At 35.0% G+C, this 72,089-nt stretch overlaps 4 annotated features.

The window, feature by feature from the left end:
* Positions 34,097-34,597: an enhancer, noted in NCBI's record as "H3K27ac hESC enhancer chr6:120784606-120785106 (GRCh37/hg19 assembly coordinates)". NCBI's record gives its function as "activates a minimal SCP1, AML or CMV promoter by ChIP-STARR-seq in primed H9 embryonic stem cells {active_cell/tissue: H9 hESC(primed)}" and the evidence as "EXISTENCE:reporter gene assay evidence [ECO:0000049][PMID:30033119]".
* Positions 34,598-35,098: an enhancer, noted in NCBI's record as "H3K27ac hESC enhancer chr6:120785107-120785607 (GRCh37/hg19 assembly coordinates)". NCBI's record gives its function as "activates a minimal SCP1, AML or CMV promoter by ChIP-STARR-seq in primed H9 embryonic stem cells {active_cell/tissue: H9 hESC(primed)}" and the evidence as "EXISTENCE:reporter gene assay evidence [ECO:0000049][PMID:30033119]".
* Positions 38,356-38,903: an enhancer, noted in NCBI's record as "OCT4-NANOG-H3K27ac hESC enhancer chr6:120788865-120789412 (GRCh37/hg19 assembly coordinates)". NCBI's record gives its function as "activates a minimal SCP1, AML or CMV promoter by ChIP-STARR-seq in naive H9 embryonic stem cells {active_cell/tissue: H9 hESC(naive)}" and the evidence as "EXISTENCE:reporter gene assay evidence [ECO:0000049][PMID:30033119]".
* Positions 67,508-67,677: an enhancer, noted in NCBI's record as "experimental_88495 CRE fragment used in MPRA reporter constructs". NCBI's record gives its function as "activates a minimal promoter by MPRAs in K562 erythroleukemia cells, with activity observed for the introgressed 6:120818102 variant allele {active_cell/tissue: K562}" and the evidence as "EXISTENCE:reporter gene assay evidence [ECO:0000049][PMID:34662402]".

A 72,089-nucleotide genomic window follows, 5' to 3' on the forward strand; every position in this document is an offset into this window, starting at 1 on the left:
TATCTTTTAATCAGTTAATTTATTTACTTTTGCATTTTACCATAAAAATTATCAACATGAGTTTTCAATATTTTTCAGTGGTTCATTTTCTCTGAATATTTTTTATTCATTTTATGCTGTTTATATGTTATATGAATAGTATCTCCTTGAATTTCTCTGAGTATATTAATTAGAGCTTTTTAAAAATACTTTGTTTCCTTTAATTTCAGCTTTTGGGACTATTTTTCTTTGTCTGCCATTTTGACATCTATTTGACACATGTATGAAAATCTTCATGGACCATTATATCTACTTTATAAAAATTATCACACATCAGCCTCAAGTTGTCTCTACTGACTACCAATCCCTATTTTAGAACCAAAGAATATTCCCCTTTCTTATTTGCATTCATCTGCCCTCTGACATTTTGGCAGATGCTTTATGGTTTGAAGTTGCTAATTCTGTTCAATAGCTCATCCATTGTTTTAGATCTCTAAAATAATTGATACACCTGTGTTTTCCAAATTTTATCTGGCACAAACAAAGGCAACTTTTTATATGAACAATTTATGATCACTCAAGATTTAAGTTGGAGTGTGAGAGTGATTTTAAGTGGAGCACAATGAGTGTTTTTTTCAATAGGGTCTTCACTGAAGTACAACTTCAATGTTTGACCTAAAGTTACCATTTTTTTTTCCGCCTTAGAGATACATCAAAGCCCTCAAAAGGTAACTATTCTAGTTGCTACTGATAAGTCATGTAGTTAGGTCCTTGGACAGGGCTGTTAACCCATAATTCCTTCTTCTATGCCTACAAAGTAAAATTAATACACTTGAAGATTTTATAATATTGATATTTGTAATTTTTAAAAAAGAGTTATATAGTTTTTTTTTGCTTCAATTGCTACACAAGCAAAATAGCATAGTAATATTTTTGGATAACTGCATTGTTAGAAATATGCACTGAAGCCAAGGCACGGAAACAATTATCTAAGTAGCATGCAAATAGCACTAAAGTACTAGCTACTGAGGCATTAACCTATTAATGCATGTATCTAAGCATAAAATGCCAGAAATGTTATTCCATAGTAGACTATTTTAGAAAAAGCAAGCTGTTGACTGAAGAAATATATCTACTTTCTCTAAGTGTAGCAAAATCAACTTTAGTGCACATTAAATGGTTACAGAACAGATTATTAAACTGTTTTTGAATAAATACATGAATGAATACATGTTCCTTTTACAGCAGTTATTTGCTATATAACCACTTCTAGGACAATTTTCGCAATCTGAATATGCATCAGATTAGGAATTGGGCTCTGGAATTCTTGGTAAAGTAAGTAAATGGACACTTTGGGGCTCAATGAAAGAAGGTAGGGGAGGTACAGATAAAGAAAATTTACAGATAATATGTTTGAAGTAGCGAAGATATGTGAAAATTACCACATAGTTTATCACATGATAATGCAGAGTTTTTATTTCAGAAAGAAAACTGAATAATGAGCAATATGGATAATCCCTAAACCAGAGCCATAATGGGGAAGTTTCAAAGAGAAAGAATGTTGTTGGAATTAATATTGCCATATATGATAAAGCTTAATAGGGTGTCTGATATGTAAGAACACTGAAATGATTTTTAAAGCGTTCACATTAACAGTTCTGTTTTCAAATAGTTTTGTGCATGGTCTTAAGAAAAAGCTATTGAAATCCTATTCAGGTTTTCAGTCATGTGGAGTAACATTATGAGTTGAATAAGAAGATGCTGTATAATATTTGACTTTTGACTTACTTGTCTCTTCTAGAAACATATTCCTATAAGTTTATTAGAAATTAATTTTTAAAATATTGGGGCATCTGATTATAGAAAGATCAATTAGATATCTTTTCCCTATTCCTTTAACTAAGTATAACCCCAAATCCTGGATATTATATATAAAAGAGACATAGGAAGAAAGAAAGAAAGGTGGGGAGAAGAAGGAAGATCGGGTAAGGTTCACAACCCAACCCTGGATCCTAAACTTTTTGACACCACTCCTACAGGGAAAGGGTGAGGAATTTTCCTGATTTCTATCAGCTCCAGGTGGAATGTCTGGCTCTCTACTTGCTGTCTTGAACCCAGGGTTGGGTCCTCATTATCGGTGGGGATCAGAGTTTCAGCTCAATTCAAGACTTACACTGATACCCTACCACTTGAGAAAAACAGGAGTGCCTCATTACTGCTCCCCCATGTGACCAGGAAAAGACATGATGAAGTTCCCTGGGTTTCTTTTGCTTCATTTATCCCAGAAGACAGCAACCTAGAAACAATGGACACACACACTTATGCACATTTACACGCACGCACGCATGCATGCATACATTCAACAACAAAAGCCTGCTCTCTCTAATCAAATCAGCGGGAAAGAGGCAGCTTCACAGACCAGAAAACTTTTACACAATGAACACCTTTCTTCAAATAAACAACACAGAGAAAACAGAGGTCCTACACCCACCTACACTAGTGAGCCTAGATGTCCACACTCATCAAGCTGCAACTAAGCACTCCAACCACCTCAACCCCTCAACAACTCTACTGAGGTGCCCATAGCAGAAGTTTTGTGCCCTACATCTGGTCCAGCCGCAACCTTGCATGGAGCTGCCCACCTCACTGCAGCAGCCAGCATGGCTGGTTGTGCGCAGTGCCCGGACCCTGCGCTTGCTCACCAAAACACCTTTCACGTCGCCCTTGGCAGGTGTGGGATCCAGGCTGGAAACTCAAGCTGAGCACAGCCTGCTGGGCCAAGTGGGCGAAATGAGCCCAGCGGGCACATGCAATACTAAGGCAGAAGGCGCCACTGGCCACAGAGGTTTCTGGCTGATGAAGCGACACTCCAAGGATCCCGTGACATTTTCAGTCATCACTAGCCAATGGTTACAAGACTACCCATCACTGACCTCCACCCAATGTGTGGTGGAGGTCAAATGTAGGAGAAGTAATTTGGCACTCCTACTTTTTTCAGTCAGCGAAGTATCAGTGTAAGTTTATAAGGGAGCTGGAACTGATCCCCTCACTTAATAAGGACCCAACCTTGGGTGTCAACAGACTCCAAGCAGAGAACCACGATTTTTACCCTAACCAGACAGAAATAAGGCAGCTTTCCCACTCTTCCTATGCTAAAGTGCTGTCAGGGAAACCCCAAAGTTTAAAAAGACCCAAAGTGTCATGACATAATACAAGTTTTAATAAAAAATTATTCATCTTGGAAGGGGTGGTTCTAAGATGGCCAAATAGGAACAGCTCCAGTCTACAGCTCCCAGCGTGAGCGAGGCAGAAGACAGGTGATTTCTGCGTTTCCAACTGAGGTACTGGTTTCATCTCACTGGAGCTTGTCAGACAGTGGGGACAGGACAGTGTGTGCAGCCCACCGAGCGTGAGCCAAAGCAGGGCAAGGCATCGCCTCACCTGGGAAGTGCAAGGGGTCAGAGAATTCTCCTTCCTAGCCAAGGGAATGGGTGACAGATGGCACCGGGAAAATCAGGTCACTCCCCACCCTAATACTGCGCTTTTCCAATGGTCTTAGCAAACAGCACAACAGGAAATTATATCTCGCACGTGGCTTGGAGGGTCTCATGCCCACAGAGCCTTGCTCATTGCTAGCACAGCAGTCTGAGATGGATCTGCAGGGCGGCAGCGAGGCTCGGGGAGGGGCGCCCACCATTGCTGAAGCTTGAGTAGGTAAACAAAGCCGCCAGGAAGCTCGAACTGGGTGGAGCCCATCGCAACTCAAGGAGGCCTGCCTGCCTCTGTAGACTCCACCTCTGGGGGCAGGGCACAGCTGAAAAAAAGGCAGCAGAAACCTCTGCAGACTTAAATGTCTCTGACAGCTTTGAAGTGAGTAGTGGTTCTCCCAGCATGGAGTTTGAGATCTGAGAATGGACAGACTGCCCCCTCAAGTGGGTCCCTGATCCCCGAGTAGCCTAACTGGGAGGCACCCCCCAGTAGGGGCAGACTGACACCTCACATGGCCAGGTACCCCTCTGAGATGAAGCTTCCAGAAGAACAATCAGGCAGCAACATTTGCTGTTCAGCAATATTTGCTGTTCTGCAGCCTCTGCTGCTCATACCCAGGCAAACAGGGTCTGGAGTGGACCTCTAGCAAACTCCAACAGACCTACAGCTGAGGGTCCTGACTGTTAGAAGGAAAACTAACAAACAGCCACACCAAAACCCCATCCGTATGTCACCATCATCAAAGACCAAACGTAGATAAAACCACAAAGATGGGGAAAAAACAGAGCACAAAAGCTGAAAATTCTAAAAATCAGAGCGCCTCTCGCCCTGCAAAAGAATGCAGCTCCTTGCCAGCAATGGAACAAAGCTGGATGGAGAATGACTTCGACAAGTTGAGAAAAGAAGGCTTCAGATGATCAAACTTCTCCAAGCTAAAGGAGGAAGTTCGAACCCATTGCAAAGAAGCTAAAAACCTTGAAAAAAGATTAGATGAATGGCTAACTAGAACAACCAATGTAGACAAGTCCTTAAATGACCTGATGGAGCTGAAACACATGGCAAAAGAACTACGTGACAAATGCACAAACTTCAGTAGCCAATTTGATCAACTGGAAGAAAGGGAATCAGTGATTGAAGATCAAATGAATGAAATGAAGTGAGAAGAGAAGTTAGAGAAAAAAAGAGCAAAAAGAAACAAACAAAGCCTACGAGAAATATGGGACTATGTGAAAAAACTCAATCTACATCTGATTGGTGTACCTGAAAGTGACGGGGAGAATGGAACCAAGCTGGAAAACACTCTGCAGGATATTATGCAGGAGAACTTCCCCAACCTAGCAAGGCAGGCCAACATTCAAAATCAGGAAATACAGAGAATGCCACAGAGATACTCCTCGAGAAGAGCAACTCCAAGACACATAATTGTCAGATTCACCAAAATTGAAATGAAGGAAAAAATGTTAAGGGCAGCCAGAGAGAAAGGTCAGGTTACCCACAAAGGAAGCCCATCAGACTAACAGCTGATCTCTTGGCAGAAACTCTACAAGCCAGAAGAGAGTGGGGGCAATATTCAACATTCTTAAAGAAAAGAATTTTCAACCCAGAATTTCATATCCAGCCAAACTAGGCTTCATAAGTAAAGGAGAAATAAAATCCTTTACAGACAAGCAAATGCTGAGAGATTTTGTCACCACCAGGCCTGCCCTACAATAGCTCCTGAAGGAAGCACAAATCATGGAAAGGAACAACTGGTACCAGCCACTGCAAAAACATGCCAAATTGTAAAGACCATCAAGGCTAGGAAGAAACTGCATCAACTAACGAGGAAAATAACCAGCTAACATCATAATGACAAGATCAAATTCACACATAACTATATTAACCTTAAATGTAAATGGGCTAAATGCTCCAATTTAAAAGACACAGACTGGCAAATTGGATAAAGAGTCAAGACTCATCAGTGTGCTGTATTCAGGAGACCCATGTCACATGCAGAGACACACATAGGCTCAAAATAAAGGGATGGAGGAAGATCTACCAAGCAAATGGAAAACAAAAAAAGGCAGGGGTTGCAATCCTAGTCTCTGACAAAACAGACTTTAAACCAACAAAGATCAAAAGAGACAAAGAAGGCCATTACATAATGGTAAAGGGATCAATTCAACAAGAAGAGCTAACTATCTTAAACATATATGCACCCAATACAGGAGCACCCAGATTCATAAAGCAAGTCCTTAGAGACCTACAAAGAGACTTAGACTCCCACCCAATAATAATGGGAGATTTTAACACCCCACTGTCAACATTAGACAGATCAACGAGACAGAAAGTTAACAAGGATATCTAGGAATTGAACTCAGCTCTGCACCAAGCAGACCTAATAGACATCTACAGAACTCTCCACCCCAAATCAACAGAATATACATTCTTATCAGCAACACATCACACTTATTCCAAAATGGACCACATAGTTGGAAGTAAAGCACTCCTCAGCAAATGTAAAAGAACAGAAATTATAACAAACTCTCTCTCAGACCACAGTGCAATCAAATTAGAACTCTGGATTAAGAAACTCACTCAAAACTGCTCAACTACATGTAAACTGAACAACCTGTTCCTGAATGACTACTGGGTACATAATGAAATGAAGGCAGAAATAAAGATGTTCTTTGAAACCAACAAGAACAAAGACACAACATACCAGAATCTCTGGGACATATTCAAAGCAGTGTGTAGAGGGAAATTTATAGCACTAAATGCCCACAAGAGAAAGTAGGAAAGATTTAAAATTGACAGCCTAACATCACAATTAAAAAAACTAGAGAAACAAGAGCAAACACATTCAAAAGCTAGCAGAAGGCAAGAAATAACTAATATCAGAGCAGAACTGAAGGAGATAGAGACACAAAAAACCCTTCAAAAAATCAAGGAATCCAGGAGCTGGTTTTTTGAAAAGATCAACAAAATTGATAGACTGCTAGCAAGACTAATAAAGAAGAAAAGAGAGAAGAATCAAATAGAATCAATAAAAAATGATAAAGGGGATTTCACCACCAATCCCACAGAAATACAAACTACCATCAGAGAATACTATAAACACCTCTACACAAATAAACTAGAAAATCTAGAAGAAATGGATAAATTCCTGGACACATACACCCTCCCAAGACTAAACCAGGAAGAAGTTGAATCCCTGTATAGACGAATAACAGGCTCTGAAATTGAGGCAATAATTAATAGCCTACCAACCAAAAAAAGTCCAGGACCAGATGGATTCACAGCCAAATTCTACCAGAGGTACAAGGAGGAGTTGGTACCATTCCTTCTGAAACTATTCCAATCAATAGAAAAAGAGGGAATCCTCCCTAACTCATTTTATGAGGCCAGCATCATCCTGATACCAAAGCCGGGCAGAGACACAACAAAAAAAGAGAATTTTAGACGAATATCCCTGATGAACATCAACCCAAAAATCCTCAATAAAATACTGGCAAACCGAATCTAGCAGCACATCAAAACGCTTATCCACTACGATCAAGTGGGCTTCATCACTGGGATGCAAGGCTGGTTCAACATACGAAAATCAATAAACATAATCCAGCATATAAACATAACCAAAGACAAAAACCACATGATTATCTCAATAGATGCAGAAAAGGCCTTTGACAAAATTTAACAATGCTTCATGCTAAAAACTCTCAATAAATTAGGTATTGATGGGACGTATCTCAAAATAATAAGAGCTATCTATGACAAACCCACAGCCAATATCATACTGAATGGGCAAAAACTGGAAGCATTCCCTTTGAAAACTGGCACAAGACAGGGATGCCCTCTCTCACCACTCCTATTCAACATAGTGTTGGAAGTTCTGGCCAGGGCAATCAAGAAGGAGAGAGAAATAAAGGGTACTCAATTTGCAAAAGAGGAAGTCTAATTGTCCGTGTTTGCAGATGACATGATTGTGTATTTAGAAAACCCCATCATCTCAGCCCAAAATCTCCTTAAGTTGATAAGCAACTTCAACAAAGTCTCAGGATACAAAATCAATGTGCAAAAATCACAAGCATTCTTATACACCAATAACAGACAAACAGAGAGCCAAATCATGAGTGAACTCCCATTCACAATTGCTTCAAAGAAAATAAAATACCTAGGAATCCAACTTACAAGGGATGTGAAGGACCTCTTCAAGGAAAACTACAAACCACTGCTCAACGAAATAAAAGATGACACAAACAAATGGAAGAGCATTCCATGCTCATGGATAGGAAGAATCAATATCATGAAAGTGGCCATACTGCTCAAGGTAATTTATAGATTCAATGCCATCCCCATCAAGCTACCAATGACTTTCTTCACAGAATTGGAAAAAGCTACTTTAAAGTTCATATGGAACGAAAAAAGGGCCTGCATTGCCAAGACATTCCTAAGCAAAAGAAAAAAGCTGGAGGCATCATGCTACCAGACTTCAAACTATACTATAAGGCTATAGTAACCAAAACAGCATGGTACTGGTACCAAAACAGAGATATAGACCAATGGAACAGAACAGAGCCCTCAGAAATAATACCACACATCTACAACCATCTGATCTTTGACAAATCTGACAAAAAGAAATGGGGAAAGGATTTCCTATTTAATAAATGGTGCTGGGAAAACTGGCTAGCCATATGTAGAAAGCTAAAACTGGATCCCTTCCTTACACCTTATACAAAAATCAATTCAAGATGGATTACAGACTTAAATGTTAGACCTAAAACCATAAAAACCCTAGAAGAAAACCTAGGCAATAGCATTCAGGACATAGGCATGGGCAAGGACTTCATGTCTAAAACAACAAAAGCAATGGCAACAAAGGCCAAAATTGACAAATGAGATCTAATTAAACTGAAGAGCTTCTGCGCAGCAAAGGAAAGTACCATCAGCGTGAACAGGCAACCTACAGTATGGGAAAAAATTTTTGCAATCTACTCATCTGACAAAGGGCTAATATCCAGAATCTACAAAGAACTCAAACAAATTTACAAGAAAAAAACAAACAACCCCATCAAAAAGTGGGTGAAGGATATGAACAGACACTCCTCAAAAGAAGACATTTATGCAGCCAACAGACACATGAAAAAATGCTCACCATCACTGTCCATCAGAGAAATGCAAATCAAAACCACAATGAGATACCATCTCACACCTGTTAGAATGGTGATCTTTAAAAAGTCAGGAAATAACAGGTGCTGGAGAGGATGTGGAGGAGTAGGAACACTTTTACAGTGTTGGTGGGACTGTAAACTAGTTCAACCATTGTGGAAGACAGTGTGGCGATTCCTCAAGGATCTAGAACTAGAAATACCATTTGACCCAGCCATCCCATTACTGGGTATATACCCAAAGGATTATAAATCATGCTGCTATAAAGACACATGCACACATATGTTTATTGTGGCACTGTTCACAATAGCAAAGACTTGGAACCAACACAAATGTCCATCAATGATAGACTGGATTAAGAAAATGTGGCACATATACACCATGGAATACTATGCAGCCATAAAAAAGGATGAGTTCATGTCCTTTGTAGGGACATGGATGAATGTGAAACCATCATTCTCAGCAAACTATTGCAAGGAGAAAAACCAAACACCACATGTTCTCATTCATAGGTGGGAACTGAACAATGAGAACACTTGGACACAGGAAGGGGAACATCACACACCAGGGCCTGTCATGGGGTGAGGGGAAGGAGGAGGGATAGCATTAGGAGATATACCTAATGTAAATGATGAGTTAATGGGTGCAGCACACCAACATGGCACATGTATACATATGTAACAAACCTTCACCTTGTGCGTATGTACCCTAGAAATAAATTATAATAAAAAAATTACTCATCATGTCAACAGCAAAGAAGATCTCAAAGTAAATGAATAAAGACAACTAACAGATGCCAACAATGAGATGACAAAAATTACCTGACAAATATTTTTAAGGAGATATCTTAATAATATTTTAATGAATAATTACAAACATGTGCTAAACAAATTGAAATATAGAAAACCCCAGCAAATAAGTAGAATATGTAAAGAAGAACCAAAGGAAAAATTTAAAATGGAAAAACATGATAACCAAATTTAAAATGCTCAATTGATGGGCTCAACAGCAGAATGAAAAGGACAGAGAAACAAATCAGTGAACTTGAAGATAGCTATAGAAATGGCCTAATCTGAAGAACAGAGTGAAAACAGAGAGCAGAGTCTCACAAACCTGTGAAACTATAACAAAATATCTAAAATTAATGACATAGTAGCCCTCTTTAGAAGAAGAGGAGAAAGAGAGTGGGACTGAAAATATACTTAAAGAAATAATGCTAACAACTTCCAAAATTTGACTCACTGAGTCAAAAAGTCAAATAAGTCTAAGGCGAAAAACCACACCAAGGCAAATTACAGTTACAAGTTCTGAAAAATAAAGTCCAAAAATATCATAAGAGCACCAGTAAGAAACAAATACCTTACTTATAGGATAAAACAATGTGAGTAACAGCAAATTTTTCATCAGAAACCATGGAGGCCAAAAAAGGTGTCGCAGTATTTTCCAAGTGCTAAAAGAAAAGAACTGTTAACAACAATCTTATATCTAGCAAAAATATTATTCAAAAATAAAGGAGAAATAAAAACATCCTTAGAGAAAGAAAACTAAGAGAATACATTGCCCTAAAAAATGATAAAAGAAGTTTTCTAAACAATAAGGTGATAGCAAAAGAATGAATCTTGGAACTTTAGTACATAAGGAAGAAAGATCAGGCTCACTAAAAATAAAGAAAAATACAATAGACTTCTTCTCCTGAGTTTTCTTAAACTATGCTTGACAGTTAAAGTGAATGTTTTAAAACTGTGAGATGATCTAAATGTATGTAGAGGAAATATTTAAGATAATTATATTGTGAATAAAGGAGGGTAAAATGACACCAAAAAAGGTAAGGTCTCTATATTTCACTTTGAATGATAAAATTATGATATCAGTAGGCTATAACAGGTATATTAATGTAATGTGTAAAGAACCAATAAAAAGGCTATGCAAAGAGATAGAGTGAAAAACAGTAGAAAAATCAAACTAAAATTATAAAATAAAGTTAAAGTCACAGGAAAGGAGGGAGAAAAAAGAAACAGAAACAAAAACAACAACAAATACATACACAGAAAACAAATAAAATGGTACACTTACATCTTAAGATATCAATATTCCATCACATGTAAATGGTCTAAATATACAAACAAAAATAATTTGGTAGAAAGGATAAAAAGAATGAAACAAAACTATATGCTGTCTATAAGAAACTCATTTCAAATATAATGATTAAGGTATAAAACTAAAAGGAGAGAAAAATATATATCATGCAAATATTAATCAGAGGGAAGCAGAAGAGGCTATATTAATATGAGATAAAATAAACCTCAGAGTAAAGAACATTACCTGAGACAGAGAGGGTATTATATAATGACAATGACTACCCATTAAGAAAACATACCCATTCTAAATGTACATACTCCAAACCACAGAGCTGCAAAATGCGTGAAACAAAAACTGATAAAACTGAAAGGAGACAAAGTCACAATTTAGTTGGAGACTTCAATAGCCCTCTTTTAACAATTAATATAAAAACTAGACACAAAATTTGCAAGAACTTGACAATAGCATCAACCAAGAGGAGCTAAGCAACATTAAAAGAACAGTTCACCCAACCAGAGAAGAACTCACATTCTACTCTACTCTTCACAAAATATGTACCAAGATAGTCTATATTGTGGGCATTAAAATAAATCTTAATAAATTCTAAAGAATTAAACTAATTAATATAGAGTGTGTTCTTTGCCCACAGTGGGATCAAACTGTAAATAAATAAGCATAATGGTAAAGTATCCAAACTCTTAGAACTAAATAACACATTTCTAAATAACTCATAAGTCAAGGAAGATGTGTCAAGGAAAAATTTAAAGATATATTGAACAAAATGAAATTATAATAAACTATATTATAATTTGTGAATCAGAGCTATGGGAGTGCTGAGAGAAATGCATATTTGGGAAGACGGTCCTAACTCCATTATCTAAGCTGCCACTTCAAGAAAATAAAAAAGAAGAACCAAATAAAACCAAACAAGTAGAAGGAATGAAATAATAAAAATAAGAGCATAAATAAATAAAATTCAAAATAAAAATAATAGAATCAATGGCACACAGAGCTCATTCTTTGAAAATATCAAGGAAATAGACAAACCTCTAGTTTGATGAGAAAACACACACACATACACAGACACACACACACTAAAACGTAAGTTATCAATACTAGAATAAAACAAGTAGTATTACTGTAGACTCTGAAGACATCAAAGACATAGTCAGGGAATACTCCACACCCATAAATTTGACAATTTAGATAATGAAGACACTTCCTCAAAAGAAACATAAACAACCACCACAGCTCACACAATATGAAATAATAGATAATTTTCTGGTAAGGAAATTGAATTTATAACTTTAAAACTCTCAAAATAGAAAATATCTCTAGGCCCAGATAGTTTCATTGCAGAATACCACTAACTGTTTAAAGAAGAATAAACACCAATTCTACATAATATAATCCAGAAAACAGAAGAGTAGGAAATGGTTTTTATTTCATTTGAAGAAGCTAGTATTACCCTAATATCAACACTAGACAGCATAATGCAAAAAAAGAAAGAAAACTGTAGACCAATGTCTCTCATGAATGCAGATACAAAAATTATCAATGAAATATTAACAAATAGAATTTAGTCATATTAAAAAAGAATTATACGCTACAACATAATGAGGTTTATTCCAAGTATATAAGCCTATTTCAGTATTTGAAAATCAATGTGATTAACAAGCTAAAGAGGAAAAATAATATATTAATTAATGCAGAAAATATTGGATATCTCTGTGTTCATTTCTATGCTGAAAGCTAATGTTCACAATTCCTTTTGTAGTCTGATACTTAGAAGAAAAACAAGCAATCATGTATGTATATACAAGTAGGGCAATTTTGAAGTTTTAGAGAAGTGAACAGCAATTACAAGTTTGTTGGAAATCACATCTTTACTATCTCAGTGACTCAGATGGAGAGAAGAAATATTATTTATTTGTATAATTTACTTATCTTTAGTAAGAAATTATTCTCAGGATGTTCATTTTATACAACTAACATCGATTAATTCAAACACTAGACTTAGAGAGGATCTTCCTCACCTTGAAAAAGAGCACCTTCAAAAACCTACAGCTATCATTGTTCTCTATGACAAAAGGTTAAACATTTTCCCTCTAAGTTCAGGAATAAGTCAAGCTTATCTGCTTTCACAACTTTTATAAGTCATAGTGACTGACTTTCTAGCCACCATAATAACAAAAGTCAAGGGAATAAATGCATGCAAATTGGAAAGGAAGAAATAAAAATGTCCCTACTTATAGATGACATGATTGTTTATATAGAAAATCCTAAGGAATCTAAACAAAAACAAAATTAAACAAAACTCATAGAAATAATAGGTGACCACAACAAGTTTAAAGGACACAGCGCAAACATACAAAAGTACACTGTATTTCCATGTACTGGCAATGAAAATGTGACCTCCAAAATTAAAAATACAATGCCATATATTCTGGCTCAAAAAATAGAATATATAAGTGTGAATCTATTAAATCATGTAAAGGATTTGCTTGCTTGTCACTACAAAATGCTGTTGAAATAAGTTTTTAAAAATATAAGTAAATGAAGAGTATATTGTGATTATCGCTTGGAAGACTCTACATAGTAAAGATGTCAATTCTCATCACATTTATATACAGATGTAATCAATTCCTATAACACCCTCAGCAAGATTTTTTTTTTTGTAAATCTAGACAAAATTATTCTACAATTTATATGGCAGGGCAAAAACCCTAGGATAACTAAAATAGCATTGGGGAGAAAATGAATAAAGGAGGAAAAATTAATTTATGCGTTTCAAGACTTATTATATAGCTTCAATATATAAGGCTGTGTAAATGGCAGAGGGTTTGACACGTAGATCACTGGAACAGAATAAATAACCTGGTGATAGATCCACACAAATATGGAAGGAATAGTCACAAAAAGCGTAACAATAAATATGGATCAGGCCTCTTCCTCATTTTTTTTCATCCAAGTAATCTCTGAAATATCTGTTTTAATTCAAAGAAGGGAGAGGCTTCCAAAGTTAATCATTATAAACTAATTAACTGTAGTAAGGTATGTGTGTATGTGTATAATAAAAATGTATAATGAGAAATGTCTCAAACTACAAAAATTGTAGAAAATTTTATACTTCTTATGAGTACTGAATTCTTTTTCTCCTTTTAATATTCTAAAGCAGATGGATGGAGAAATCAACAGAGAGTAAGAAAGCCTTTTGGGAAATGAGTTAAGATATCATTATTATCTTTGCCAATTAGCATTTATTGAGCAATTGGGTGCTTGATATTTCAAGCATCTCCATAGAGACACCATATTGAGACAAATTTCTGCATTCTGTTAATTTATGGTTGTCTGTTAGAGGATAAGACTAACCTGATCATGCATTATACTGTGTGAAGTTATTCTCAGGATTGTTTCTCTAAGAGAAATTAAATTTTTAAACAAGTTAATTTGTATATGTTATTAAAATATTTATAATTGGAACCTATTTGTTTCAATACATATTTTACAAAGTTGAAAACTTTACCTTGTAAAGTGTTTCTGTGAGCACTCTGAAGGGAACTATGAGCAATCTCTAATGATAATGGCATAGATCTACAAACTGAATTATAGAAAATAAATACATTGAATTTTTTAAATCTGATATTGGTGAGAGTAAACAGCTGGTTAACTCCAAGGAAAGGATAATTTTCCATGTTAAATGTTATTTAACATAAAATTTACTGTGGTACTATAAGAATCTTTCGTGTTTCTGTAGCAGGTCTAAGTTGGTATCATGTTTTGTTAATTGTGGTAATAGAATTAACCAATAGAAAATGTTGGGTATCTCTGTGTTCGTTTCTATGCTAAAAGCTAACGTTAACAATTCCTTTTTGAGTCTGATACTTAGACCAAAAACAAGCTATCATGTATGTATATATAAGCAGGGTAATTTTAAGTTTTGGAGAAGTAAACAGCAATTACAGGTTTGTTGGAAGTCACATCTTTACTATCTCAGTGACTCAGATGGAGAGAAGGAATATTATTTATTCGTATAATTTACTTATCTTTAGTAAGAGCCCCTGCCTGCTGGGAAAAAGAAAAAAATTGAAACTTGGTCCCAGGTGTGCATTCATACCATTCCTTATCATAATTCTTATTTATTTGAGGTAAACAATCAGCATTGCTGGCATTGTTGCCTCATAATTGCTTCCTCGCTGAGGTTGCAGTTGGAAGTTTAAGGAGAGAGAAACCTGCATGAACTCTTGGCAGTATAATTAAGAAGTTAGGCTGGAAAGATTGAGGTTGCACTCCAGATACTTTCCTTTTCAGCACTGATACTGAGATGGGAGCTGGTAGCTGGTAGCTTTACCATGATATCTGTTGAGGCAGAGGTGAAATGGCCTTGAGAAAACACTGCATATATAGTACATAAGTGAGGAGCTACATAGAGCTTAAGGCAGAGGCTCAGCCAAGAAAAACTAAGGCAGCAGGGAGCCATATCCAAACCTCATTTATCTAAAAAAGAGAACTCTGATCACAAATGCCAGTACCAAGCAACATCAGGATGTCCAGGGACGGTACCACAATAGCAACACTAAAAATCCATTAAACCAACCACTTTGCAATCTGACCGGAGTATTCAGAGAACACTCCAAGGAAGTGAGGACTCAGTTATTTTGCCATTATGAGGTCAGATGATCCCACCTCTCCCTGGATGGGGATAGAATAAAATATGAAAGAGGTTGAACAATTATTTTCCAAAAGATTGAGCATTACCTGAAAAACTGTGTATATTCTCAAAGTAGACTAAGTTTTGAAACAAAAATGACTAAAACATGTTTCCCTCACTCCTTAGCAGGTTCCTTTTCTTATTAGACTCGGTGCCATTTCTATATACATTATAAATGTAACCTCAAATAAATAACAAATAACCCTCTACATAAGGCTCTTGAAAGAAACATGTACACAAGATAATGACAAGCAAAGTCATATTTCATTTTTAGCTAGGAATTTCAAGTCTCAATATAGAAGTCTAGAGAACAGGGCTAAACCTTTCAAAGAAGTTTTCACATAAGTTATGTCTGCTAAAATGACCTAGAACTGTAAATTCTAAGTACCAATTATTTTACCTACATGAAATCCCTAACTTACTGAATGAAAGCATAATAAACATACAGATATATTTTTTTAAACAAGGACTATGAACTTAAAAGAAAATTAAAACAAATGGAAAATAAATACTATCAAACAGGAAAAAAGAGAAAGCATTTTTGCTACTCCTTAGAATGGCATTGGCCTAAGCTAATCGGTCCATGCCTTTCATTAGTCCAGAACTTAGTTTTTCTTAAGGAGAGAAAGGATATAAAGAGAGAGAGAATTATTGCTCAACTTTTCTGTTATGTTTTACAATCATATAAGTAAGAGAGAAGTTGCTAAAACTACACATTTTAAATTCATTTCTAAACCTCACCCCTAGGGGATGCAGGGGGTGGAGGAGGCACTGAAGCTCCAATCTTTGGAAATCCAAAAGATAAAGTGAAACAGGTCTCCTATTATGAGGTATGATAATAAAGACATTTTACAGTGAAAGAGAATTTCCAATCCTTAATGGCTAGAAAGCAAAATAGTTGATTTATGAGAAAGTGACCTGCAAAGTTAATCAGAAAAGGAAAATGTTGTCTGAGTCCATCTGGCTTTTCCCAGGTCCACTATCAGGTGAAATCTAACCTATAGCAATAGCCATCTTTAAAATTATTTTCTATACTCTGTAACCCCATTATCTGATATCTGATAAATTAATAGGACCTAAATATGTATAATTATATCTCAGCCTATATGAAAACACCCATAGTAGTACCTTTTTCAGATGAGGCTTGAAATGAAGGTCTTGAGAGTAGCAATGCTAATTAGGCCTGGTATATTTCAAATTTAGGAAACTGCATTTCCTACTCTAAACCTCTTACAGTTCTGCTTAGATATAATTACCTCTTTGTTTTCTAGTACAATAAATTTGGTACCTTAGATCATCTTTGCCTTCAGATAGATCATCTCTACTAAGAGGTAAATGCTTTTGTTTGTTAGCACATTTCAAAGAAAGAAACTCTATGATAAGTTCTGCTAACTCATTTTCATTCAATCTCAAAATGTCAGGAAATGTTTCCTTCAGTATATTTTATAATTCACATGTTGCAGTGGAAGCAGTTTTCTCATAAGTAGAAATAATGGGCTATTGGTAAGATCATGAAAATTTTTCTATAGTCTCTTTTTTTGAAGATTAAAATACATTTCTTTTTCTCAGCACCACACATACTCTGAATTCTTATATTCTCACCTGATATGCCTACTTCTCAAAATCTACAATTATTTTCTAGATGATCTTTTGAATTCACACTTCCAAAGAGAACTTTCTAGTTCTCTTTGCCAATGAGGATGACAAACTGTAGGCTTTCTCTGTGAAACACCTTGCCTTTTTCTGCCACTAGATATGTGTAGAAATCAACTAAAATTGTGTGGACATGAACAATTCTCACATTATTGGAATTAGCTCGTTTTCATAGGTCTTGCAAAGCCTCTTATAAATGGAAGTGAAGGGACAGCTTTCCTTCCATGTCCTGTCTTAGCATGTTGTAATGAAATAATAAGAAGTTTTAGATAAAGTTATACAATATTTGCACATATAAGGTTGGTGGAATCCTAGATCCTAGTTAATATTTGCACATGTAAGGTTGGTGGAGTCCTAGATCCTGGTTCTTTATAGTGTTCTGAGAAGAATTTAAATATATTAGAGGCAGAAAGACTCTAGCCAAGTTTCCAATTACCAGCAGAGACACGGGGCTATTTAGGGATTGAGACTAGATTACTTTCTTTAAGGGAACAGATTACAGGGATTGCTAGATATTTACTCCCTGTTCATATTATTATGGTATTGTGATGGGATGTTGCAAAGGGTAGGAAAATTCTCTTCAATATTCTGGCAAATTGAAATATACATATACTCTAATTCCATCAGTGAGAACTTATTTGTACTTCTGTGATTTTCATTAAAAAGCCAATAATTGACTTTTAGTTCTAAATATGGCAGAGTAACCAGCAGACTTTCCCTCCTGCCAAAAATGCCTAAAAACCTGTATAAGGCACTGAACAAGAGGCAGCAAAGAGTAGTAATCCTTGAGAAAACGAAAACTCACAAACAGAAACCCAGAATCACACTAGTATTTTGCCAAGGGACACTTTATATTGTAACAGGAGGTTGTGGAGCCTAAATGGATCAGTGATCTTGCCCAGGTTAACAAGTCAGAGGTCAGAGCTCTGGGCTGTTCAAGTGGTTACACATAATGGGGGACACAGAAGCTGGCATGGGAATGCACATGGGTCTTTAGCTGGGGTAAAATAAAGACGTTTAGATACATGCTGAGAGAATTCACCAGCTGATCTGCACTACCAGAAATGCTAAAGACCGTTTTCAAGGCTGAAGAGAAATTAAGCCAAATAGAAAACCATATCCACACAAAGGAAAGAAAAGCACTGGAGATTCTGCACTGCTGGGTAAATACGTAAGACTATCATTCTGATTTCTTCTCTTAGTATTCTAAACGGGGGACTTGTTAAAGCAAAAACAATAATATTTTAATTTGAGTTTTTTTATGGATACAAAGCTCATTTACTTCCCACGTCCTCCCATACCAGTTCTAAACATACACTTCTCCTGAACACTCTTGTGTCTAACAGACGGAAGTCTGCATTGCAGCTCTGCAGCTGCCCTTTTGGGAATTTCCTGAATTCCTGGCCCTCCAGATGTTTCCATGTGATGTAAATGATCCTAGAGTATTTTGGTAGGAATAGGACTGAAAGTATTTTAAAAAATACTAACCACAAAGGAGAACTTATCTTAAGGTTAAGTACAGATGGCATGCACTTATTTAAGCATCATAGCTTCATGTTTTATTTTTGTTTTTCATTTTATTTTGTTTACTTAACTGTAGCCTTTAGCTTTGAAGATACTTGTTGAAAAGAGAAAGTCTCTTATTTTCTTCAATATCTCATTCTGTTTGCTATTATAATATGAAAAATTGTGTTTAAAGAGAAGAGATACTATTGGAGAAATACAACACAGTTCAGTTATCTAAAATAATACTGAACATTGTGAGAACATTTCAGTGTTTACAGATATGTTTCTCTCTTATTCTCACAGAAAGGAAATATCATAGTATCACTATTATTCTTTGATTTGTTTCATCTATAAAGTTACTAATTAAGCACCTACGATGTACTTAATAAAATGTGACAGTGTTCCTTTCTTTTGTTTCTTTTTTTCTTTTCTTTGGAAGGTGAGGGTAGCTGACCAGTAGTCTGAACTCTATCTATGGTTAGAATCCAGAAGCAATAATGTGCATTCTCTTTGTTTTATTTCACTGAGTTTTGGATTTTGTCTTTTTTGGAAGGCAAAGAGCATGTAACAATTTTCTAGCCCTCAGTGAGTCTTAGTTGTGAATTCATTGCACTTGTTGCAATATGACAATACATGACGTTCAAAGATGCTAGTTTAAGATGACACATTGTAACCATTTACAGGACTTTAAAACTAATAAGTATATGCAAAAACAACAACAGAAAATCAAAAAAACTCATGAAATCCAAATTTTTTAGGATTAGATCAATTATTCTATGGTATGACTAAAGACTGATTATAGATTTTGTATTTTATATGCCACGAAAAAAACAAAAATATGCCTTAACTAATTAAAGTTATGACCTATAACTTCAATTATACTGTGTTCAATAAAATTGTGTATTTTATGTTTCCTTTACCAGTTTTTCATTGTCAATATCTTTATTTTGAAACATTTGTTAAGGCCTATTTTATAGCTAATATGTCCAAGTTCTAATTTTCTCTCCAGGCTTCTAAATCTGTATTTTTCCCTTTCATTTTCCTCTTCTCTTAAGGTCTATCTGTGTGTATATTTCAGAATCGCATTAGATGGCCCTTTAAGAAAGTCTATGGAAAGTGAGGGTCTATTTTACATCATAGGGAGGTTTAACATACAGGACTTGAAGTCTCAACTCAGCAGAAAAGCATTCTATTCTAGACCAATCTATACTGTTTCAGAAAATATTTATCAATTAGAGTTATTCTATTTAATGAGCGTATATGCCAAGTTCTGTTGAATAAGATGAAGCATTTTTGTTTAGCAACACTTGGAGATTATACCATTGCTCTCAATTAGGTGAGCAGGTAGACAAGCATTCAAACTTTTCCCATATAAAATTTAGGATGTTCACAATATATTGGTTGATTATTTCTCAAAAGGTATTTAATAGTGGCTTTCTAATCCTAACTTTAAAACTTCTAATTCATTCTAATTTTATAGCCATATGACTAAAATATAATTATTCCCATGGCAGAAATCTAATGTCAACAAGGTAAAAATAGAGTGTAAACCATATTGCTTCTTTTCCAGTTGAAATACCTTCACATTGATAATACAGGCAGCACTGAAAATAGAAATAATTAATCCTTCTGAGTATAGAATTTGAAACAAAATGAGAATTCATTGATGTCTTTATCAGAATTCTAATAGTTGATCTGGCATGTCTCTGGACTCACAAAAATATTCCAGCAGCAAAAATAAACAAACAATTATCTCAGAATGGGAATACTTTCAGTAGAGGAATGATTTTTATTTAAACCTGACTCTCCACACAAACTTACTAGCAGAGTTCTTGCTCCTTATTATAAGACAACAATATGCTCAAGAAAAATATTTCTAATGAGATGGTGATATGTTCATCCAGTTTAATATTTACATGTAATTATCTTCCCTCATACTGTTTGGTAAGTAGTTCTTGATCTTTTACTGCTATGTCCAAGAGTTAAGATTTTTTTTTCTCTCCATAGCTTTATGTTTAGAATTGGATATTGATTTTGCCTAGCAAGAAATTTATGGCTTAATTTTAAAGCCTTTGATTCTTCAAAAGGACTAAAAACTAAGGTTAGCCACATTCATTGAAAATGAAATGCAGGGTTGCACAGGCAGATGTAGCAATTTTGTAAAGAATATCTTCCCATTGTTCAATTTCAGTAAAAAAATCCAGTAATAATTATAGGTTGTTCATAGCCACCTTACAAATATCACTCTGGTATTACAAAGATCAGTGGAAGACACAAGAACTTATGAATCCGGAAATATAAACTTGTCAGGAAAAATACAGTGGGGGCAATATATAGTAATATGCATGATAACGAAACTAGTGTTTTTCAAACTGTTATGAGTGGGACCATGTATCAAAATAACGTGATCCAAAATATATTCATAATTATTAAAAAATATTAATCCATTTTAATTGTATTTTCACCCATTCAAAGTTTGTAAGATTAAACAATACACTTCTGAAGTAAACAATTTAATTCAATGATCGCATCTTTAGAGTTGCCCAGGCTTAAATGTAGATTAATAAAAGTTATCAGCATGTTCTAGAAGGCAGTGTAAAATAAGCACTGGAGCTCTGACACCAGGCTGACCATATTCATATCCTGGTTTTTCGAAGTGCCAGCTGTATGATGTTGCACAAGTCAGTTAATTTTGATAAACTACAGTTTCTACATCTATAAAGTAAAGATAAAGTATGACTTTTCATAGTGTTATCATGAGGCCTAAGTCAATTGATATGTATATGTATGAAATATTTAGCAAAGAACCTGGCATATAACAATGGCAAATGAATGTTAGCTATTTCTGCTTCTTAGAAAATTGTCTACCTTTGATTTTGAAACGCATTTTTGTACAAGATGGAATGAGAAAGATGAAGCTTCTAAGGACAATGCCCCAATGTTTTGCTGTGCTCACAAACATTAACATCTGTTTCTTATGTTTTTCTTTTCCACATTTGTCCTGTTTTCTTGGCCATCACTAATTAACTAGTCCTAGTTTTTCACTGTTAGTTCATCTCAATACAATCATTCTTTTCTATCTTCACTAATCTTAATTTCATCTTATAGAATTTTATTTCCATTTTGTAGGTTATATAGTTCATCTTTTATTTTTTCTTGCATCGTTTCTCAGAATTCTTATTCTTACTTGTAAATGAAATTATGATTATGTTAATAAGTATTAAAACTCACATGTACTTCTTGAAAAATGTTTGAATGAATTTCAAATTGTTTCTTAAAACATTCCGTGTTTGGTATTGAGTTTAAAATTTATTTAGGAAACTCTCAGTTTTCACTTCATTTAATTTGAGAATTCAGTTAGCTATATAGTTTTAACTTTGTTATTTTCCTATTAGATTGGCTGTTTTAGCATTATAGAGTACCTTCTTTGTCTCTAATTAGAATTTTTGTATTAAAGTTTATTTTGTCTGATATTAGTGTAGCCACTCCAGCTCTCTTTGGTTTCTGTGGGAAGTCATCTGTTTATCTTATTGAAGGTCCCTTGTACACTATGGAAAATTTTTCTTTCACTGGTTTCATTATTTTCTCTTTCAGTAATTTAACTATGATGTGTCCAAATGTGGATCTCCTTGAACTGATCCTACTTGTGTGAAGTAGGTTCACTAATAACCAGTTGTAATGGAGATCTATCACTCCATAGAGAATAACAGAGATTATCACCATGCCAACCACCAGAAATAAGAGTCCAAATATTTCTGTCCACTGCATCCTTAGCTACAGTGTTACCAATTTCTGAGTCCAGTGAATCAGAACACACTCAGAGTCAACAAGTTATATAAAAAGGGTTTAGTGTTTACAGAGATGTAGCAAGGGACAAGGGAAGCCTAGGATCTGTTGTGAGTTGATCCTCCAAAGCTCAAGAAAGCTGCCTTGGGCAGACTGAGTCTTAACTAAACCACTTGCACCAGAGCTGAGGGACCCTAAAAGGTAGTCTGCCCTGGCTTATAAAATTTAGGGGCCGTGTGACTCACTGGATGTGCTTTGAAGGGCATCCCACTTCCAGGGAAGAGAGAAACAAGTCCCAAGCTGTCCTGGGGTGTTCCTTTTTAGCTCTCTTTATTACTTTTCTCAGGAGAACAGGAACAGGACCCTACACTGTTTCAGGCAGTTTCTCCCTATCTCAAGATATCCCATTCTTTTGTCAGATGAATAGATTGCAAAAATTTTCTCCCATTCTGTAGGTTGTCTGTTTTCTCTGTTGATAGTTTATTTTGCTATGCAGAACCACTTTAGTTTAATTAGATCCCATTTGTCAAGTTTTGCTTTTGTTGCAGTTGCTCTTGCTGTCATCCTCATAAAACATTTGTCCATGCCTATGCTTTGAATGGTATTGCCTCGATTTTCTTCTAGGGTTTTTATAGTTTTGGGTTTTATATTTAAGTCTTTAATTCCATCTTGACTTGATTTTTGTACATGGCATAAGGAAGAGGTCCAGTTTCAATTTTCTGTATATGGCTAGCCAGTTCTCCCAGCACCACTTATTAAATAGGGAATCCTTTCCTCATTGCTTGTTTTTGTCAGGTTTGTTGAAGATCAGATGACAAAGGTCTAATATCCAGCATCTACAAGGAGCTTAAACAAATGTACAAGAAGAAAACCAAACAATCCCATTAAGAAGTGGGGAAAGGACATAAACAGACACTTCTCAAAAGAAGACATACATGTGGCCAACAAGTGTGAAAAAAACTCACCATAACTAATCATTAGAAAAATACAAATCAAAACAACAATGAGATACCATCTTACAACAGTCAGAATGGTGATTATTAAAATGTGAAAAAATAACAGGAATGCTTTTACACTGTTGCTGAGAGTGTAAATTAGTTCAACCATTGTGGAAGACAATGTGGTGATTCCTGAAATAATCTAGAGGCAGAAATACCATGTGACCTAGCAATTCTATTACTGGGTATATATGCAAAGGAATATAAATTGTTCTACTATAAAGATATGTGTATGTATATATTCATTGCAGCACTAGTCACACTAGCAAAGACATGGAATCAACCTGAATGATAGACTGAATAAAGAAAATGTAGTACATATACACCATTGAATATTATGCAGCTTTAAAAAGGAATGACACCATGTCTAGCTCCATGGATGGAGCTAGAGGCTTTTATCCTCAGCAAACCAATGTAGAAACAGAAAACTAAATACGCATGTCCTTACTTATAAGTGGGAGCTGAATGATGAGAACACATAGACACATGGGGGAACAACACACACTGAGGCCTGTCAGAAGGTGGGGAGTGAGAGGAGGGAGACCATCAGGAAGAATAACTAGTGGATGCTGGGCTTAATATCTAGATGATGGGATGATCTGTGCAGCAAATCACCATGGCACACATCTACCTATGTAACAAACCTGGACATGCTTCACATGTACCCCTTAACGAATAATAAACTTTGGAAATGAAAAAAAAGAAAAGAGATCCCATTCCTAGCATATTCTACAGTTAATCTTGGGAACCACAAACATGAAACGGGGGAGAACTGGGTAAGTTCAAGATCACCAAAAGAACTGTCCTCCAACTTGGTTTATGTTGAAATTCTGGGATGCATAGAATATTTTTTTTAATCTGGACAATTTTCAACAATTTATTTCTTCAAAGATTCTTTCTACCTTTTATCTCTCTACTCTTCCTATGAGTCTACTACTATTTGTATATTCATAAGCTTGATGCTGTCTCATAGGTTATTGAGGTCTGTTTATTTTTCTTTGTGCTTTTTTGTTTCTGTTCCTCAGGCTAGATTTTGTCATTTGAACTATCTTCAGGCTGACTAAGTCTTACTTCTGTCAATTCACATGTGTTGAAGTCCTTTAGAAAAATTTTTATTCAAGTTTTTGTATTTTTTTATCCATAGAATTTCCATTGGTTTCTTTTATTATTTCTATCTGTTTATTGATGCTGTTCATTTGGTAAGATCTCATTCTCATACTTTTTTTCTTTAATGTTTCAGACATGATTCCTTTTAGTTCGTTAGCTATATTTTTAATAGGCAATTTAAAGTCTTTGTCTAGTAAGTCTATCATTTAAGCTCTTAAAACACAGTTTGAATTCACTTCACACTTTCCACTTCTGTACATGAATCATGCTTCCCTGTTTGCAAATCTACATAGTTATGATACTGATGCATTTTAAGTCTATTTCACAGAAATATCTTATTTCTGAGAAATATTTTCAGTTTTGTCAAGTTTGTCAAAGGTATATAAATGAAACTAGACATTTTAACATCAAGCTAATACAATTTTTATAAATTCTTATTTTTAAGACATTATATTGCTATTTCCAAGGACAAACATAATATTTATAAATTGTTTTTCACTTCCTAAGTTTTCTATGTTATTTTAATGTTTTCAATTCTGTATGTATGCATTCCATAGATTGCCAATCTAATTAAAAATTAAAACTGTAAAATGTTTGAAAAAATGATTATATTTTTCCCCACCGTTTGTTGCCTTATTATTTAAAAAGAAAAACACAGTCGAAAATTGGTATACTATTCTGTAGTGAATAATTTCACTCAATCAGTGTGTCCATTTATAAAATATATATTATTTCCATCAATAGTTCTGAAAACCTATTTTCATCATTCTAAATAAAAGTATATTTTCACTTCATTTATTTATCCATCCCAAGGCAAATATTTATGGTGGAGACTGGTTGGAATGGTTTTCTCATTTCCTACTGATCTAGAATGTGCCAAATATTAAAGAGGAAAACTTTGGTTGAATGGCCATATTACAAAAAGTTAAAGTGGAAAGAGGAATTCTCCTTGAGCATTGCCCTCTAAAGAGTTCCTTCAAAAGCTTGTTGAAGGAAATCCCAAGCTTGATTGTTTGGAAATCTAAATTATACTTATTTCCATTAAAACTCCATTCAAGTCCATTTAATTTATTCACAGATAAACAAAATGCCCTTTATTGCACTGCATGTAGTTTTGACAGATGGCTCTTAGCATTCTGTCCAGGTGTAAAAAGACAAGATAAATGAACCTGTTCTTTTTATTCACACACTTTGTGACTTTCATCTTCACCTGAAAGCTTTCTTTGGTTCTTTGTCTACTTCAAGTTCCCAATAAATGACAGCACTCTTTCTAGTAAGAGCTTGCTTCATTATAAATCTAAAGAGAAAGTACCCCTGCTTGAAATAATCAGTTTGTGAACTCACCAATCAAGCAAATTACTCATATCAAAATTTCAAACATATTATTATTATTTAGTTTATTAGAATTGTCTAATGAGAACACTTGGATGCAGGGTGGGGAACATCACACACCAGGGCCTGTCGTGGAGTTGGGGGAGGGGGGAGGGGGGAGGGATAGCATTAGAAGATATACCTAATGTAAATGACAAGTTAACAGGTGCAGAACATCAACATGGCACATGTATACATATATAAAAAACCTGCACGTTGTGCACATGTACCCTAGAACTTAAAGTATAATTAAAAAATAAATAAATAAAAAAGAAAGAATTGCCTTAAATGCATATTAATCCATTAGATTTATCTATGCATGGATTATCTATAATAGAGGGTAGGATGGTTAAGGCTTTAGACATTATTTTTTAAGTGCTTAATAAATGTCCATCATCCAATGTGAAGCAAAATTAAAGTTAGGCTAAATAACTGAAATTACTTTTAATTTTATGTTTCTTGTTTATTGCATTAAGTTGTGAAAGGTTGAAACATTGAACATAAAGTCAAATTATACTAAGCTATTATTGCTAAAGATGTTTAGAGAAGTTTTATAATATTGTTTCAAAAAACTCAGTAAATTTTAATTTATAATTTATTATATTATTTATAATAGAAAAACCCTAATTAGTTTTCAATAAAATTGATATAATGATGTGAAAATATTTAATTTCAATGCATTAAAAAGCACATAAACAATGGAATCTTAAGATATTGGCCCCAACATTCACATAACCATCTGAAAAATGAAAATTAATTATTTATTTTATGGTGAAAAAATAAACTAGTCCTTATCATTTACTTTAGGGGCAGAAATTTATTATGCAGTATGTGTCAATTAACCATGAGGCTATGTTCTGAGAGATGTAAAATTAAGTGATTTTGTTATTGTGGGAATGCTATAGAGTATACTTACACAAACCTAGATAGATAGATAGAATATATTTTAAATTTATATATATTCCTTCAGCTGAAATCTCAAATGACTCAGCATTATTAATTAATATAAATCAAATCCTCTACTTGATCTGCAGTGCCAATATCAAGTGCCATATATCAGCTTTCTATATATGCTCCATTGTAATCTTATGGGACCACCAACATATAAGGTTGGTCCTTGACTTAAGAAATGTCCTTATATGGCACATGACTGTAGTTCAATTTTTAGTGGTTTAAAAAGCAAAGCAATCTTATATTGGAAAAGCCAACTATCATTTGCTTTTGTTTTTTTTTTTTTTGAGACAGGGTCTCACTCTGTCACTGGGGCTGGAGTGCAGTGGCATGCTCATAGATCACTGCAGCCTCAACCTCTGGGGCCCAAGTGATCCTTCTGCCTCAGCCTCCCAAGTAGTTGGAACTACAGAGGTGCACCACAGCTAATTTTTGTTTTTTTTGTAGACACGGTTTCACCATGTTGCCCAGGCTGGTCTCGAACTCCTGGGCTCAAGCACTCCTCCAAAATCAGCTTCCCAAAGCACTAGGATTACAGGAATGAGCCACCACATCCAGCCTCATTTTTTAAAAAAAATATTTACTTTATACTTATCCAATTAATTAAATGAAATCCCATATCACTAAGAAAGTCATTTTGCAAATGTGATCCTTTGACCCATTAGAGTAGTCTTGATCCTTTCAGGTAGTTGTGAGGTGAAATTCTTTTCAAAATAGGACTAGACATTATTTTATATTTGCCTTTTCACTGTGTTGACATTTACACTGATTGCAAAAGAACTGATGGTAAGTAAAATTACATGTGCCTTAGCAGAAATTAAATCAGTGTCACTAAACTATAATATATATATATATATACACACTTATGCACATATATATATACATGTATTATATATATATATATATATGCATACACATACCACAGTTTGTTTACCCATCATCTGTTGAAGGACATCTGAGTTATTTCAAGTTTTGTGTATTACAAATAAAGTTTTTATGAACATTTGCATTAAAGTGTTTTTGTGAACAGATTTCATTACTCTGGGACAAATGTCCAAAGGTGTGCCTACTGAGTAGTATAATTATTGCATATTTAATTTTAAGATAAATTGTCATAATTTTCCCAGAGTGGCTGTACCAGTTTATATCCCCACCCAAAATATATGAAAGATCCAGTTTCTCCACATCCTTGCCAGAATTTTGTTGTTATTATTACTTTTTATTTTAGCCTTTTTGATAGATATGTAGTAATATCTCATGATTTTTATTTGCATTTTCCTCATGGCTAATGATGTTGAACATTTTTTAAACGTTCATTTACCATCTGTAAATCCTTTATGGTGAAATGTCTGTTAATGTCTTTTGCTCATTTTCTAATTGGATTGTCTTTTATTGTTCAGTTTTAGGAATTTTTTTTATGTATACCACAAAAGTACCCTCTGTTGGATACTTAGTTTGCAAATACTTTCTCCCCATTCATACCTTGTCTTTATTCCTCTTCACATGAAAGTTTGCACAGCCAAATATTTTAATTTTGATAATATCTAACATACAGTTTTTTTTAATTTCATGGGTTGAGGTGTTAGTGTCAAATCTAATAATTCTTTACCTAAACCTGAATCCCAGAAGTTTTCCATTCCTAGCTTTTCTTCAGTATTTATAGTATTAACAATTACATGTAAGTCTGCAATCCATTTTGAGCTAAGTTAAATAAATGTTGTGAGATTTAGATCAAAGTTTTTTTTTCCTTCTTTTCTTTGGATGTCAGATTGTTCCAAAATCATTTGTCAAGAATACTTTTTTTGTCTATTGAATATTGTTTGCAACCTTGTCAAAAATCAATTTGATGTGTTTGTGCTAGTCTATGTCTGGCTTTTGTGTTCTGTACCATGTGTCTACGTGTCTCCATAGACAATGCCACATTGTCTTGATTTCTTTTTCTTGCCTTATTGCAGTGGCTAGACTTTCCATAGTGTGTTGAATGAGAGTAGTGATATCAGACATTCTTACCTTGTTCTGGATATTATGTGGAAAATATTCAATTTTCCATGATTAAGTATGATGCTAGCTGCAGGTTTGATGTAATTTTACTGTATTCCTATTTCCTCAATTTCCTCTATTCTTAACATGATAGGTTAACAGTTACTGAATTTTGTTAATGCTTTCTTCTACCTCAGTTGTCACATGATTTCTTTTTTACTTTAGCATGTTGATATGGTGCATACAATATATTTATTTTGTAGACATTGAAACTGCTATGCATATCTGCAATAAATTCTACTTAGTCATGATGCATAAATTTTTTATACATTATTGGATTTGCATTGCTAATTTTACTGATAATTTCTGAATATAGACTTATGAGTACTTTCAATCTGTAGTTTGGTTTTTTGTACCACCTTTGCATCAGAATTACATTGGCTTCATCACATGAGTTATGAAATTTTCCTTACTTTTCTATTCTGGGAAAATATTGCATAAAATCACTATTAATTCTTTTTTATGTGTTTGTCACAATTCTCCAGTGAAATTATGTGGGCCTAGAGATTTCTCTTTCTTGAGTCACAATTACAAATTCAATTTTTTTTTCTCTTTTCTTTTGGAGATAGAGCCTTGCTCTGTCTCCCAAGTTGGAGTGCAGTGGCACAGTCTTCACTCACTGCAGCCTCTAACTTCTGGGCTCAAGTTATCCTGCCATCTCAGACTCCTGAGTACCTGGGACTACAGGTGCATGACATCATACCCGGATTAAATTCAATTCATTTAACACTTACAGGACTATCCATATTGTCTATTTCATTTTGGTTGCATTTTGATTCTTTGTGGCTTTTCAGATATTTGCCCATTAATTCTAAGTTAAAATTAATGAGTGCAATTATATAGTGTTCTCTGAGCCTTTGATGCCTACAAGATTTCTCCCCCCCAAGATGGAGTTTTGCTCTGTCACCCAGGCTACAGTACAGTGGCATGATCTCGGCTCACTGCAACCTCTGCCTCCTGGGTTCAAGCGATTCTCCTTCCTCAGCCTCCCAAGTAGCTGGAATTACAGGGATGTGCCACCACACTGGCTAATTTTTGTATTTTTAGTAGAGAAGGGGTTTCACTATGTTGTCCACGATGGTCTCGATCTCCTGACCTCATGATCCACCCGCCTCGGCCTCCCAAAGTGCTGGGATTATAGGTGTGAGCCACCGTGCCAGGCCTCCTTCTTCTATTTTGGTCAGTTTTGCAGGAGGTTAATCATTTTACTGATATTTGTAAAGACTAGCTTTTTGTTTCATTGATATATCTTGGTACTTTTTTCTGTTTTCAATTTTATTGATTTCTGCTCATTATAATTTTATTCCTTTGCCTGTTTTGAGTAAATTTTTCTTCTTTTTCTGTTCTTTTGAGGTAGGAGCATATATTTTGACTTGCCATGTTTCTTAATTTTATTGTGGAATTTATAGCATTCATTACTTTTCCCTTTTAATGCTGCTTTAGCTGCATCCCATAAATTTTGATATGTTGTATTTTTATTCACTTGTATTTATTTTTTATTCATGCCTTTTTGATTGATCTATGGATTGTTTGGATGTGTCTTGTTTGATTGTTAAATGTTTAGAGATTTGTTGTCTTTCTGGTATTGATGTCTAATTTGATTCTTTTATGGTCAAAGAACACACATTATGATCTCAATTATTTTATGTTTGTTGAAGTTTTTATGGACCATGAAATAGTCTATCTTGGCAAATATTCCCTCAGTTCTTAAAATATATGTATATACTGCTATTGTTTGATAGATTGTTCCATATATGTCCATTAGATATTCTTGATTGATTACGTTATTCTGATCTATATTGTTGCTCATTTTTTTGTGTAGTGTCTCTATCAGGTGCTGAGAGGAAGCTTTTTATGTCCACAGCTACAGTTGTGTATTTGCTTATTTTTTCTTTTACCTCTGCTAGTTTTTGCTTCATACGTTTGGAGATTTTATTGTTTAGTTTGCAGGGACTTAGGATTTTTATGTATTTCTTTATTGTCATGATGAAATAACTCTCTTAGGCTCTAGTAATTCTTTTTGTTTTAATGTGTATTTTATCATATTCTACTTACCTTTCCTTTTTAATTAATAAATTAATTAACCTAAACTAATTTAATGAATTAATTCAATTAATGCTTACATGTAATGTGGTCTTCCATTCTTTTACTTTCAAACTACATATGTTAAATCTGAAGTGAGTTTCATATACACAGCATATACTTGCATCATAATTTTTAGAGACTATGACAATCTATTTTTCTATTGGTATATTTTCAGCGTTTACATCAGGCAATTATTGATGTGTCAACTCCTAACTCTACCATCTTACTTGTTTTTTGTTACTTGTTATTTTATTTTATTTTATTTTATTTTATTTTATTTTATTTTATTTTATTTTATTTTTGAGATGGAGTTTCACTCTTGTTGCCCAGGCTAGAGTTCAATGGTGTGATATCAGCTCACTGCAACCTCCGCCTCCCAGGTTCAAGCGATTCTCCTGCCTCAGCCTCCCTAGTAGCTGGAATTACAGGCATGTGACACCACACCTGGCTAATTTTGTATTTTTAGTAGAGATGGGGTTTCTCCATGTTTGTCAGGCTGGTCTCGAATTCCCAAACTCAGGTGATCCACCCGCCTTGGCCTCCCAAAATGCTGGGATTACAGGCTTGAGCCACCGTGCCCGGCTACTTTGTTTGTTTACTGCTTATTTCTTCTGGTACTCTCTTCTCTTTTTCTTTTTTCCTGACATCATGTTTGTTACTTAAACATTTTTTAGATCTCATTTTGACTTATTTATAGTGTTTTCAAGTGTATTTTTCCATAATTTTCATAGTGTTTGCTGTAGATATTATTATATATGTATGTGACATCATAGTCTATTGTTTTCAACATTTTATCACTTCTAGTATAGTATGAAAATTTTACTTCAGTTTGGGAGTTTAGGTCATTTTACCTTCCCCACTTTTAAATATCATCTTAAGTATTATAAAATATGTGATTTTTAGTAACTAGCTACTTTTTCTTAGCATAATGTTTTCAAAGGGCATTCATGTTCAGAGTGATAACCTATTGCTTATCAGTTATAGGTTGAGCATCTCTACTTCAAAAATCAAAGATCTGAAGTGCTCTAAAATCAGAAATTTTTTGAGCACCAACAGGAGATAGTGACACATTTACTTTTTGATAGTTCAATGTATACAAACTTTGTTTCAAAATTTGAATGGACAAAATTACTTAACATATTGTATACAGTTACCTTCAAATGTTGTGTATAAGGTGTTTATGAAATTTTGTGTTTAGATTTGTGACACATTCCCAAGATATGTCATTCTTTATATGCAAATATTCCAAAAATTTTAAAAAAAGGAATTCAAAACACTTCTGGTCCCAAGCATTTTGGATAAAAAAATCATCAACCAGTACTTTATTCTTTATATTTTCAAATAATACTCCATGGAATGTGTATCAGATGGGATTATTCAGTGAACAGAGAAACAGAATCAATAGGCTATCTCTATATAAATATGGATATGGAGTATATAGAGATATATGGGATTCTACCTCTGTTTTTATTATTAAGACCTTCAAGTGATTGGATGAGGCCTACCAAAATTATGGACACTCATCTGCTTTATTTAAAATCAACTGATCAAAAATGTTAATTACATGTACAAAATAACTTTCACAGACACATCTAGACCAGTGTTTGACTAAATAACTGGGCCCCAGTACCTACCCAAACTGCCATGTAAATTAACCCACATTTGGTCATCCATTCCTCAGTTAATGGACATTTGTGTTGTTTCTACTTTTTGGCTATTATGAATAAAGCTATTATGAACATTTGTAGCCACTTTCTAATGTTGACATATATTTTTCTTTATCTTGGAAAGAAATTCTTAGGAGAGGAATGGTTGTGTTATGTGGTAATTCTCTGTTTAACATTTTGTGCATCTGCCAAATTGTTTTCTAAAGTGATGGTATCACTTTACATTACCACCTGCAATATGTGAGGATTCCAATTTCTCCACATCCTCACCAACAGTCCTTATTATGAATCTTTTTTAATCACTGTCATCCCAGTGGCTGTAAAATGGTTTCTCACTATTGTGTTGATTTGCATTTTCCTAATGACTAATAATATTGAGCATTCTTAGATGTGAATGTTGGCTATTCATGTTTCTTTGGAGAAATGTCTATTTAAACTTTTGCTCAGTTTTAATTGGTTGCTCTCATTATTGATTTGTGAGATTGCCTTATATATTTTAGAAAAAAGTTCTTTTTCTAATATATGATGTTTAAATATTTTCTTACCTACTCTGGATTTTTATTACTATTATTTTCAGGTGTGGTACCAGGAATAATGTGGGAGGCTGGATTGAAGTCTGGGCCAGGAACAACGGTAATTGTGGGAGACTCAACAAAGAGTGAGTATAGCTGAAGGAGCCGGGAAGCAGAAAGTATATGCGTCAGTTACTTCAGGCCATCTGGGCCTATACGTGCAAGTCACAGGGGATGCGATGGCTTGGCTTGGGCTCAGAGGCCTGACATTCCTGCCTTCTTATATTAATAAGAAAAATAAAACAAAATAGTGTTGAAGTGTTGGGGCGGCGAAAATTTTTGGGGGGTGGTATGGAGAGAGAATGGGCGATGTTTCTCAGGGCTGCTTCAAGCGGGATTGGGGCGGCGTGGAAACCTAGAGTGGGAGAGATTAAGCTGAAGGGAGGTCTTGTGGTAAGGGGTGATTCTGTGGGGATGTTAGAAGAAACATTTGTCGTATAGAATGATTGGTGATGGCCTGGATATGGTTTTGGATGAATTGAGAAACTAAATGTAATAATGGAAGGAGAAAAACAGGTATAAAAGGTCTAAGAATTGGGACGACTCAGGATATCTGATTAGAGAGTGCTTAAGGAGATTCGGCATAGTCCTGCCAGGAAAGATTATTTATTTACTTCAAGAGTTAAGAGTGGCAGTTTGGGGATAGCACCAGGAGATATCAGCTGTGATGGCTTGGAAAAACAATGTAAACCGGCAGTGTAAACAAGAGCAGGGCATGTATGAGTAGTTGAGAACGGTGAATAGGAGTATGACTAGACAGAAGATAGTAGGGATGACAAGTTTTTTGGGGGCACAGTCTAACTTGGTCTGGTGTCTGGAATGAGACTGGGGCCCAATAAAAAGGAGCGTCTATATAGGAGCTTAAATGGGCTGTACCTTGTAGCATTCTGAGGACAGGTCTGACTTCTGAGAAGGGAAAGTGGTAAAAGTATTGTCCAGTCCTTTTTAGGTTGGTGGCTGAGCTTGGTGAGGTGTGTTTTTAAAAGACCTTTAGTCTATTCTACTTTTCTTGAAGACGGAGGACCGTAAGGGATATAAAGGTTTCACTGAATACTAAGAGCCTGAAAAACTGCTGGCTGATTTGACTAATAAAGGCTCGTCTGTTATCAGACTGTATTGAGGTGGGAAGGCTAAACTGAGGAATTATGTCTGACAGAAGGGAAGAAATGACTGTGGTGGCCTTCTCAGACCCTGTAGGAAAGGCCTCTACCTATCCAGTGAAAGTATCTACCTAGACTAAGAGGTATTTTAGTTATCTGACTCAGGGCATGTTGAGTAAAGCTAATTTGCCAGTCCTGGGTGGGGCAAATCCTCGAGCTTGATGTGTAGGGAAGGGAGGGGGCCTGAATAATCCCTGAGGAGTAGTAGAATAGCAGATGGAACACTGAGAAGTTATTTCCTTGAGGATAGATTTCCACGATGGAAAGGAAATGAGAGGTTCTAAGAGGCGGGCTAGTGGCTTGTACTATAGCATAACCTGCCTTTGCTGGTGTGTGGCGATTAGGTCTGGTGGAACTGCCATCAATAAATCAAGCGTGATCAGGGTGAGGAACAGGAAAGAAGGAAATTTGGGGAAATGGGGTGAATGTCAGGTGGATCCGAGAGATACAGTCATGGGGATCAGGTGTGGTACCAGGAATAATGTGGGAGGCCAGATTGAAGTCTGGGCCAGGAACAACGGTAATTGTGGGAGACTCAACAAAGAGTGAGTATAGCTGAAGGAGCCGGGAAGCAGAAAGTATATGCATCAGGTATGAGGAAGAAAATAGATTTTGAAAGTTATGAGAAATGTAGGGAGTGAGTTGAGCATAGTTTGTGATTTTGAGGGCCTCTAAAAGTATTAATGCAGCGGCAGCCGCTGCACGCAGACATGAGGGCTAGGCTAAAACAGTAAGGTCAAGTTGTTTGGACAGAAAGGCTACAGGGTGTGGTCCTGGCTCTTGTGTAAGAATTCTGACCATACTAACCATGCCTAGGAAGGAAAGGAGTTGTTGTTTTGTAGAAGGTGCTGGGGTTTGAGAGATCAGTCGGACACGATTGGCAGGGAGAGCACGTGTGTTTTTATGAGAATTATGCCGAGATAGGTAACAGATGAGGAAGAAATTTGGGCTTTATTGAAGTAATGGGGGCTGTCTGTGAAGCTTTGCAGCAGTACAGCCTAGGTAATTTGCTGAGCTTGATGGGTTACAGGGTCAGTCCAAGTGAAAGTGAAGAGAGGCTGGTATTAAGGGTGCAAAGGAATAGTAAAGAAAGCATGTTTGAGATCTAGAACAGAATAATGGGTTATAGAGGCAGGTATTGAGGATAGGAGAGTATATGGGTTTGGCACCACGGGGTGGATAGGCAAAACAATTTGGTTGATAAGGCACAGATCCTGAACTAACTTGTAAGGCTTGTCTGGTTTTAGGACAGGTAAAATGGGGGAATTGTAAGGAGAGTTTATAGGCTTTAAAAGGCCACGCTGTAGCAGGCGAGTGATAACAGGCTTTAATCTTTTTAAAGCATGCTGCGGGATGGGATATTGGCGTTGAGTGGGGTAAGGGTGATTAGGTTTTAATGAGATGGCAAGGGGTGCATGATCGGTCGCCAAGCAGGGAGTAGAGGTATCTTATACTTGTGGGTTAAGGTGGGGGAATACAAGAGGGGGACACAAAGGAGGCTTTGGATTGGGAAGAAGGGAGGCAATGAGATATCGCTGTAGTCCAGGAATAGTCAGGGAAGCAGATAATTTAGTTAAAGTGTCTCAGCCTAATAAGGGAACTGGGCAGGTGGGGATAACTAAAAAGGAGTGCTTAAAAGAGTATTGTCTAAGTTGGGGAGTTTTAAGAGGTTTAGAAGCCTGGCCATCAATACCCACAACAGTTATGGAGGCAAGGGAAACAGGCCCTTGAAAAGAAGGTAATGTGGAGTGGGTAGCCTCCGTATTGATTAAGAACGGGATGGACTTACCTTCCACTGTGAGAGTTACCCAAAACTCAGCGTCACGTCCGTGATGGTCTACGGGGCTTCTGAGGTGATCGGGCAGCGTCAGTCTTCAGCCACTAAGCCGAGAAGGAGTCAGTCAGAGAGCCTTGGGCCAGAGTTCCAGGGGCTCTGGGAGTGGCTGCCAGGTGAGTTGAACAGTCCGATTTTCAGTGGGGTCCCACACAGATGGGACGTGGCTTAGGAGGAATCCCGGGCTGCAGGCATTCCTTGGCCCAGTGGCCAGATTTCCAGCATGTGTAGCAAGCTCCTGGGGGAGGAGGTTCTGGAGGAACGCCTGGCTGCTGTGGTTCAGGCGTTTGGAAGTTCTTGTGTGCTGGAGATGTGGCTGGGGTTTGTCTCACAGTGGAGGCAAGGAATTGCAACTTGTTTCTATTATTGTACACCTTGAAGGCGAGGTTAATTAAATCCTGTTGTGGGGTTTGAGGGCCGGAATTTAATTTTTGGAGTTTTATTTAATGTCGGGAGCAGATTGGGTAATAAAATGTATATTGAGAATAAGACGGCCTTTTGACCTTTTAGGGTCTAGGGCTGTAAAACGTCTCAGGGTTGCTACGGAACGAGCCATGAACTGGGCTGGGTTTTTATATTTGATGAAAAAGAGCCTAAACGCTATCTGATTTGGGATAAAGAAAAAGGAGCATTAACCTTGACTATGCCTTTAGCTCCAGCCACCTTTTTAAGAGTAAATTCCTGGGCAGGTGGGTGAGGGCTAGTCACAGAATGAAACTGTAAGCCAGACCAGGTGTGAGGAGAGGAGGTGATAAAAAGATAACAGGGTGGAGGAGCGGAGGCTGAGGAAGAATTGGGACCTAGCTTGGCCTGGCGAGGAGGGGAGAGGTCAGATGGGTCTGTAGAAAAGGAATATTAGAAAGACTCAGTGACGCTTGGGCTTGGGACTGAGGGGACAGGCGGGAGGGAAAGAAGGAAGATTTGGGACGAGTTGCACTGGGCACAGAGACAAGGAAGGGACCGATGTGTAAAAGAATGCCTGGACATCAGGCACCTCAGACCGGTTGCCTATTTTACGACAAGAATTATTTAGATTTTGCAGGATGGAAAAATTCAAAGTTCCATTTTCTGGCTATGTGGAACTACTGTTGAGTTTGTACTGTGGTCGAGCAGCATTGCAGAAGAAAATAAGGCATTTAGGTTTTAGGTCAGGTGTGAGTTGAAGAGGTTTTAAGTTTTTTGAGAACACAGGCCAAGGGAGTAGAAGGAGGAATGGAGGGTGGAAAGTTGCCCATAGTGAAGGAAGCAAGCCTAGAGAAAAGAGAGAGTAGAGAAACGGAGGGAAGGGGTTCAGGGGTTCTTACCTTCCAGAAAAGTGGGAAAAGGGGTTGGGGCACAGAGATAAGAGGTTGGGGTGCGGAAATAAGGGATTGGGGCACAGAGATAAGAGGTTGGGGTGTGGAAATAAGGGATGGGGCGCAGAGATAAGAGGTTGGGGCATGGACAAAAGGGATTGGGGCACAGAGATAAGAGGTTGGGGTGCGGAAATAAGGGATTGGGGCACAGAGATAAGAGGTTGGGGTGCAGAAATAAGGGATTGGGGCACAGAGATAAGAGGTTGGGGCATGGACATAAGGGATTGGGGGTTCTTGCCCCGTAGAAAAGTGGGACTTGCTGCTAAGGGTGAAGGAGAAGGGGTTGAGGGGTACTTTCCCCTCTCCCAGAAAAGCAGAGAAGGGGTAGAGACAAGGAGAGAAGGGGTTGAGGTACTTGCCCCTTCCCCAGAAAAGCGGGACTTGCTACTAAGGGTGAAGGACCAAGGCAAGCATCCCTGCGCAGTCTGACACCCTTGAAACGTGGGTGTATAATCAGAGAGGTGTCCCTGCAATGATTAAACACCAAGGGAAGGCTGCCTTCCCAGTCCGTGACCGGCGCTGGAGTTTTGGGTCCACGGATAAAACATGTCTCCTTTGTCTCTCCCAGAAAATGAAAGGAATTGAAACTAAGAGAAGGGAGAGATTGAAGAGTGGAAAGGAGAAAGTGGTTGAGGGACAGTGAGAGAGGTTGGAGAAGAGAGTAAGAAGAGGCCACTTACCTGATTTAAAATTGGTGAGATGTTCCTTGGGCTGGTCGGTCTGAGGACCTGAGGTTGTAGGTGGATCTTTCTTACGGAGCAAAGAACAGGAGTACAGGGGATTGATCTCCCAAGGGAGGTCCCCCGATCTGAGTCACGGCACCAAATTTCATGCGCGTCTGTGTGAAGAGACCACCAAACAGGCTTTGTGTGAGCAACATGGCTGTTTATTTCACCTGGGTGCAGGCGGGCTGAGTCCGAAAAGAGAGTCCGCGAAGGGAGATAAGGGTGGGGCCATTTTATAGGATTTGGGTAGGTAAATGAAAATTACAGTCAAAGGGGGTTTGTCCTCTGGCGGGCAGGAGTGGGGGTCGCAAGGTGCTCAGTGGGGGTGCTTTTCGAGCCAGGATGAGCCAGGAAAAGGACTTTCACAAGGTAATGTCATCACTTAAGGCAAGGACCGGCCATTTACACTTCTTTTGTGGTGGAATGTCATCAGCTAAGGTGGGGCAGGGCATATTCACTTCTTTTATGATTCTTCAGTTACTTCAGGCCATCTGGGCGTATACATGCAAGTCACAGGGGATGCGATGGCTTGGCTTGGGCTCAGAGGCCTGACACTATATAATGATTTATCCTAAGATAAACCTAAGAATTATTTTGTTACTGTAAAGCAGAACTGCCTTTGATCTGATTCAAAGGTAGTGATGACTGATGGTCAAAATTTGGTTTATTCTTATTAGATGATTTAATGTCATAGACTCAAAGAACACTGTTGTAGCATTTCTGTGGACTTACATTATATTTCAAATTAGAATGTGCATTTTCAAATGGTGCTATTTTAAATTATGGAAGATAGATAGTTTATAATCGAATGCGGAAGCAGATTGATGCAATTGAAACAGTGCTGGACTGGAAGTTCAGGGTGATTTACCCAGTTGAAATCATTTAAAGCCTTGAACTTTACTTTTCTCATCTGTAAAATAAGGAGATTTGACAAGATAACCCCTGGGATTCTTTAAATCTCCTCACTCATGGTTGTGAATATAGCTTTTATATTTAAAGTTTCTTATTTAAATTGATTCTTCCTCCCGGTCTAATGACATAGTCATGTAAAGCATATCTGTTCTTTTGTTATTCTAAATGCTGTCAGAATGTCTGTCAAGAATCAAAGAGAGAGACAAAAGCTGACATTTACTAATAAATTGCTCTATTGATGAAGAGTTTTCCATTCAAGCAATACTTGAACTCTATGTTACTTCATTGGTGTATTTATAGCTGGGCTTACTTAAAATTCTTGATCAAGCAAAGTATAGCCTTGGGATAGACAGTCTCAGCAAGATGATCAACAATGTTTTGCACCTCATATCTATACATATACACAGAATTTCACTGAAAAACTTTGTTATCCTTCTGTGTTATGCTCCTTATAAAAAGTAGCTAAAAAAATAAACTAAATGCACCTGTGGCCACGTAGAGAAACAAATAGAAACCACAAAAAGGAAAATCAAGTTAAATGACTAGTCTATTAATCAAGCTATTTATCACTTCATTTGCCAAATAAGTCATAATAATACCTGGAAATGAAGATTAAATTAGACAACAAAACTAAACATGTCCTTGTTTTGTGTTTAATTTCTTCCATCTGCAAGGCTCCAAATGGCCATTAAACAACCTCCATTATGTACTGACTCCAATTATCACTGGAAAAATAAACTAGAACAAATTGCTTATACGATTATTATTTATGCAAATATGTAACAAAAGATCTTTTTGCAAGCAACCTATTGCTAATCCTGATTTATGCAACTGCAAAATTATTTGCGTATATCAATACTTTACAAGTCCTGAAAATATCATTGTCTTTCTTGGAACTATCCCTGCTGGAAAATTTCTTGTGTTGCCTTATCATTCTTCAAGAACCAGCTCCAAAGCAATCTTTTTATCCACACATGGTGGCTCACACCTGTAATCCCAGCCCTTTGAGAGTCTGAGGCTGGAGGATTTCCTGACCCTAGAAGTTTGAGTCTAGCCTTGGAAACATGGTGAAATCCCATTTCTACAAAATATAGCCAGGCAGTGTGGTGCGCGCTAGTAGTCTCAGCTACTTGGGAGGCTGAAGTGGGAAAATCTCTTGAACCAGGGAGGTCAAGGCTGCAGTGAGCCATGATCACACCACTGTACTCCAGCCCAGGAGGGAACAGAGTGAGACCCTATCTCAAAAAAAAAAGTCAAATTTTTATAAGACTTTTAAAATCTCTCCCTTCCACCATTACTGGCATAGATTTATTTTGCTCCCAGAGTTTTCTGGTGGTCTGTACACCAGGTGTGTGTATGTATGTATATATATTTTTCTGGTGCTATATATGCCTATTTTATTCTTATTTTACCTCAATTATTTTTCAAAGGTAAATACTGTAAATAGATGATCAGCTCTATTAGGGCAGAGATGTGATATTTTGCTTTCTCATTGTATCTTTGATGCCTGACACACAAAGTGGTAGCAACTCAGTAAATGTGACAAATATGAATAGATACAAACTTTCTTATAATCAGACAACTCTACTCAATAAAGGCTGGTTGATAATTATGAGACTGAGATTTCTAGGGACTTACAAACATGTTTAGACTGGTGAAAAATTTCTGCGAAAGCATAAATAAAAGCACTGGGCCAGCCCATGTCCTATTAAGGGGACCAATTAATCAATAGAACTATAGCAGCTATGGTTAATTTTCTTAACTCTGGTTTGATATCTGAAATTTTGGCTCTGGGTTTTTCATTTTTCTAGATTATCTGCTTTTCATTCTGTGTGTTTATCACTGGTTTTAAGCAGTATGCAGACAGAGATCTGCCAAATTGGGGTAACTTTACTTACTGCCAACTAAAGCTGCTACATTGGAACTAAGATTGCTTTAAAATTCACTAATATCATTCACATTTTACATAAGAGGAATCAGAAAGCATACATAACTTGCCAGTGTTACACACCTTCCACTGGAAGAGCAAATTCAAGTAATGTGAACTCCATGTCCTTCCTTTCACTGTTCCATTTTTTATAAACTGTAATGTATTAAACCAATGCTCTATTAGTGTGCACTAGGTTATTCATTTTCTTTACTATCACAAAAAATACAGTGATTAATGTATATCTTTGCATATATTTTTACTTAAGGGATAAGGAATATTGTGCATACTTATAATATAAATAAGACTACATTGTAACATTTATTAGACTCCATCAATACCAAGTATTATTTTTTTAAATTTTGACAGGTTGCTGGGTGAAAAATTATATGATTATTTCATATAATAATATTTATTGAATTATTTGTGAACTTGGAAATTTAATTATATATATGCCTGTTTAAATAACTCTATTGTGGATAAACTACTCATGTTCTTGTAAATTATTCAATTTTAATATTTACAATTTATTGAAGTATAATTTATATGCCTTATGCTGTATACATTTAAAATATACAATACAATTGGTTTTGATAGAAATATATAACTGTGAAACCACCAAAACAATCAGGAAATACCTATCACTCCTCCAAAGAATCTTCATGCTGGTAGTGGCAGGAGACAGACAAATTCCTAGTCATATAGTGGTGGGTCCCCAGTGAAACCCAAACTTCAAGCCATAGACAGTGTGAAGCTATAAAACCAAGCTGACAGATTTGGGTGGAGTTCACAACCAGAGTGAGAACTTCCTCGATGCCTTTTAGCCAATTGAATGGTGCTTTTTCCAGTCCTGCCCATGAACCAATCAGCATGCACTCCCCCATTCTGAGCACATGAAAACCCTGGACTCAGTCTCACAGAGGATTACCCATTTGGGGACTCCCTCTCACACAGAAAGCTGCTCACTTCGGCTCCTCTGTCATGTTGAGAGCTTTTCTGTCACTCAATAAAATGATTCTCTGCTTTGCACACTCTCAGGTGTCTGCAAACCTCATTCCTCTTGGGCGGGGGACAAGAACCTAGAACCCCTAACCCCCAACTGGCTGTGAAAAGAGCTGTAAAATGCCCTCCTGCTTGCAGAGCTATGGGAGTGAAAAAAACCACTGGGTTTCACATGCCCCCATTCACTGAGCTGCAGGTGGCAGGAATGAATGAGCTTTAATACACCCCTGTCCAGCAAACTGTGGGAGGCTGCGAAAGCTGTAATATGCCCCTGTTTGCCTAGCTGTGGGGGTGAAGAAGCAAAACAGTTAGACACCATTCTCTTCTGGCTGTCTCCCCAAACTACAAAAGCCACAACATTTCTTGTTGGCTCAGACTTTGGGACTTTGACACCCCTTGGGGGACCGCAGTTGCTGGCATCGTCAAGTGTTAGGGCGCCATTGCATTTTTCTCATCTAGACTCTGGCACCCAATGTGAAAACTGCCCGCAGCATGACCAGTCCACCCACGGGCTGAGTGCGGAGTCTCTGTTAAGGCACTGGATCCAGGCCAGGGTGCGAGCCTGGTGGGCCTCAGTGAGGCCCCGGGCAGAGGTCACAGCAGCCACAGAGATTTCCAGCTGGCGAAACACCACCGAAGGAATTCTGTAACAATGCCCCTTTGCAATTCAGCGCTCCATCAGGTAAATACTGATTCCGCTTATGTATGTATTTGTTTGCTATTTTGATTATACACAAATAAGGTATACAACATGTTTTCATATATATATATGCATAGTAAAATAATTACTGCAGTCAGTAACATTAATGTACCCGTCATCATGATTCTGCTTTGTGATATTATTGACTAGTTAACGTGTTTTAGAATTTTAAATGAAGGGAATTATATGAAATGTATGGATTTTAGATCTGAAAATTAACGTTCTATATCAAATGTGGGAAGTTGATGGCCATTATTTAATCAAGTATTCATTCTGCAGATATCTCAGTTCTTCTTCTGAGTTCCTAATTACATAAATGTTGTACTATTTGATGTTGTCCAACAAAACTGAAATCCTGATTATTTCTCTTTAAGTTTTCTTTCTTTTGGGGGAGATTTGTCAACTTATTCATCTACTTTCAAATGCTTTGATTCTTTATTCTGCCATCTCCATTTAGTGGACTAAGGGATTTGAAAAGTGACAAATTACCTCTGTGTAGCACTATTTTTCAAGAGTAGCTTTTTGTCCTCTCTGCCTCCTTCTTTCTTTTTGCCAGGCTCCTTGGAAATCTCACCTCATGCATGTGTATGTTAGCTGTCAGCCAGGGTTTTGGGCAGAGTTTATGCTTGGAATTTGGATCTTATTCCCTTGGCAATTGTCTTACTGACATTTCCCCATTAAATTTCAAGTGGTTTTGAGAGTCCTGAATGCTAATCTATGTCACCTTTAAAGCTGCAGTGTTTCTGCCATCATTTGTCTTCAACTAGAGCCACAGTAGTTTGGCAGCATTATTGGGCCAGAATGCCACAAATATGAAACTATATACAATTTTAATAGAACTAATTTTACTAAAAATGCAATTATTAAATTTTCTTGTATCTAAAAATTTCTAGCCTCCTGTTCCCATAAAATTATAATATTTAAATTAAAAAGTAAAATGTAAAAAGAATCAGTTATAATTTAGATTATTCATTCAATATGTTAACTTTACATATTTTTGATATATTTCTTCTGAACTATTTTTATGTAACCACATAATTTTAAAAAGTTTGGTTTGTTTTTGTTTTTTTGAGACAGGTTCTCACTATCTTGTCCACCCTGGCCTTGAATTTCTGGGCTCAAGCAATCCTCTTGCCTCAGCCTCTGGAGTAGCTGAGAATACAGGGGCACACCACCACAAATGGCTTCAACTATATAAAATTCTAAACATACAATTGAAGCTCATAGTCATACAAATATGTCCTTTCTTTCAGAGTAAGCACCGTACTTCAATCCCACCAATGTTTCCATCCATATTTTATACTTTTATTATGGAAGTTATATAAATGAAAACTTGTTTTTGTCACTCAATATTGTCCTTTTTGGATTTATTCATGTTGAATTAAGGGATTTAATTGATTCACCTAAACACTGACTAGTTTTCTAAGATATGACTAGAGTATAAATTATATATTTGACATTCTATTTGTGTGCATTTGGGCTGGCTTGAAATTTTTGCAAATGCATGCTATGTTTCATTGAACTGTCTTACATGTCTCCTTGTGTATGAGCTAGAAATATTCTTTGGCATGGTGTTTAAGCATCTGGAACCAGAGTAGAAGATTTTATAAACTCTGGATACTTATCCTTTATCAATTACAAACATTTTAGATATACCCTCCCTGTGGCTAATCTTTTTAGCCCTTTTAATCTGTTGACACAAATAGTGTAAAACATGTTTTTGTGGTGTTGCTGTTGTTATTGTTTGCTTATTATACATGTACTTCAAAAGAATGCGTTTTTTATAATTGGCTTCATCCAATGAGACCAGCAGATGCTATGACGAAAGCTGAGAGCAGATAGATGTCAGAGAATTTATTTGTCACTACACTGTCAGCAGCATTCTGTTTCCTCTGGTGATGAGGTTATATTACTGGCTACAGCCACAGCTCTTATAAGACAATGCTTCACTCATAGCTACAGCTCTTGCCAGACACTTTTAAACTTGAAGATTGAATTGGATTCTTGCATTTGCTTAATTTCTAGACACTGCAGTATTCCACAGGGATAGTAGTAATGGAACTGCAAATGGCATATTTACTGATCTCTTTTTAATTAAATTATTGAATATAACAATATTTATTCTTCTGGAAACCTGACAAATGCATTTTTTTTCTTAAGGTATTATATCTACATATATATTCATGAAAGAGAATAGCCTATAATTTCCCTTTCTTTTCTTGTACTAGTATCACAAAATAAATGGCAACGTATTATCAGCTTTGTTTAGATATGACTGCATAAGAGGGTAGTTATTTTTTTCCAAATATGTACGGTTTTCTAATAAAGTCAACGTGATTGGTAGTAGGACTATAGACTACCAAACCAAATCTATACTTAGTTATAGGAATGTTCAAGTTTTTTATTTCATCTTGAATCAATTTTGTAAGCTACAATTTTCTAAGAATTTCTTGATTTCATTGAAATTTTCAAATGTATTAGCATATTACAAAAAATAGCCAGGCATGGTAATGCATGCCTATAGTCCCAACTACACAGGAAGCCACGGAAGGAGGATTGCTTGAACCAGGGGGGTAGAGGCTGCAGTGAGCCATGATTGTGCCACTGCACTCCAACCTGGGTAACAAAGGGAAACTCTGCCTCAAATATATATATAGCATATAGTTGATCTTATTATACTCTTACTTGCAGTGTAATATTTTAGAATATTTAATGTCATTCTCTTTTTCATGCCTGACATTGTCTAATTTCTCTGTTGGTTGTTTCCCTTCCTCTCTCTCTTTGAAATTTCACATCATCTGTATTTATTTAGCTGTATTTTTCTAACTTTGAGACAAGCTCATTAATGTTCAATCTTCATTATTTTCTAATATATACAATGAAAATTCTAAATTTCTTAAGAAATAAAGTTTTACAGCCTGCATAGGTGTTTCTATATAGTATTAATTACCAATTAGTTCAAATGTTTTCTAATTTCTAAATTATTTAATCAATATGTATTGAGGAGTATACTTTCTGGTTTATCTTTTTTATTATAGTTAAAAAAACTCATCACATGAGATCTACCCTCTTAACAAATTGTAAGTGTACAATACAGTATTAACTGCACACACAATATTGCACAGCAGATCTCTAGAAATTTTCACACCTTGCATAACTGAAACCTTATACCCATTAAACAGTACCTTCTCTTTCCCCCTGACCCAGCCACTGACAAACATCACTCTACTTTTTGCTTCTGTGAGTTTGACTATTTTGGATACCTCACATAAGTGAAACCATGATATATTTGTTTTTCTGTGACTGGTTTATTTCACTTAACATAATTTACTAAAAGTTCATTCATGTTGTCACAAATGGCAAGATTTCCCTATTTTTAAGGCTTAGTAATACTCCATTGTATGTATATACTACAATTTACTTACCCATTCATCCATCCATAGATGATTTCAATTGTTTCTGTATCTTGACTACTATGAATAATGTTATAATGAACATAGGAGTGTAGATTTCTCTTCAAGGTTTTGATTTTACTTCTTTCAGATATTACTGAGAATTAGGATTGCTGATGGTTCTTTTTAAATTTGGTGGGGAACCTTCATACTGTTTTCCATAGTAGTTATACCATTTTACATGTAATGTACAAGGGTTTCAAATCCTCCACATCCTCAACAACACTTGTTATCTTTTGCCTTTTTTAAATAATAGTCATTCTAGCAGGTGTGAGGTGATATCTCATTGTGGTTTTGATTTACATTTCCCTGGTGGTTAGTGATGTTTGGTATCTTTTCATAAACCTGTTGGCCATTTGTATGTCTTCTTTGGATAAATGTCTATTCAAGTCCTTTACCCATAAAAGTGGTTTTTTGTTGTTCTTGCTATTGAGTTGTATTAGTTCTTTACATATTTTAGATATTAGCCTCTTAACAGAAATATGGTTTGTCAATATTTTCTCCCCTTCTGTAGGTTACTTCTCCATTCTGTTCATTGTTTCCTTATTATAGATTACTTTAGACAGCATGGATATTTAAACAATATTAAGCCTTTGATATGGGAACACAAGAGGTCTTTCTATTTACTTGTATCTTTCAAACTTATTTCTTTCATATTATATAGATTTCACCTCCTTGATTATGTTTATTTCTAAGTACATTATTATTGTTGATGCTATCATAAATGAATTATTTTCATAATTCATCCTGGAATGTTTATTCTTAGTACATAAAATTACAACTGATTATTGTATGATGACTTTGTATCTGCAAATTTACTGAATTCGTTTATTAACATACTATAGTTTTCATGAAGTTTTTAGGATTTTCTGCAAAAAAAAGTATTTAATCTGCAAACAGAGAAAATTTTACTTCTTTCTTTCCTAGTTGGATGCCTTTTATATCTTTTTCTTGCCTTGTTGCTCTGGCTAGGGTTTCTACCATGAGGATGAAAATAAGTAGTAAGAGTGGACATTCTTGTTTTGTCCGGATCTTAAAGGAAACTCTTTTAGTTTTTCACCATTGAGTAAAATGCTAGCTGTGGACTTTCATGTATAGACTTTATTATGTGAAGGTAATTTTCTTCTATTCCTGGTTTGTTGTAAGTTTTTAAAATGAAAGATTGTTGAATTTTGTCAAATACTTTTTCTGCGTCTACTGTGATAAATATGTGATTCTTATTCTGTTAATATATCTGTTAATGTGATGTATCATATTAATTCATCTATGTACCAAGTTGAGCCATCCTTTTAACCCAAGGGTAAATTCCACTTGGTGAATGATACTTTAATAATGCTGTTGAATACAGTTTGCCAATATATATTCTTCAGTATTTTTGAATTTGTGTTTATCAGGACCTGCAGATGTTTGTTTTTTGCCTTTTTTGTTTGGTTATGTTTGAGTGAATTTATTGGAGAAGTCATCTAGACCTGACCTTTTCTTTGTTAGAAGTTTCTGATTTTTAAATAAAACTCCTTACTACTCATAGGTATATTCATATTTCCTATGTCTTTATAATTCAGGCCTGGGAGTTTACAGGTTTATAAGAATTTGTCAATTTCTTTTATTGAATTCATTGGCATATAATAGTTCATAATTATCTCTTATCTTTTTTATTTCTGTGACATCACTTGTAATGTCTACTCCTTCTTCTGATTTAATTTACTTTAATTTTCTCTCTTTTTTCCTTAATCTAACTAAAAGCTTAGCAATTTTGTTGATCTTTTCAAGAAAACCAGCTCTTCATTTCATTGATATTTTTTCTATTGTTTTTCTGTTTTCTTTTTTTTTTTTTTGCCTTAATATTTGTTAATTGCTTTTCCTAACTTTAGGCTTGGCATATTTTTCTTTTTCTAATTTCTTCAGTTAGGTTGTTTACATAAGATCATTCTTTTTTAATATAGGTGTTTATCAGTATGAACTTCCTTTTATTACTGATTTTGCTGCATTCCACAACTTTGGTATCTTATGCTTTTGTTTTTGTTTGTCTCAAGATTTTTTTTTTTATGTACCCATTGATTATTCAAGAGTGTGTTTAATTTCCACATATTTATGAATTTTCTAGGTTTTTTCCTCTTATGAATTTCTAGAGTCTGGCACTAATTGCTGGTTTTGAAATCCCCTACAATTATTGTATTGCTATCTACTTTTCCTTTCAGTCTTTCATTGTTTGCTTTCTTTATTTGGATATCTGATATTGGGTGGATATGTATTTAAAATTATCCTATCTTCTTGGTGAATTTACACTTTCAACATTAAGCAATGTTATTCTATGTCACTTTTGAAAGTTTTTGATTTAACATCCATTATGTCTGATATAAGTATTGTCACCTTTGCTGTCTTTTAGTTACCATTTACATAGGATATCTTCTTCCTTTTACTCTTAGCCTATATGTGTCTTTAAATCTATACTAGTCTCTTAGAGACATAGTTGGGACTGCTTTTTAATCCATTCAGCCTCGCTGTGTCTTTTGAATGGGCATTATAGTCTATTTACATTTGAAGTAATTATTGATAGGGAAGAATTTGCCATTGCCACTTTGTTCATTGTTTTCTGTCTGTCCTGTAGCTTCATAGCCTCTCTTTTCTCTCTTTCTATCTTTGTGTTTCATTGATTATTTTTGCAGTTACATGTTTGGATTCATTTCTATTTTTTCTTTTGTATATCTTCTATTGATATTTTCTTTGTGGTGACCACAGGGCTTATATAAAATATCTTAAAGTTGTAACATTTTATCTTGAACTGGTAACTTTAATTACATACAAAACCTCTAAACTTTTACTTCCTTTATCCACAGTTTACATTATTTATGTCACAAATTACATTCTTTTATATTGTGTACCTATTAATATATTTTACATAGTTTTTTAATACTTTCGTAAGTTCTGTCCTGAAACTAATTGCGATTTATGCTTGACCATTCTCGTATACTGTATTTCTCTATATGTTTACCTTTATCTGAAAGCTTCATACTTTTCTACGCTTTTGTGTTGCCATGTAGCATTCTTTTGAGTCAATTTGAAGAACTGCTTTTAGCTTTTCTTGTAAGGAAGTTCTAGTGGTAATGAACTCCTTCAGCTTTTGTTTACCTGGGAAAGTCCATTTCTCCTTTATTTTTTAAGGAAAATTTTCTTGGTTGTAGTATTCATGGTTCACAGTGTTTTTTTATTTTGCTTCTTGGAGTATATCATTCTACTACCTTCTGACCTGCAAGGTTTTTTGCTAAGAAATCCATCTACAGTCTTTTAAAGATTCCCTTGTATGTGCCATGCCAACTTTCCCTTCCTGCTTTCAAAATTTTCCTTGTTTTGACATTTGACAGTTTAATTTTAATGTGGACTTCTGTGGGTTTATCTCATTTGGAATCTTTTGGTCTTCTCGAATATGGATGTCCATTTCCTTCCACAATGTAGGAAGTTTTCAATCATTAATTCTTTAAATAAGTTTTCTGGTCTTTTCTCTCTCATCTGTTTCGGGGACTTCCATAATATGTATTTGGGTTCACTAATGGTGTCCTGTAAATCCTTTCTGCTTTTCTCATTTTCTTTCTATTTTTTTTCTTTTTGCCCCTGTAACTAGATAATTTCTAACAACCCGTTGTTGAGTTTACTGATTCTTTCTTTAGCTTGATCAAGTCTCATGTTGAACCCTTCCAGTGAATTTTTTAACTTAGTCATTGTATTCTTCAGCTACAAAATTTATTTTGGCAGTTCGTTTATATTTTGTATTCTTTGGTTGAAATATTTATTTTGGTCATACATGATTTTCCTGAGCTCATTGAGCATTTCTATGATGATTATTTTGAATTATTTGTTCAGGCACTTCACATACTTCCATATCTTTAGAATCTGTTTCTTCAGATTTATTTTATTCCTTTGTCAGGGCCATTTTCTCTGTTTTCATGATCTTTGATACTTTGTGGTGATGTCTGTGCATTTGAAAGAATGACCACCTCTCCAAGTCTTTACTGACTGGCATCATCAACACTTTTCTGTGGATGTGTCTGGTTTTGATTTATGCATGTGAATTCTTAAAATTAGAGAGATTTGCCTGTTTTTTTTTTCCTGTTAATAATCTCTTGATCCCTCTGTAATCCATCTGTTGTACTGAACCCCCTCTGGAGAGGCAGCACACTATTGAACTATTTCTGTTGTTGCTGTTCTCTGTGGCCACCAGGCATCTAGACTTAGCTAGATCCAATCAGAATTCTGGGATGGGCAAGATTAAAAGCAGCCACCTGAAAGACTAGACAGTAAATAGATCTTCAGTTTTCTCTTTCCTTCCCAGGTAGATATTGGGGGACTATGAGATTTCCTAATCATGTCCCATAGAACCAGGAGAGGGACTCTGACAGTGAATGCATACTATTCCAAACTGTTGACCTTGTTGAAAGTGGCCCCCAGCCACATAGAATATTCCCAGCCCTTGTAGACGTGTTCCTAGACAAGAGATTCTGAAGACAGTCTCCTGGGCACCTTCACCTTTCAAAAAGCCGGAATATTAGATGAATGTTTCAACTATTTTCTTCTCCAGAAAGAAGCCTAGATTTAAGAAATTTCACCCACTAGTTCTGTGCTGAGCTGGGAATGGAGCTATGGTGTACTAGTCAAAACCATTACCTTTTTTTTCTCTCTCTCTCTATGCAGCGCCTGGTTCGGGGCCATTTCTGTCAACACTCTGAGACAAGACAGAAACCATTCTTTTGGGCAGCCCCTTGAAAAGTCAGAATGTTAGATGAATGGTTCAGTCCTCTCCTTCCTTCTCTAGGGAGAAGCTGTGATTTGGAGGTTTTCTCCCAGTTGTGTACTGATGTGCCAGGGAAAAATACTAAGTAGAAAGGGTGCCATAGATTTTCCTACTGGCTTCAATGAAGCTAGATTCATGCTCACGTGGGATACAGAATCCTCTCTCTATCTTTGGAATTTTCACTAAGGAAATTTGTCAACATATTGTTGAATCAGTGTACTCAAAGTGGTGAAGAAGGATTCGGGACTTCCTATTTTTCCATCTTGCTGATGTCCCTCAACTTCATTTTTCTACTCTTTATATTCTTAATTGTTTGAGAATATTCTAGTTATTTGTTTTGTACTTGATTTCTACCTTAATTTCACTGTGTTCAGAGAACAAACTGTATATGATTTCAATTACTTCAAATTTGTTTGCATTGGCTTAATGGCCAACCAGCATCATGTTATTTTAAAAACAGATTTTTTTTTTTAAAAAAAGGAAACAAGCTAAAATTCTTGGGAAGAAAGTTTTATATATGTCTGTTATTTAATTTTGATAATCATATAGTTCATGTATTTTACAAATTTTAAATATTTTTATATTTTAATTATTTTATTAACAACTAGGAGGATATTAAAACTTGCACAATATGATTTAATTTTCCTATCTATTTGTAGGATTGTAATATTTTACTTTAAATATTTGAATGTTATGTTCAGGGGCACATAGAAGTTTAAAATTTTTATATCTCTCAGGACTTTCTTTGGTTATTTCCAACTCTTCTATTCAGTGACAAGGCAGGCTTCTGCTTAGTCTTGTAAGGAAGGTGGGAGTGGTAGTGATTTAATTCTGGCTGATTCTTATCCTGAACTTGAAATGAATTGTGGATAAACATTAATATGATATTGAATTCTATTATCTTATTTTCAAGTCCATAAAAATCTCACTTAAATTTCACAACTTGATTTTTTCTAGGTAAACCCTTACTTTGAGGATATTGTTTACATCTCAAGATTTTCATTTTTTGTTCTGTTTTGTCCTGCTATTTGTCTTTCAGATCTTTGATTTTTTGAAACTATTTTTTCATATATTATCCAGAATTTTGTTGTCTAACAGGAAGATAATTCTGTGTAATCTAGCCAACATTTACTAAAAATAATAATTTATGTTTTCTATACTTTTTTAAAGAATTTGATGCTGTTGTTTGAATGTTCTTACCATAAGGTCCCTTTGTCAATTAACTCCAGTTATACTGTTTGTTTTACTAATTTTTCATGTCCCCCACACTTTCTTCACTGTATGATTTGGCATATGTCTGGAAATTTTTTTCTCTCCTAGTTATGTAACTAAATCCCATTATCCTGCAGCTCAAATTTTAACCTCAGGGAAACTTTCTCTATTCCAAGGAAGGCTAAGTTTCCCTTTAATGCACTTAAAATATTATCTCTCTTTTATGGTATTTATCACAGTTACTCTTTTACATTCATATATTTGTCCGCAAGGAAAGTCACATGCAGGCAGGCCTATGTCTGATTTTGCTGACTGCATTATCATCAGATCTTATCACAATGCCAGTATCTATGCCCCCAAAAATATGTATGAAATAAATGACTGAAATAAATGAATCAATAAAAAGTTGGAATGTATAAATATTTACTTCAGGTATGTAGTTTAAAGTCTGGCCACTTAATGTTTTTACGTAATACATGTTTCTTTTTATTTTTTCTTTTCTATTACAAGAAATAGTTCAAGAGAGTCAGTAAGTACCAAACCTCTATAATGACAGCATGCATTTTATGATGACTTTTCTAAAGTTGTCTATAAAGAGAACAAAACAGAAGGCTGTTTCTTTGAAACATAAAATACAAATTTTAAAAACTTCTCCTTAGTGTAATCTTGAAATGTTAGAGAATTAACATATAAGCAACTTCAAGATTAAATAATGGGCTTACAATTACAAAGAAGAATATAAAATACCAAATTGATCATAATTGTAAAGAAATGTACATAAACTCTAACAAAGGACATGCTAAAATGATATTGAAATCTCTACCTCCCAAAATACAACAGGCTAAATGTTCTGTAAAGCATTTTTTGCTACGTTTTTGAGGAACAGAAAATGTCCACTTTCCCAGAGCATACAAACTTTTTCAGGACACAGTAAATCCTAGGATGTAATCCAACTCATTTCGTATGTCTAGCATAATCCTGATATGAAAACAAAATTGAACAAAAAGAGCCCAAGGAAAGCACTGGCCATTCTCATTTTCTGAACCTAGATGTGAAAATCCATAATAAAATTATAGCAAATTAAATTTAGCAATGTCTAAAAAATATACTACATCAAGAACAAGGATAATTTATCATATAATGTTGGGAGGGGTCAATATAAGAAAATGCATTGATAAATATATAATCTAATATACCAATATATTCAAGTAGAAAAATATACATTTCTCTCGATATGTTAAAAAATTGATAAAATTCAACATAAATTTGAGAAGTTCTAGGATACTTGAAAGGATTTTTTCTTTTGAGTAAGAATTATCTGTTGACTCTAATAGCAAAACAAAATATTTCATGAACAAAATTCAGTGGCATTTCAATTAAACTTAGGAAAAAATAGGCTTACCTGCTTTACTGTTACTGCTCTGCATTGTAGGAAAAGGAAAAGAAATAATAGGTATGAAGCCTTTGAAGGGAAGGGTCTAAAAGGATCAAAATAATTTTTTTGTAGTTAGGGTAATTGGATCATTTAAATACTAAAAAAATTCAAAGTGTTAGGCATATGAATTAGTTCATAAATATTGTTAAAAAGCTAGATCAGTAGTACACAAGCAATAGTTTTCCTAAACACTAACAAAAATAATGAGCAAAATCTCATGAGAGATAATAAACATGGTGGATTTACACTGAATTGATTTAGATAAGCTGGATTTTGTTTCCAAATTTTCACTTATACTTATCCAGGTTAGTGTGGTGTTACAGACAGTTTCCATGTAGTTTGGAAAGCAGAAGTATAACAGCTGCCATATTCTATTTACATCAACATAGCCTACAATTCAGCTGTTCCAGTCCCAGGTATCTACCTGATGGAAGCAGATATACATGCTCATCTAAAGATATGTTCAGATATATTCATAACAGCATTATTCATCTTTTCCCTCAACTAGAAACAAATCAAATGTGAATCAACCATATATTGGGTACATAAGTTGGGGTATATTTATGCAATAGAATACTACATAGCAAAAAGAGTGAATGAACTGCAACTATGGTATATAAAGTCAGAACACTGGTTACACTGGAAGATTAATGACCAGAAAGGGCACAAAGACTTCAGGGGTTGTATCTGTTTTATAAGTTAGATTATGGTTACATGAGTGTGTTTGCTTTGTGAAATTCATCAATTTGTACTCTTATATTCTGTGTTTTTTTTTACTCCCTTTTCTGTGCATATTACATTTTAATAAAAAGTTCACTTAAAAAAAAAACCTCTTTTGGATTTATCCAATACTCATCTTTCTCTTAAACTCCATATGTAAAATGTAAGCAAATCCTGTTGACTCTGCCTTCAAATTATGTTCATAATCCAGCCAATTCCCATCACCTCTGCAACTACTACTTTAATCTAAGTTACCATCATTTGTCAGTTTTTTTACATGGATTCTTGTAATGCCTTCTAACCGCAAATATTCTTCCTACTGCTTTACTTTGTTCCTTTTAAGTCTATTCTCAACATAAATGCCAGAATAATCATGTTTATAAACAAGTCAGATCTTGTTACTGTTGCTTAAAACCATCTGTGATGCTTAATTTTAGGTGTCAACTTGGTTGGGCCATGGTGCCAAGGTATTTGGTCAAACATTATTCTGGACATTTCTGTGCGGGTGTTTTTTTGGATGAGATTAACATTTAAATTGGTGGACACTGAGTAAGGCAGATTGCTCTATATAATGTGGGTGGACTTCATCCAATCTGCTGAAGGCCTTAATAGAATAAAGACTGACAACCCCCAAACAAGAAGGAATTCTGCCAGCAAACTGTCTTCGTACTCTGCAACTCTCCCTCAGTCTCCAGCCTGCTTGCCTATCCCAGCAGATTTTGGACTTGCCAAGCCTCAACAATTGTATGAGCCAATTTCCTAAAGTAAATATCTTTATATATACAGGCATACCCCTTTTAATTGTGCTTCACTTTATTAGATATTACAGATACTGCATTTTTCGCAAATTTAAAGTTTATGGCGACCCTGCTTTGAGCAAGTCTATTGGCATCATTTTTTCAATGGCATGTGCTCACTTCATGTCTTTGTGTCAGCACTCTTTAGCAATAAAGTATTTTTTAATTAAGATATGTACTTCTTTAGACATAATGCAATTGCGCACTTAATAGACTACAGTAGAGTGTATACATAACTTTTATATGCACTGGGAAACTAAAAAAGATCTGTGACTTGGTTTATTTCAATGGTCTGGAACCAAACGCACAAAATTTCTGAGGTACACCTGTGTAAACATCTGGTTAGTCCTGTGTTTCTGGAGAACCCCAATTAATACACTGCCCAATGGATTATCATCACATTTGCTGCAATATAGGCTTCTAATAACCCCTAAGTTTCTACACACTCTGCTGACCATTACCTCTCTGATTCCATCTCTAACCATTTTCTCTAACACTCCTCACTCCAACTACACTGACCACCTTGCTGTTTCTTGAACACATCTGAAAGTCCTTGACTTGACTCAGGATTTTTTCACCTTTTTTTCTGGCTAGAGTACTTTCTCCAGGTTTTTGCATGGCTTATGTTCCTTAAAATCTTTGTTCAACCTAGTCACACCTAGACTACTCTATTTGAGTTTATAATGACTCTTACCACTTGCTATCCACACTCCCTGCTTTTTACACTTTCTCATATTCTTTATTTATTGGTGTGTTGTTTATTTTCTGTCTTCCTTTCTAGAAGGTAATATCTATGGGGGCAGAATTTTTTTTTACTAATTTTTTTCCTGCTATAGCTTTAGTTCCTGTGACAATGCCTGTTACATAGTAGTTGCTAAATAAACATATGATGAATGGATGAATGAGTAAATGAAAAAAATATAATACAGAGTTTTTAGCGTAAAAAGTAATTAGCTAAACTAGACTTCAGTTTATGATATATTTTAAATTTAAGGATGGGATGAGTGAAGTTTCTTTATATTTGTCTATCTACTTTTGTACTCCTCCCTACCACCCTCACCCCCAATAATTTAAGATAACTGTATTTAATTTAATTTTCCTCCTTAGTAATTTATTAGTATTTATTTTCCTTAAAATCTTTAAATATGTACAATTTTAAGTGTATGTACTTTCAGTTTTCTTAAGCATCTTTTCTAATTCTTCTCTTATTCTCTATTCATTGCAAATTTTAAGGCTTCACATTAGCATTCAGTGTTTCCTGAGAAATAGGAGACTATCTTACTCCCTTACAGCCCCCTGGAAGTATAGTGATTTCTAAGCTAATAAGGAGACTATTAGATCGTATGTTGGTAACTGCTTGTGATCTCAAAATGTCTTTACGCAAATGTCAACAGCAAGGCTACTGATGGGTATCTCCTTAGTAAAAGAAGATTTATCTGCATAGTAAAATTCAGCAAGCCATGTCCAAAGTGGACATTATAATTATTTAAAATATGTGTATAAAATCAACTTGGGAAATATTTTAAAATGATTTGAACAATAAAATATTTTCAGCATTTATGATTTTGCTGTAAAAGTGTTCATTTTAAATTTGTAGATAAACTGAAACACTTGGAAAATTACTGTCAGCCTTCACTGTTTTAACAGACGAGTCTTATCTGAATTAAAAATGGACACGTTTTGCAACAGATAACAATGAATCTGTACCACATAATTTCTTAGGTTCCTGAGGCACTCCTGACAGGTAAATATACATGTTGCTGCATGAATAATTTTCATCTGCAACTTTTAACATATAATAAACAGGAATATCACCTAATTGGGGCAGGAGCCATATAATACTTTTCTTCTAATGAAAACAGAAAGTGACAAAGCAAGTTGATTTCTCTTATTTTAACCAAAAATTCTAAGAAATATTAAATACATTTAACCTGTGGTATGTAACCAATAACTTTCATATGCACAAAAATCTTACAATGTAGAAATAATTCAAGGGAGTCAGTATCAAGTTCTTATGATGATAGCATGTGTTTTATGATAACTTTTCTAAAATTGTCTATGTAGAGAACAAAGGTGTTTTCTTTTTGGCTATGTTATGCATTACATTGTAAACCATGAAGTGTAGTTTAATGAGGAAATCGATATTGAAAATTATATCTTACTCGTTTGGGATAAGTAGTGATTTAAGAGAATAAAGGAAAAACTAATTCAATATCTATAGATGATACAGAAGGGCATCATTTCCCTAAACTAAACTTCATTAATTTCTAAGAATTCATTTATTATAATTATTTTAGTTATTTGTTTATGGTGTATTAAAAACTTCACTAGATGCCTTATATACACTTATCCATTCATTTTCCCCTTGGGATTAACTGTCATGGTTTGCTTTGTTTTTGTAATCAGACTTCTCATAAATAAGATTGCTAGGATGTCAGAGGAAGGGTGCAAACAATCTCATTATCTTTCTTATCACTCTTGGAATAACTTAGAGTTCAGAAAACCATATTTTTTTTCAGGGAAAATCCAATAGAAGGTCCTCAAGATTATTGTGACCATGCTTTATGCAGTCACTTAGGAAGAACACCTATCTTTTGCTCTCTTTAGTCGTTCCTTTTATGTTTATTTCCATGTTTTTGCTCAGAATCAAGGTGGTATTCTTCCACTAAATGTATTCTTGAATGAATTCAACTTTAGTCCAGAAAAGAGAGACTATTCTGGTGGGCAGGGAGCTCTTTTGGAGATAGTATTATTCTAAAGATAGTGATGGCTATAAAACTCAATATAAAAGCCTTCATTTTTACCTTAAATGGGCAGCCACATACATGAGAGTTTGATGCTGCACCTAGCAACACAAAGAGTTGAAACACAGTGGTGCTATGTGAAAAACAAACAAACATATTACAGATTTATCAAAGTGTTTTTATTGAATTAATTTAATATGCCTGTTATGAATATACTTCTGTAATCCCAGCACTTTGAGAGGCTGAGGCGGGCAGATCACCTGAGGTCAGGAGTTCAAGACAAGCCTAGCTAACATGGTGAAACCACGTCTCTACTAAAAATACAATAATTAGCTGGGCGTGGTGGCAGGCACCTGTAGTCCCAGCTACTCAGGAGGCTGAGGCAGGAGAATTGCTTGAACCCGCGAGGCAGAGGTTGCAGTGAGCCTAGATAGGGCCACTGCACTCAAGCCTGGGCAACAGAGTGAGACTCTGTCTCAAAAAAAATAAAGAAAGAAAGGAAGAAAGAAAATACTGCATACAGTTCACATGGACTTTATGTGACTGCAAAACTGTCAGAATTTATTTGAAGAACATGTAGGTTAGCAAATAGCAGGTTTAGAAATAATTATAGCCAAGTGCTAATTATATATAATATTGAAGGTTTTAAAAATGTTTTAAAAAGGAGTCACATATAAGCCCAGTTCTCTGTAGTCATCAAGTATTTCTCTACAGAGAAGAAAAAATTTTGGTTAGTTTTATAGAGGATAAATTTGATATGTGAGAAACAGTTGGAAAATGATGTTTATCCTTGTAACTGTTTAACTTTCATCATTATTCAAAGTCTACTCCTATTGTAATCTATGTTTCTTAGTTTTTGAGAGTTAGATGGTTTCCTTGTGTATTAAGTTGGAGGATTTGCTAGTAAAAAGTCAGCGTACAATAATAGGTATCCATGTGATTCCCACAAGAAGTTATTCAAATATCAGAATCTAACACATGTTGGAGTAAGGTTTTCACACAGATTTTATGTATTAGTTTTCATATATTAATTTGCAGATAACTTATTCCAAGATTTGTCTTACATAAATGTTATTACCATTAATCTTAAGTTTTATGGAAGTTTTAAAGGTAGATTCTTGTGTAGATGCAGGTTTATAAATTCTTTCTAAGATATTCAGTGAAATGAATAAAAGGAACCAAAAATAGAGCTATATGAACTTCATTAATGTTAAAGCTAGCAAATAGATACATTATTATCTTATACATTCTGAGGAACAACTTCCATTTATAGAGAAATTAAAATCAGATTACAAAAAAGATTTTGTGAGTTGATAAATAATTTCCATACTCAAAATGGGCTGCACTACAATATGATGTAAGTGTATGCATTTCTAAAGTACCTATTCCTATCCCTTTATCATGAACCATAAAGTCTGGGGACTTATCAGAGAAAGAAGATATGAAAACCACTCCATATATGACCTATTCCAAAACTGGGGATTGGCAGTGGCATCAGGGATAAAGAAGAGGCTGCACAATTTTACCTAGTCATATTTTTTTGCCCCTAACTTCTGGATAATTTAAGGTGAAGATTAGAGAAGATGAGAAACAGGTCAAGGAATAAACTGTGACGAAACTATAGTTGCAGAGCAACCCTGAAGCATAAATGAGTATACACAGAAAATATATTTTATGAAATAAAAATACAGAACCAGAAAAGATTTTAACACCAGAAGAACAAGATTATTCTAAGCTACAATTTAAATGGGGCAGATAGGACTTGTGTAGATTCTCTCCCATTCAAATCTCAGAAAAAGCGTATCCTAGTTCCATATTGGAGGAGTCAACCACCCCATATGGAAAATATTTGAAAAAAAATTAAAAATAATACAAATAAAAAATGAAACTGTATAACCACTATTTAAAGAGCATTTACTTTATATTAGGTGTTACAAATAATGTAGAGATTTAAAGTATATGGGAGGATGTACATAGTTTATATGCAAATACTAATACATTATATAAAGGACTTGAGCATCTGAGGATTTTAGAATCCAGGAGTTCTGGAACCAATCCTTGTGGATACCAAGGTACAATTGTATTACCTACATAGTATTGATGTTATTATATTTGTGACATTCTTTCAGCATATTTCATGTTCAATGTTATCAATTTTTTAAAATTACATGTTCAATATTATCAGATTCAGTTTAGATGTGAGCAATGGGAGGAAAAATTTCATTGGCTTAAGCTTGATAGAAGTTTCTCTTTCACATAACAGTTTGAAAATAGGCTGATATGAAAATTCTGCTCCACCAATTCCTCAGGGACACAAAATGTCTTGCATATTTCTACTCCACTAACTCCTGGTATTATATTTACCTTCATGAAAGATTGAGCTCCAAGACTAGTATTTATAGTCCAAAGAAAAGGAGTAAGGCATAGATGGCAACAGACAAGACACAAGGAATGCATTAGTTATCTGCTAAGGAATATTGTAAGAAACTGCTAGATGACAATTTGCTTAAAGATTAATCTCCAAAATACTAGACCCAAATCAAGTCTGATATCTTCATATGATGTATAGTCCTATCTATAGGTCCAGAGTTTAGATATTTAAATGACACATAAATTAATAGACAATTTAACTTTCTATAATCCCCCAAATGTAGTGGTTGAGTAGAAACAGGATATATACAATAAAAATTCCCATTCAGAAGAAAGAACATTAAAAAACTCAGCAGTTTTTGTTTCATGGCACTGACCAAAACTTAACTAGGTAAGAACTGAGAAGACCTCATTTATTACATGGAATACGTGCCATGATTATTTCAGCAGGCAGCCTTTGGTTCTGCTCTAGGGGAAATTTCCTTTTTCTTTGTTCTCACAGTTCTGTGGCCCCAGGCTCTTCTACAGTGGGCTGGAGAGTTTTGTAGCTTGCCTCACATCAGATAATGTTGTTGACTCTGATAGCACTGACTTTATTCTGAATTCTTTAAGTGAGTATAAGCTATTTTATGTAACACAGTGGTGTCTATGTCTGTCATTTCAGTCAACCCGATGTTACTATTGACACTTTGTTGTAATGGTTGTATAGTATGTTCTTATAAATACATATAACTATTTGTTCATTTGCAAATGATTGACCAGGTTGATTATTATATGGATTTTGCTTATTTTCCTCTGTGGTTGTATATCTGATTATCCAGAAAAGCTTTACATGGAGTGGGATTATGGTTGGTGATGAGCATCCCAGGAACATCTATTAAGATACTCAAGAGCCCAGAGATGTATTATGTGACTGAGAACTATTCAGTTAGACTATCATTTTATACAATTATTAAGATAGTTTATTATATTTGAATTTTAGATAACTTTTATTGAATTTACTAATATATATCTGATATTTAATTTACACAATCTCAGTTTTTTTTGTATTTTTATCATTCTTACATCAATAACAATTGGACAATTGGGCTAGATCTGAAATAAATAAAAAATAAAGACTTTTTTTTAACCATTTAAGAGTTATATTGTGACCTGATCAGATAATACGCAAAACAAAAAGACTGCACCAAAATAAGCTTGGAATGGAAAGGTGGTAAAACCTTCCTAATTTTTATGTTTTGGGAAAATGTTCCACAACTTGAACAACTAACTGTTAAAATACAGTGTTTAGAAAATGTTGACATCTATTGTATTTATGGGAAATATATATTGACTCATGATTATTCAAATAACATTCCATAATTGCTCCAAAACATAAATTGTGAACAATAGAGCTTTCCTGCTTCACTAACTTTTTAAAAGCCTGAATTTGTCTCTTTATATAAACTTTAAGTCTCTGCAGTATTTATATGTAGCATTTTAACTGTATGAATCAAAACATATTACCCATATATAGTCTATTTATCATAATAAATTAGTCTGTCCTTTCTTTACATTAACAATCTCGCAACTGTAATTAAGATTCATAAGAAGAAAAAATTGCTAGATTTTTAAAACACTGGATATTGATCCATTGTAATGATACAAGCATTTGAAAAAAATTTAGGGGTAAAATAATTTTGTTCCAATTTTAAGTGAATTTATATTTAAAATGAATTATTAGAAAGGAAAGGTGCATTTCTCTTAAACTATATAATTGACTTTTAATGCAGAAATCTTTATAAGGCTATGGATGTGGTTAACACTAACTTCAACTTAAAATGGTCTCTAAAGTTAGAAGATATAAAATGGAGGTGGAATAAAAATCTAACTGTTAAGATGTTAGCGGATTAAAAATTTGCAAGATATGATTGTAATTTTAAAGTTCTTAATAAGTTTTACAACACTGCAGTCTATGTGGTTTCTTAGATAGGCTTTTAATATAGACACAGCATAATTTTTAATAATTAAATATAATGTGATTTTTGTAAGAGAAAATAAATAAAAATTATTTAAATTAATAGATGATTTCCACTGGACCAAAAAGTATGCTGCCTCATTCTGTGCTAACTTTTTGTACTGAAAGATTAGTGTGTTATTTGGATAAACAGATCACTAACTGGGTTTTATGTTTACTTTGTTGAGATAAATTTTAGGAGATGGATATTATAATATTTAGAAAGATTTTCCACTTCTTTATTGCAATATATATACTTAAAATAGCATATTCAGAGTTCAAAAATTACATTTATATTATTTTATTATTTTTATTACTGTTTTTATTTAAAGAGATAGGGCCCCACAATATTGGCCAGGCTGCTCTTGAACCCCTGGCCTCAAGTGATGCTCTGGGCTCAGATTCCCAAAGTGCTGGGATTACAAGTGTGAGCCACTGCACCTGGCCCCATGTATATTATTTTGCTAGCATTTTATTCTTCCTGTTTTTCTTATTAGATTGATCAGATTAATTTTTTGCCTATTGCAGATTATTTCTAAACCAAATAGCAATATTTATTCTAAAATAACTTTTAAATATGCTGCGATATGTAATATTTATAGAACAAATTTGATTAAAACTAAATTCACATATTATCCTATGTTTTGAGCATCAATAAAACAGTTCAAAATTTCTTTGGATGCCAGAGAGATCAATAAGCTTAAATCTTATGTTAAAGCAAGTTCCATTTTAGTTACCAAGTTTTGCTTAAATGAAGAGTGCTTTTCACTAACCTCTGTGACAATATGAAAACATTTGGCTGCAATTAAGAAACTAAAGTTTTAAAAACTGTGTGTTGCTTCATATTGTTATTAAATTGTCCTCAAGATTTAATTAACTAAAATATTGCATTTTTGTAACCTATTTTCAGCATCAGTAGTTATGTACTTTCTGTGACAAAAATATCAGAGGTCAATGTCTTAGCTCAGCCTAATTTAAGATAAAGTTAAAACAAAGATCCATTTATCTTTTTCTCTCCCTTTTTTTTAAATTTTTATCTTTTGAGACAGAGTCTTTTGCTGTGTCACCCAGGCTAGATTGCAGTGGCATGATCTCAGCTCACTATAACCTCCGCCTCCCAGGTTCAAGCAATTCTCCTACCCCAGCCTCTCCAGTAGCTGGGCCCACAGCACATGCCACCACGCCCTGCTAGGTTTTTTTTTTTTTTTTTTTTTTTTTTGGTGTTTGGTGTTTGGTATGTTTAGTAGAGACAAAGTTTCACTATGTTGGCCAGGCTGGTCTCGAACTCCTGACCTCAACTGATCTGCCCACCTCACCTCCCAAAGTGCTGGGATTACAGGCGTGAGCCAAAGTCCCTGGCAGAAAGACCCATTTTTCTATAGTACCAAGTACATTAGTAGAGTTTGAAAAAATATGATATTGTATAGACTTAAGTTGCAACTGTATAATACAAAATAAAATATAAAAAACCATATGCTGTTTCTATTTCATTCAGTTATCAAGATGAATTCATTTATTCTTCAGAGATGCTATTTTTATTACCCAGCAGTGTGATGAATTCTGGTGTTTGGGAGAGTGTCTGTGGACAAAGAAGCATCATAAAGCATACCATGGAAAGTCCAATTGCACTGCCCACATGCACAGTGCATGTATAAAGCACTCAATACTAACCTTAGTTACATAAATGAAGAAACTAACCAACACTCATGAAAGATACCTTGTGGTAGAGATATGTTCAATGCAGGATGTTTTACAACCCATGTGTTCACATGTAAGAAAGAAATTAATATAAGAAAATGTATATATTTATTTATTTAACATTTATTTGGTATTTTTTGTTGCTCTATATTCTTGGTCACCAGATAGAGAATATAAGTTCCTTTTTTTTTCTTCCATTCTCTGCTTTTTTTTTTTTTTTTTTTGCTATCCTACACTTCATGCACTCATCTTTCAGTCTCTCTTCTGTGTCTTTCCTCTACCTTAGTACATCAATGTTCTTTACACTGGGAACAATGACAAAACTTTGAGGTGACTGTTTAAAAGGTCACATATGATGAGATCTGACTGGAAGTGACCCAAAGAACCTCTAAGGAGTTTAGTTTTCATAGGCATGATGCAACAGGCTTGCACAATCAAAGTAAGAGGAGATACAAAAGAAGAAAATAGTAAAATCTGCAAATAGATGAGAAATCAAGGCCCCACCACTCATTTAAAACTTTCCACACTGAATCACTGGTTTGCACTTGTTGGCTAGTGAATAAAGGATAATTTTATTAAATAGCAATTAAAATAAATAGATAATTAAACTCATTTTCATTAATAGTGACTTATCGGTATATGGCTGTAATCATTGTCTGGAGAGACATAATCTAGAGAAGGATCTCCAAGGGAAGTTAAAATGGTTGAAAGCATAGGAATAAAGATATGCTTGTAGAAAGGAAATGATAGGCATTGGTGTGAAACGGGAGAATAATATAAACCTATAGAGGATGTGGATGGAAAGAATGGCATTAGTGAGAATAAAACAAGAAAAAATAGGATAAATCCATGTATGTTAGAGCACTTCTTTGAGAACTAGCAAACAGAAGACCATTAAATTCATCCTTTTGTCCTCTGTGTGATGAATATTACTTTATTATTTGAGACTGCTGTTTCCATAGCCAAAAAATTAATATACAATGTAATTATCTGGATATGACCTAATAATGTCAAAAGAATCTTTTCTCTTACATCAGGTCATAATTCTGGTTTCTACAATTATATATTTCATCACATAAAAATTTAGCACAGGAAAATTTGAAATTGGTGCATTTACATAGGGCAATACTTTAGTGTAGCTCTAATTTCCAAACTTGACATAATTATTGGAGTTCTCCTTTACTAAAGATACTGAAATGTTTGCATTTCAAGAAAATCAAGAAGATAACATGCTAAGTCCTTTTAGTTACTTCACTAAACTACAAAGGCTTGGAAGTGACACCTGATTCTAGATTTTCTGAAATATATCTATCAATAAAGAAAAGCTATAGATAGACCTCTTCAGGAAATCTAATGGTGCTCAGCCAGGTTAAAAAAAAAAATGTACTTGTGGGCTGGGCACAGTGGCTTCCGCCTGTAATCCCAGCACTTTGGGAGGCCGAGGCGGGCAGATCCCGAGGTCAAGAGATCGAGACCATCCTGGCCAACATGGTGAAACCCGTCTCTACTAAAAATACAAAAATTAACTGGGCGTGGTGGCACATGCCTGTAGTCCCAGCTACTTGGGAGGTTGAGGCAGGAGAATCACTTGAACCAGAGAGACAGAGGTTGCAGTGAGCTGAGATCATGCCACTGTACTCCAGCCTGGTGACAGAGCGAGACTCCATCTGAAAAAAAAAAAAAAAAAAAAAAAGTACTTGTGTAAATGAGAATCAGAATTTTAGCTATTAGAAAAAGTGTCTTTTTGTAAATTAACTTTCTATTATTCTCCTAGCCCAAGTGTTAATGTAATATTTTGTGGTACTTAATGTCAAAAAGAAGCTGCTGCTGAGAAATAGTTTCTTGTTAGCTTCCAAATGTCACCTAATCGTAACAATCAATCTCAAAACTAAAGGTACTAAACCTTTATCCTGGACAGATAGTAGAATGAAAATGCCTCTGGTTAATACTTTATAGTATGACTTTGTATTTAGTTAATTAATGATCATGGAAATGGACTTGGTAAACCAATTTAAACAGAGGAGTTTATCATGAATCAAGGTGAAAAGATTAAGGAAGCTCTAGAAAGAAATGGTGTGATAAATATTCATATGAAACCCAGCTTCTTAAAAAAATTAAAAATTTTAATAGTTAAATATAGTTCCAGAATAGGAGGCTTATTTGATTTTACATTTAAGACAGAGAAATTCATGTTTAATATCCAAATTTAATTATGTCATTTAATTTTATTTTTGGGAGTTCCAAATTACATAATCAATAGCAGTGTAGAATACATTATCAACTTCTTTTTTATTTTAAATGTATTGGCTCAATCTAGTATAATTTTCTCTATGTTATCATAATTCTGGATATCTGAAAAAGTTACTTTAAAAATATTAGTTGAAAAGTCTACATTTTAGTTTGTCTTTGTCCATTATATTAATAATTTGTCTGTCTAATAGGTAAAAAAATTTAACTGTAGAATTTTTCTTTCTTTTTTGAAAAAAATTGTAATATGTCATAAGCAGCCTTAGCAATTCCCCCATGTAAAGCTGCCTAACCACTAAACTTCTACTTAACAGAAGAATATGATGAATAAATTATTTTAGGTAATTTTGGTGGTTTTTTTTGAAAACTGATTCTGTACCTGTATTAAGAAATATTTTTCATTCTTAAGTTTAATAGTATTAAAGGCCTTGTGAAACAAGACATATATTTTTTCTTATTCCTTGACATATGAGATATGCGAATTCTATGCCACATAGTGAGTGAATAAACAATTGTCTTCAAACAACAAGGATGAGCTAAATGGAAGCAAATAAATATTAATAGTATAATTTCTAGAATTCCTTTCCTGTTAGCCCTCCTATTACTCAAAGATATTACTTTGGATATACATAATTGAGAACCATTGGCTTAAAAAAAGTATTTATCTAGGAGGAAAAAGAAAATATCTTCTCTACCTCTTTCAAACTACTGAAGAGCTGTGATTTAATTTTACTTTACCACAAGAGTTTTCTTACATGTCCTATCCTAAAGCAAATACTGAAGAATGAAGCAAAATGGACTACTTAATTTCATTTATAAAGTTGTCAGGTACATATTGTCTCTCCATATAAAAGTATGTTTTGATTTCATTCCGAAAGGTTAAATTGAGAGAAAACCATATCTTGTAAGTCACAGAACCAGTTGAACATCAAATCATCTACATTCTCCTAAACTCACTGGATAAACCTTTTTTAAATAAATGATAAAACATTCAAATTTTGCCTGTCAAGTAATGACACCTAAGGAGGGCCATGTAAGTACAATTTTCCAAAAGTTTTACATTGCACAATATTCCATTCTCAATACAATCATGAATATTCATGATAATATATTCATTTTAAATTTCTGGCACTGGGGTGAATATTTCTGAATTAGTATGCCTGATAAGAGTACAGCACATTACTGGAAGTTGAGATGAATGCTGGACTCCTTTAACCTTTATAAAATCTGTTTTTGAGTTTTTGCCTACTTCTTTTCCTCTCATCACAGCAGCCAAAGCCATAAACTCAGTGAAAACAATGAGAAAATTAAGTCAGCAAATACAAAACGTCATGAGAAATGATTGCCAGGAAGAGTCACAAGAATTTTCCAAAACTCTATTGAACTATATTCCCAGGACACCAAGTGGGGAAAAGCAACCATAATATATAATTGCCTTCATATACAATGAATGACCTGAAATTTATAAATTTTTCTTCAATTGGTATGAAGAAATTAAGTATTTGACCTGGTAGGTAAATTGTAGAACTTTTTATAAAAAGTATGAATGTAAGAATGAGGGAAATAAAGAACAAGGGAAAAGAAAAAGACAATTTGTTTTACTTTTTAAAATATCTACATCTTTTCTGTTGAGGTTTATTCAAACAACCATTATCAAATTCAAATTAGAACAGCTTAATAGGACTAATGAGTACACATAACAAATAACTATTGAGTAATTTCTGAAAAGATATCAACCTTAGGAAATAAAAGGCTAACTGTGCTCTTAAAGCTTCATTATATTTGGAGTTTGCTAAAGTGGTTCTTAAACTATTTTGAAAATTAATAGAAACTAATTGTCATTTTTTTCTTTGTCTTATAAGGTATGCATTTACCTTTAAATGACCAGGAAAATGAAGAGGGTTATCAACGTAAAAGAAGATTATTTCTCTATTAAAAACTTAAATTATCATGATTTCTTTCAAGATTTGTCTTTTATTCTTTGTGTTTTGCTTATTTTTAAGGGCTGTATATACATAATCTTTTTTATGTTTAAGGAAATAAACAGTAAGAAGGATGGTCAATTTGAACAGCTTTATCTATGAACTAGGAAAAGCCAGCATCCTAATGTATCACGTTTATTTTATCCCTTGAATGTAATGGACCTACAGGATTCCAGGTGCGCTGGGTCTCAGCACCACTTACCCTGTTAGAGTAGAGCAATGGCAAAAAGCTGTGGTGTTCCACTTTTCATCGAGTTCCTGAAACCCTTGGTTTACCTCTATGTTGGTCAGGTTCTCCACAGACACACAACCAATGGGCTGTGTTTATATATAGAAATAAATTTATCTTTATGGAATTGGGTCATATAGTTATGGTATCTGACAAGCCCCAAATCAGCAGTGTGAGCCATCAGCCTGGAGTCCCAAGGAAGAGTCAATGTAGCAGTTCAAGTCTGCAAGTTGTCAGAATAGTATAATTTTTTCTTGTTCAGGGGAGGTCAGTTCTTTTGTACATTAAGGCTTTCAACTGATTGGATGAGGCCCATGTACAATATGTAGGGCAATTTACTTTACTCACAGTCCACTGCTTTAACTGTCAATCTCACAAAAACATTCAGAACAATGCTTGAACAAATATCTGGGCACCATGACCCAGCCAAGTTTGGATGTAAGATTAACCATCACACCTTCCAACAAAATTGCAAAATGTAAAACGCTGCACAACCTAATAATTCTCTGTCTTAAACAGGTACACAGTTGCTAGAATTAAGGAGAATTGAAGAGGACTGATACAATGGTGAAATGAGGATATCTGTAAACTTTTCCTTTATAAAAGCAATGAAAATACTGGCAAAAATGATCAAAATTGACTTTTTATATTTTTATTTTTTTGAGATGGAATTTTACTCTTGTCGCCCAGCTGGAGTGCAATGGCAATATCTTAGCTCACCTCAACGTCCGCCTCCCGGGTTCAAGCAATTCTCCTGCCTTAGCCTCCCGAGTAGCTGGGATTACAGGTGCCCTCCTCTACACCTGGATAAATTTTGTATTTTTAGTAGAGACGGGCTTTTGCCATGTTGGCCAGGCTGGTCTCAAACTCCTGACCTCTGGTGATCTGCCCACCTTGACCTCCCAAAGTGCTGGGATTACAGGCATGAGCCACCGCGCCTAGCCCGAAATTGAATTTTTAGAATGGTAATTAGAAAAAGATTTGCAAAAGAATTTTTTAAAAAAGAATAATGTGAAGTGAAGAAAAAATTGCTGAACTTTGGTAAGAACAGTGGGCTTTGTAGAATTTTAACTCAGCCTACTCCAACCGCCCCCTGCTTCCTCCAGCTCCAAGTAGACTTGCAAAGCAGCCGCTTCACATTATAGTACATGTGAAAACCAGCAGCCTTGCAGCCATCAGAGAAGGCCGACTGTAGGTGGAATTCCTCATGAAAGCCCCATCCCAGTTGTAGTGTCACTATTTGATGTACTTGGTAGCTTACTAGAAAAGTCTCATTCTCAGAGTGATGTTGTTTTTTGATTGACATGGAACTCATTTGTTAGATAAAGGCCTATGCCCAGAGAGATTTTCAAAAATAATTAGCTACAAGTTTATTAAGGCTGCAATATCAGCTGAAACAAAGAAAAGCTTGATCAAAAACAGAAAAGGAAAACCTGTGTAATAGTTTCCTAGGACTGTTGCAACAAAGTATCACAAATTTTGTAGCTTGAAATAACAAAAATTTACTCTATTACAGTTTTGGAGGCAAGAAGTCCTAAATCAAATTGCTGGCTGGGCTATGCTCCCTCTTAAGAAATAGAGAGGAATCTTCTCTTGCCTCTTTTAGCTTCTGGTCATTGCTAACATTCCCTGGCGTTCCTTGGCTTGAGACTTCACTGCAGTTTCTGTCTCTATCTTCATCACATGATTGTTTTTCTTCTCTATGTGTCTGTGTCTCACATGGACTTCTTATAACAACAACAAACATTAAATTTAGAGTCCACCGTAATCCCATAGAGTCCCTTTTTTTTTTTTTTTTTTTTTGACAGAATCTCACTCTTTCCCCAAGGCTGGAGTGCAATGGCACGATCTCGGCTCACTGCAACCTCTGCCTCCCGGATTCTAGCGATTTTCCTGCCTCAGCCTCCCGAGCAGCTGGGATTACAGGTGCCTGCCACCACGTCCAGCTAATTTTTGTTTTTTTAGTAGAGACAGTTTCACCATGTTGGTCAGGCTGGTCTGGAACTCCTGACCTCAGGTGATCCAAACGCCTCAGTCTCTCAAAGTGCTGGGATTACAGGTGTGAGCCACCACGCCCTGCCCTTTCATTTTAAATTAACTAATTACATCTACAAGTATTCTATTTCCAAATAAGGTCACATTCTAAGGTTCCAGATGACATGAATTTTGGGAAGATGATACTCAATCCATTACAGTATGGAAATAAGACACCCAAGGGGTTGTGAAAAAATCTGACATATTCTTGGGGATCAGGAAGGCTGTGTGCATGTATAGGACTGTGTGCAGTCCACAGAAGAACTAAACAGACAACAATATCTCACCTCTGGTTGACCTTGAGGTCCAGTGCAAGCAGGCAGTAAAGGCTAAGGCAGATTTATAAAATGTCTAAGCATTGAAGACATGCCCCAAACCACACACTGAGCCCCTCTGCAAAGTGTAAAAGACGTAGTGGTTCAAGACATTCAAGGAAATATCTGTCCAATAATTAGATGGCCACTAGCTTAACTGAGCTTCCGGATCTTGATCCCACTATTTTAAAATTTTTATTGAAAGCTCTGCTCTTATTTTCAGCTGTTAGGGAAGCAATGTTTTTGACACCCATTGAGTAAAATAAAATTGCTCAACTTTAATTTTTCATTTAGACTTGTGTAAGCTAAACCAATTGAGATATGATGCTAGTTATTGTTTATGCTGTTAATCATTGGTCCTTTTCAATTAGGGCATGGACAAGATTAATTTTTTCCTTGCAAATTGCTGTGAATTGTCTGTGGCTGAAGGCTTCATCTTTAACGACATCCCATCTCTTCTTAAAATGAGTTATCCACTTGTAAACTGCTGATTTCTTTGGAAGCATTGTCTTCACAAACTTTGCAAACCATTAATGACTTTACTGCTCTTCCACTGAAGTTTCATTCTGTTATTTGATGTTTGTTCTTGCTTCAATTTTAGCAGAATTCATATGGCTCTGATTGGAGCCCTTTTCAAACTGATGTCTTATTCTTAGTTCCTTAAACTAGATTCTATTCAGACATGTTATAATGAGTTGGTATGAGTTTATTTTGGCACAAAACTTTTTGATATCTATGTGTACATAGGTTTACCAAAATATGCATTGTCCATGACTTTTTGAATATCCCTCATGTACCACAAACTCCAAAGCACAATAAGGTATTATTTCTAAGAAGCTTCGCTAAGAGAGCAAGTTTTTTAAATCTTATAAAAGTTACCTTATATTATGTATTGCTATGCTAGAGAATTTGGGATACAAAATTTTTCACTTCAAGAGTCACATTTCCTTAAGTCAGTAAAAGTGATGTGGTTACCTAAAAACTACATATGCCACCATTACATACACACACACACACACACACACACACGCAATTGCACTACATAGAAGAGACATATAACAAATAAAGCTGCAAAAGTATAGAAAAAGCAAGAAGTAAATCCCTCCTAAATTTTATGTATTACAGAATATGTAATGTATATTTTTTCTAAATAAGTTATTAACTTTAGTAAACTCTGTTAAAATACTCCAGAAACAAAATATAATCTCTCTCTGAGTAATTTTTATAATAATATGTTTTCTAACTGTAAAACTGTTCACTTTTTATTTAATTTCATCAATGTTTTATAGTTTTCAGTTCACAAGTCTCACATCTCC

This window comes from Homo sapiens, chromosome 6 (genome assembly GCF_000001405.40).
Source record: "Homo sapiens chromosome 6, GRCh38.p14 Primary Assembly".
NCBI classification, from domain to species: Eukaryota; Metazoa; Chordata; class Mammalia; order Primates; family Hominidae; genus Homo; species Homo sapiens.